The following is a 65,228-nucleotide window of genomic DNA, read 5'->3' on the forward strand; positions in this document are numbered from 1 at the left end:
ACTCAACTAACTCACCATCATCAGGATCATCTGGTTCAGGATCATCAGCAGCTTCATCAGCAGCTTCAGGTTCAGGATCATCAGGTTCAGGATCAGGACAAGGTTCAGGTTCAGGTTCATCAGGTTCAGGATCAGCAGCAGCATCAGCAGCCTCAAGTTCATCCGCAGCAGCAGCTTCAGACTCATCATCTGCACCATCATCAGATAATGGATCAGGATCATCATCAGCAGCTTCAAGTTCAGCAGCAGCAGCATCAGCAGCATCAGCTTCAGATTCATCATCAACCGGTAACTCTGGTAAGCCAGTAAACTCAACTAACTCACCATCATCAGGATCATCTGGTTCAGGATCATCAGCAGCTTCATCAGCAGCTTCAGGTTCAGGATCATCAGGTTCAGGATCAGGACAAGGTTCAGGTTCAGGTTCATCAGGTTCAGGATCAGCAGCAGCATCAGCAGCCTCAAGTTCATCCGCAGCAGCAGCTTCAGACTCATCATCTGCACCATCATCAGATAATGGATCAGGATCATCATCAGCAGCTTCAAGTTCAGCAGCAGCAGCATCAGCAGCATCAGCTTCAGATTCATCATCAACCGGTAACTCTGGTAAGCCAGTAAACTCAACTAACTCACCATCATCAGGATCATCTGGTTCAGGATCATCAGCAGCTTCATCAGCAGCTTCAGGTTCAGGATCATCAGGTTCAGGATCAGGACAAGGTTCAGGTTCAGGTTCATCAGGTTCAGGATCAGCAGCAGCATCAGCAGCCTCAAGTTCATCCGCAGCAGCAGCTTCAGACTCATCATCTGCACCATCATCAGATAATGGATCAGGATCATCATCAGCAGCTTCAAGTTCAGCAGCAGCAGCATCAGCAGCATCAGCTTCAGATTCATCATCAACCGGTAACTCTGGTAAGCCAGTAAACTCAACTAACTCACCATCATCAGGATCATCTGGTTCAGGATCATCAGCAGCTTCATCAGCAGCTTCAGGTTCAGGATCATCAGGTTCAGGATCAGGACAAGGTTCAGGTTCAGGTTCATCAGGTTCAGGATCAGCAGCAGCATCAGCAGCCTCAAGTTCATCCGCAGCAGCAGCTTCAGACTCATCATCTGCACCATCATCAGATAATGGATCAGGATCATCATCAGCAGCTTCAAGTTCAGCAGCAGCAGCATCAGCAGCATCAGCTTCAGATTCATCATCAACCGGTAACTCTGGTAAGCCAGTAAACTCAACTAACTCACCATCATCAGGATCATCTGGTTCAGGATCATCAGCAGCTTCATCAGCAGCTTCAGGTTCAGGATCATCAGGTTCAGGATCAGGACAAGGTTCAGGTTCAGGTTCATCAGGTTCAGGATCAGCAGCAGCATCAGCAGCCTCAAGTTCATCCGCAGCAGCAGCTTCAGACTCATCATCTGCACCATCATCAGATAATGGATCAGGATCATCATCAGCAGCTTCAAGTTCAGCAGCAGCAGCATCAGCAGCATCAGCTTCAGATTCATCATCAACCGGTAACTCTGGTAAGCCAGTAAACTCAACTAACTCACCATCATCAGGATCATCTGGTTCAGGATCATCAGCAGCTTCATCAGCAGCTTCAGGTTCAGGATCATCAGGTTCAGGATCAGGACAAGGTTCAGGTTCAGGTTCATCAGGTTCAGGATCAGCAGCAGCATCAGCAGCCTCAAGTTCATCCGCAGCAGCAGCTTCAGACTCATCATCTGCACCATCATCAGATAATGGATCAGGATCATCATCAGCAGCTTCAAGTTCAGCAGCAGCAGCATCAGCAGCATCAGCTTCAGATTCATCATCAACCGGTAACTCTGGTAAGCCAGTAAACTCAACTAACTCACCATCATCAGGATCATCTGGTTCAGGATCATCAGCAGCTTCATCAGCAGCTTCAGGTTCAGGATCATCAGGTTCAGGATCAGGACAAGGTTCAGGTTCAGGTTCATCAGGTTCAGGATCAGCAGCAGCATCAGCAGCCTCAAGTTCATCCGCAGCAGCAGCTTCAGACTCATCATCTGCACCATCATCAGATAATGGATCAGGATCATCATCAGCAGCTTCAAGTTCAGCAGCAGCAGCATCAGCAGCATCAGCTTCAGATTCATCATCAACCGGTAACTCTGGTAAGCCAGTAAACTCAACTAACTCACCATCATCAGGATCATCTGGTTCAGGATCATCAGCAGCTTCAGGTTCAGGTTCATCAGGTGCAGGATCAGCAGCAGCATCAGCAGCCTCAAGTTCATCCGCAGCAGCAGCTTCAGACTCATCATCTGCACCATCATCAGATAATGGATCAGGATCATCATCATCAGCTTCAAGTTCAGCAGCAGCAGCATCAGCAGCATCAGCTTCAGATTCATCATCAACCGGTAACTCTGGTAAGCCAGTAAACTCAACTAACTCACCATCATCAGGATCATCTGGTTCAGGATCATCAGCAGCTTCAGGTTCAGGATCATCAGGTTCAGGATCAGGACAAGGTTCAGGTTCAGGTTCATCAGGTTCAGGATCAGCAGCAGCATCAGCAGCCTCAAGTTCATCCGCAGCAGCAGCTTCAGACTCATCATCTGCACCATCGTATGTCAAGTATACGAATGAAGCAGGAAAAACTTGTGTTTGTTATTGATTTTCGTGAAATACGAAAAGCTCGCAATAAAATTTAACATATAAACAAATATGTGTCTTTTTTTCTTTGTTTTGTTTCCACTGTATCTAATCGGATTTTAGTTTAGCCCTGCCGTTTAGTTTATATTTATATGCATTATTTTCAGGATTGATAGTAATTTAGTTTCAAGCTAATAGCAAAATTAATTAAGAATATGTCTGAATATCTGCTTATACGCACATCAAACTATAGGTGTAACTATAAAGGTGAGCTTCGCATGTTGCTTTTGCGAAATGCATCGCAATAGTCTGCATCTAATAAGATGTAAGATCAGTTTGACTTTTGGTTAGAGATCGATATCTGTTGTTAAGCTTTGTGATAGTCATGTTTCTTTTATGGGTAGCTCTTTCTTTTGAGTAGTGCTTTCTGTTTTACTCAAATTAAGCCAAACTGACTAAAGCCCTTCGTTCCATGGGTTTGATTTCACGCAAATCTCAAAATATTTATACTTAGAGCTAGTTTTCGATGCAAGTGTTGCATTTGTAAATAAATATCTATTAATGAGAGTAATATGATTCTTACAGACCAGTTTCCAGAAATATTGATGAATACTATAGATTATACGTGCAAATATCTACACCAATTCCTCAGATATAATATTTCAATTGTGTTTAACACATCGAGACATCAGATTAGTTTGGTTACCTAAGAACATGACCCTAGCTTGATATCGAAGGTTTCTCCATCTTCTCTTATTTGCACTTTCTTTCTAACCTTTGTAACGGCACTGTCTATCATTTACATCGTAAATGATCAATTGAGACAAAATATGTACACTAAACTCTGTCTCCCAGATCACCAATAACTTGAAAATATTACTCGCAATAAATTAACTTTGCGTCGTGCAACGAGAAAGAGAGAGAGAGAGAGAGAGAGAAATTGCTATTCACCAAATGAAGGTAAAACTGTTTGAATAAAAGCACAATCAAAATCTCTTGTCACTGTAATGCACTTTGAACTAATATATTCAAAATATTCATTTGTTACATGGAATGAGGAGAAATAATAAACGAGGAAAAATTTTCAAAACTAATGTTTATAGTTCTTTTGTTTTAGCTCATGACTTTTCTTTATGTTCAGTACAGAACGTTATTTTATTGATCAGTTGCTTGAAGCAAAATGTTGAAAGTGCATGTAATAAAAGGTGAGCAATAAAACCAATGAATATAATAAAGAAGGCAAACAAAGTTTGAGTGTTTTCAATGCAAACCTATAAATTCATATTTACTTAAATCCATTAGAATTGACTTTAAGGAAAAGGAAAAGTTTAAAATGAATAATAAGAATAATAAGTAACAAAAAAAGTGGAAAAATTGAACAAGAAGAAGAGGAACGAAACTTTTTTTTGTTGAATATAATCTACAAATAGTAATGACTTCAATTTTTATCCAATTTTTGGGCTTTTCTCGTTAACTTATTTAGCTCTTTTGTTTGCATTCTCTGGCTTATTATTCGCATACTTGAATCATTTGATTCTTTTCCCACTTTTTTTCTTCTTCTTCCTCATTCTTCCTCCGCCAACTCCTTCCAAACACTGTGAAGAAAAATGAATTAGAAAGCAAATGAAGTCAAAGAAAAATGAATGAGATATGATGGGAAGGTAAGAAAATAGTTGCAAGCCAAATGTAATTCACCTTTTTTTCAGTTTCCACAATGAAATACATCTTTCCATTTCTTGATTCAACTACTTTTTGATTGTTAAACTTTTGAAGAAAATTTAAATGAACTTTTATTTTCTACCTCACCTTACCTGGCCAACTCAATAGGTTTGTGGCTCTCTTTGGACTAATAGTTTGATAATGATTTCTTTAACCATCAATGTTTAGACTCGGCATCAACAGGGTTGCGGGTAGCAGCAAGTATTTCAGAGAACATTGGAAACTCTTTTTTTTCTTATGGAATTTTCAATGGGTGCAACTGGAAAAGTATCATTTCATTCTTTCTGCTCATTATTATGTTAACAAATAGTCTTTTCATAATGATGATAATTGTGGTTTCCCTTTCATCTTGAATAAATTCAATTATTCAACTTTTCTCTTCTTTTCTTTAATCCTGTCTTTTCCATTCATTTTAATAGATTCACCTAAATTGATGTGCAAAAGAAAAGAAAATACAATTACAACTCAATGTTATCAACATTCAAGAGCTTGAAATTGAAGAATAAAATGACAAAAAAAATTCACAAACTTTTGTATTCATTGATGTTTGCTTTCATCAAAAGTTTAATTACATTTCAAATCATAATCAAAATGAAGAACAGCACAAATTGAAAGTCGACAAGAAATAATTTCTGAAACAGCCAGTGTTATCGAAAAGAAAATTTTCGTTTTCACCACAAAGTGAGGAACCAAAACTTGAAATTCAATTCAAATGGTCAAATTCAGCAACTTACAAAAAGAAGACGAGAAAATCAAAATTGAAGGATGAAGGACAATCGGCTTTTAACTTTACTTGAAATTTTAAAGTTAAAAATATTGAAAAATATAAAGATAAAAATGCAAGAAAAAATGTATTCCAAAGTATGAATGAAAAGTCCATGAATGTTGATAACGTCAAAATAATAGAGATGGATTGTCTTGAAGATCAAGTTAATCATTTGATAATCAAGTGTAAGCAAAGATGAGCTGGATAATCAGATGAAGAGAGAGAAAGGTTTGATAAAGTGAATAAAGAAACTGGGCGAAAATGTCAATGGAAATAAATCGAAACGGGAAGCATTTGAACATTTGAACAAAACGATTTATGATGTGACACACACTAGGCAATGATGAAACTAAAGGCCAGCCAAAAGCAGTAAAAATTGATGTGAGATGAAAACGATAAAAAAAGTCGACAAGAAAAGCAGTAAAACAAAAATGTGGAGTTAATTTCAATTGAAAACAATGAACTTTTTTTCATGGACAAGGAAAGAATAAAATATTCATCGTTTCCGTGGTGAAAACAAGGTTCACAGTGGGAAGGTAAAAGTGTATTAATAATGTTGTAAATGATGAAATATGAAAGAATAATTTTTCTTTATTTGCTTAACTCACACCTTTGTTTTGTGTGTTTATTGAAAGTTTTAAGGTGAAAAATAGATAAAAATGTTTACTTTTTTGTTCATTGTTGATCATTTTCTTTCCACTCTTTCCTTTACTTGCTATTCATTGAAGCATTGTTGCATGATATTGTTATTATAATATATCATGATAATGATGATAATAATAATCACTAGTTACTCAATTTAATTCTCATTTTTCTTGTTTAACACTAAATGAATACGAGTAAATAGAAGAGGGCAAAGAAATAAAAAAAGGTAAAACCAACGAAAAAACACGATATTAATAGTAATGATCATGAAGCAAGTTCAACTGAGCAACTAGTGTTTAGTTTTTTTCTGTTGATACTTGATCGAGTTTAAACAGTTTCTCGTTGAATTTTAATGAACATGCAAATTGAAAATGAAAATGTTGGAAAAATTTGAATGAACAAATGTTTACTATTCAAATTGAATTTGTGATTGCAAAACCTTTCATGGTTAGACAATGATTAAACGATCTTTTAATTGCAATCTTTAAAGTGTTCAGATTAAGTTCAATATTGAGTAAGCTTTGTTTGCTGGAAAAAATGGATTTTTCAATTTCTATTCAATCTTTTCATTCATTTGTGTGGCAACATTTCAAGATTGATATTATTCACTCCAAGCTGGGAGTGAAGTTGATTTTGGAGGAAAAGTTTTTTTCCTTGTTTCGCTATTTACTTTTCACGTTGATTGGTCAAAAGTTTAAAAATATTTAATGGCTTTTTTGCTGTTGCGATAATGATGGATGTATAAATTTTGTGGTTCCTAAAAGGGTATAATGAAAGTAAAAGGTTCAAGTTTAGACAAAAATGTACACAACATACAACCTTTTTTCCCTCTAATGGATCTTTAATTAAGAAATATTTCATCCTCATCATAATCATCATCAACTAACAACATTACCTTGTCTTTAAATCATGTCACCTAAATTTGTCCCTTCTTCTTCTTCCTTTCATTCCACCAATATGGTTTCATTGAGCTGATATAATAGTAAATATTGACCAGGAAAAGAGGTAAAGATGAGGAAGAAAAAAAATGACAACAAAATATTGTCTCTTCATCAATTTTATTGCAGGCAAAAGTTTATTTTCAATCTTAATCATCATCAGGATGTTTAATGAGTTGGAGGTTGCTTTTGCTATCATTTTTGAGTTAAAAGGCAAAAGATTCCCTTAAATTGATTGGAAAACATTTTTCACTCCAATATCCTGGGAGTTGCTAATCTCATCATAAACTTTGCTTGTTATTAAATAACGATAACAATTTGTGTTCATTACTCATTTACCTGATGGTATAAAGTTCAAATTGATTAGTCTGTTACTCGGGCTTGGAGGAAAGGAAGAAAAAAAGTGAAAAAGAAATTTTCTTTATTCTCAATAAATATGAGTTTAACTAATTTCTCAATGTATTTCAAGAATTTCATGAATTTCGAAACATTGAATTGTTTTGGTTATAAATCTGTTGAAACTGAAGCTCAACTTGGGCAAACTGTTGACTAAATAAATATCCATTGCAATGAGTTCCAGGTGAAGACAGTCTAATCGTAATAACAATATTCAATCTTTTTGGTTACATGTAATCAGACTAACTGAACAAGTAGAATCCTCATGAAACATAACAATAGTGTTGATTCAATTGGGAACAAGAAAAGGAAAACATTGCTTTCCTTTTTTGCTTTCCTTTTTTGCTTTTCTTGCCTTTCCTTTCATGCAACTTTTTCGCCATGAAATTCTCATTGATATGGATCATGAATTTTTGCCTCTCGACTGTTACCTGTTTACCAATTTTTTGTTTCCACTTTCCTTAAACATCTCTCTACTGACAACACTTTACACTTTTTTATTTTTTATATCTTTACCTTTGATTCCCTATCAAGAGTTTACTTTGAGTAAAGAAGACAATGTAACATGATTCAGTAGCAGAAATGGTTAAACCAACGGTTGAAACGCAGCGAAACTCAGACTATTAATGGAATTGAATTGTGAGTGTGTTTCAGAGATTATTAAGTATAAAATCAATTATTCGCTTCAACAACACTTATTGTTACCTGCGATCAAATTGTTTTCTCATTTATCGCACAAATTATTGTTATTGTTATTGTTTAGCCTCGTTTAGTTGTTAATTTGTTTCCTTGTGCCTATCAAATGATTCAAGATTATTCTCATGAGATTCATATTAAAAGTTGCAACAGAAATCAAACATGGACCCATTTATCAGTAGCGATGAAACTTTAATCATTCCATCAACCTTAATAACGATGCACTAGGCGCAGATTCCAAGCAATCTTATCGATTGAACATTGAAGATGATATCCGTCATTTCATCGGAAAAAGAGAGGTTCACTTCGTTATAACCCGATTCATTGTCTTACATTGTTAGATTTACTTAAGTTAAGCTATCAACAAAGCAACAAAATGCAAAAAAATTAGGGTCAGAGTGATTTTGATTTGTTTACATTTTACAAATGCGCTGAGTACTGCGATTAAGCATTTTGAAGTTTCAATTATTATTATTCAGCTTATGCAGATTGCACAACTATAAGTTCGAACGCTCAAAGTTATTCAAGGTCAATTCTGCATTTGACCTCTAATTGATATTGAAAGTCATTTTCAGAAACCGCAAAATTTTTCTGACCAGTCAATGTTAACATGTCCCTAACTCATACCATTGGAAAGATAAATAAATTTCTATAAATGCAATTGATTAACTGGATGATATGGAATCCCTCAGATCCTTTAGCCATAGTTATGAAAATGTGAATAACATTAACAGGTCAGAAAAATTTTGCGGTTTCTGAAAATGACTTTCAATATCAATTAGAGGTCAAATGCAGAATTGACCTTGAATAACCTTGCGCGTTCGAACTTATAGTTGTGCAACCTACATGAGCGGATGATTCAAGTATTCATTCAAATCTCAACAGTGCTTTCCACTTTTTGGGTTCATTTCTCCATTTCGCTGCAGTATTCCGATGAATTACATCTGTTACAATCCATGTTTCCTCATTTATGATGATTCCAATGGTGATGTTTTCACTAGTAATTCCTTGAACTCTATTTTCATTCCTGTGAGTTAAAGCTGTCCTTATATTTGTTCCAGTATGATTAGCGCTTTTGATATCTGTAGTATTTGTTGAAATCTATTTCGTTTTTTTAGCCTTTCATGTATATTATGTTTAGACTCATGAAATGTGAAAACTGTCATTCTTAGTTATGGTATTTTGCGGAAAGAAGTAGTTTTTTCCTCATTCTGGTATTTTTGGTGGAAGAATTTCTTTTTCTTTAAAAGTTTTTGCCCATCATTATTGAGCGATAAGTGATGTCTACAAAATCCATTTCGTTTTCAATTTCTCTTTTAAAAATATTGCAGTCTAGTGAGAAGGTTTCATGATTGCCTTTGCAGGTCGAACACTTTTTCGAATAAAAACAATTAATTTCTTTATTATGTACTCTGGAGCAATTCATGCAGCGTTTATCAACTCCGCATTATCCATGTTTTATTGATCCACATCTTCGACACTTTCTTATCTCAAAATGTTCACTCAGAGTGTAGCTCCTATTTTAATTCTTAGTTCATCTCGATGTTCTTCAATAATGAAATTCCTTATGTGTGGATCTACATCTAGAAGTATTATCACAAATTTCGTGTTGTTAATTGGATGTATTGAAAATATCGTGAATTTTTTTTGAAGCAGTCCATCCCATCGTTTCAATTTTATCAATAGCTCTGCAATTCCTTTTGAGAATTTAAACTGCCTGTACCTGTATTTTGCAGATTCCACCTCCAGATTTCCATTCTCTCTCAGGATCTCCATCTTTTTTTCTCCGTCGTTTTCCTTTTTCATTACTATGCAGATTTTGAAAAAAGTAGTGTAACCATGAGCTTTAAAAGATTGAAGAACCATCATTCCTAACACTCAAGGTCAATCAAAACCAATCAATTATTTGACCTCTAATCGACATTTGGAGGTCATTATTTGAGCAATAGAGGTTGGCAATAGATTCAGCGTAAAGTCATTTTTACCGAGATTAACGGACATTTTATGCTATGTGGCATGGTAGATTGACGATTCGGGAGACCTGAAAGCTAAATCCTGAGCTTTTTTATCCTTGACAGTCGTTTGTACAATTAACTTTGGAACCAGAGGTCAGAACTTCATGATATTCAACCAGTAACGCTTCTTAAGTCCAGCATCTCAAGGAATTTCAAGGTCATTCAATTATTCGACCTCTGCTTGAGCTTTTCATGTCGCAAAATTAAAAATGAATAATCATGCATGGCCAAATGCTTGTAAGCCCATATTTTCATTTGGACAATGTCGAAATTCTTCTGCTTACAGGCCTTTGAAAATTATTTTATGCTCTGTAAGTTTGCAAGGAAATCGAAACTCGCGTCATTTAGTCTTTTTCAAAGTTCATACTCACTTTTTCACTTCAAAATATGCAACTAAGCTCATTGAATCACTATGCCTGAAAATTTTCATTATGAAAGCCACTCATTAATGTCTAGAATTTCAGAGTCCTAAATTTGATTGTTTTGTCTACAAAATCTCGGCCATTTATTCGGAAAAGGGATTATATTTTTTGCATTAACATAAGGAATTATGTAAGAAATTGTCCTCGAATCAATTCGACAATTAGTGATTTATTTCAACATTTTGCTTAGAAGTTTACACATAAATGCATGGAAAAGAATGAACAGAAAGACAGCGGAACAAAAATTTCCAATTTATTGGCCGAATCTGATTGGAAACTTGTCATTTCAATCACAATTTTAAACTTCATCTTGTACATTGTGATTATCGTACATAAATTGGTCTGATAAATGGTTTCTCGATGTTGACTAGTTTCCGTTTCTTATAACAAAACATTGGACAAGAAAGATTTTCCTTGGTTCTTCTTGCCAGTCTTGATATTATTAGTTTTGTCGATGCCTTTTCATGTGGATAATTCAATGTCTTTCAACCATCTATTGGCTGTCATTTAGCCTGAGGAGATGAAGAGAAAGAGAGTGGGAAGGGAAAAGTTGATATTATTTGCGGTTATCTTTAAAGCTTTTATAAACTCGGTTACAACTTGCTACTGGTTAAACCCTTAAATTGCATAAATTGATAGCCAAGTTAAGTTGATAAATGTGTTGATATTTTTATGCTCAGCTAAACACACAAAAAGTGAACAAAATTTTTATAAACCCAAGTTGATATAAAAGTCAGGTAAACAGTTGTTGCGAGTAAAAAATGATATTAAACAAGTTGAACAAGAAAACCACGAAAAAAAGTAAAAAGAATGTTTGGATTAAAAGTTGTCACCATTTTGATAAACTCTTGATACCATTAAAGTTGCCTTCATTCAATTTTAAATCCCATCAAGATTATGTTGACAATATCAAGTTGAAATGCCATGAAATGATATAAACATTTGGATGACTTTGAATATTGAAATATATCCAAATGCTTTAATGGTTCAAATGCAATCCAACAAATGTAAATATTAGAAACGGAAATTATGCCAAATCTTATTAAATAGTGAAAATATTGACATTTCTCTTGATATAACATCGAATGATAATCTTTCAATTTTTCTACTTTTAATTAATTCTTACTTGGAAAAGCATCTTCAGATAATCACTTGAATTGATCATTTCCATTTCAGTGAATATACTTTGTTATCTAATTGAATATTTGAAAGCATGATTGAAACAAAAATGGAAACAAGTTTACAGAACTTTTTTTTCTTTCTTTCCTTAAACTAATGATTTTCTCATTTTAAAGTGGCCTTTTGAGACAAGAGCATTGTGCTGGTGAAGTTGACATGCAATGGCATCTCACAAAAGGTATCAACATTGGTTGTAATGAAGATGCAAGAAAATGCTCAAAGCTGTTTGGAAGAGAAAAAGATTTATTCATTTTTCCATGTTGAAGAGAAAAAAGTTTGAGAGCAAATATGAATGAAACTGAACCAATTGTAACTTTGATGAACATTGAAGATTGGACGAGTAATGATGAAGAAAATGAGTTTATAGAAATGAAAGTTTTCACTTAATGATAAACTTTCAAGTTGATAGCAATAATTTCATTGAATGGAGTGAACAAGAAATTTTGAATTAATCAAAAGTCGCATTGAATGGCTTTACTTTGATTTATGAGTTTAAAGTTGAGGAATGATTGTTGTTGAGCAAATTGCATTTGCATTAATATTTCAAGTTTGCGTGGGAATTCATTGTTCAACTTACCTGCAACTTGAATGACAATTATGTCAAAATGTTGCAATTAGTCACATGAGACAACTAATGGTTAATCTTTTTCCGATTGTTACACTTGGATTTGCGTTTGTCAAAAGTCGAAAGGGCAACTCTAGTCACAGCATTTTACGTTTAATGATCTGACAAAAAACTAGAGTTGACTGGCTGAATCCAACAGGCTGAAGAGGAAAAACATTCAGAGGTATTCGTGGATGTTTCAAGGGAACCTCACGATAATTCAATAAGTTTGCCTCGAGAAATGTTTGATATCACATGTAATGGAATGATAATGGAAGGTGAAATGGAAACCAATAAGGTAAAGAAAAGTGAAAATGGATAACAAAAGAGTCACCAATTATAAATCACATTAGTCGATCTTGTAATTTACTCTTATTCACTTTTAATATCATTATTATCATCGTTATCATGGCTATTAATATCAACATTTTGGAAGAAAAGGTTATCAACTATTCGGTTAATTTTCATGGGAACGTCGTTCGATGAAAAACTTGATTCTTTTGTCAGAAGTTCACTTCATTTCTTACCTTTTCTTGTAATACCTTCAACTGTCCAATCAAGTAAAAGAAGAGAAAAGGTAAAAACTGATAACGATTATGATGGAAATAATTTTAATCGAAATTCTCTAGAGAAATGAGGCAAAATTAGAGTTTCAGTTGTTCCATGAAATTAGGTTTTCTATCATCTATTTTGGCTCTACAAGAATGCTGGCACATGGAAAAGATATGAAACTTGGAGAATGATAATGATGATACAAAAAGGGAACAAAATTACCTTGAAATAAATAATAATAATAACATCAATAAAAGTTATTGGCCAAACAGCTTTCATGGTTAACTTTTACTTTTCATTCAATTTGCCAATGAAATGAACAATTGTTATCCATTCAAAAAGCCAATAATTGATATCAAAGTAATGATATTTTTGGGTGAAACTGAAAAAATATTCACTAATTTAATCACTTTTATTCATAGAAAATATCTCGAGATTTAACATCAACAGAAAACTCGCCGATTGCGACCAATTTCATGCTCCATAATTGAAGTGAATAAAGGATAAGAATTTCGGTCCATTACAGGTCACATTGACTCGATAATGACATTACTCTAAGAACTCAGAAAATGACTTTCCATGTGACTAGTTATTCATTTCTAGTTATCACAACATTCACTCCCTGTTATCCTTCCCTGTTGACCATTCCCTGTTATCTAATTTCATATCTGATTTGGTCTCTTGTTTTAAAATCAATTGGAAAGTATTGAATGGAAAAAAAAATTCTTTTCTTTTTCAGTTTTTTTTTGTTCTTTTTACTCGGATATTCCAAGGAATGGTCAGATGATTCATTGACATGTAAAAATGTCATTTTCTGGTTGAAATTTGGCTAGCTTTTTCGGGTTGAAATCCATAGCAATTTATTATTTTTCAACAGTTGAGAAAAAGAAGTGAAAATAATTTTGACTTTTCGTGTGAATTTACTTTAATGGAGAAAGCGGCCAATTCTTTGTTTTTTGGGTTAAATTTTATTCCTGCTGTTTTTGTTCCTCTGACTATCTACTTGACTGATCAATACCCATGTGTACCTTGAAATTTATTGTCAAGATAATTGAAAATCGGTCTTGAGGAAAATAACGAGAAGATGAACAAGTTGAACAGCAAAAAGTTGAGTTGAAAGTGATAAACACTTTTCCTTTTCTTCATCTTCTTCTCTTGTACTTTTTCTTACCTGTCGTTGATGCTGCTTTTCCACTTTGCTTGTGACATTCTCATTTTCATTTTTACATTCCATCATGGCACTTTTTGTTCACCTGAACATTTTGCTTCTATCCTTTGCTCTTGTTTTTCCCAATTTTCACTTTGCCCTGCAATCTGTTCAAATGGTTCAAGATATCCATCAAGTTGACTGTGATTTACACCTTGAGGCTGATTATTTGTACAAAAATCTTTTCTTCTTTTTTTCAAACTCTATTTCAAAGTCATTCCCTTAGCTAATACAATAGACTTACCTTGAAACTGTGAGCCTCAACTTTCCCTTCATGATAAAGTGAGGCCAACAAGAGAAAAATATTCAAAAAAATCGATAAAATTTTATTTTCAATTTGATTCATTCGTAAAGTGAACAAAAATGAACACAAAATTTCAACCCATCAACTTGTTCATTTTGTCAGATTCCCTGTCAGAGTTCACCTTTAGAGAAAATGATGAATTTTTTGGTGAATTTTGTGGTTAATTTCAATTGGTAATTTCAAGTCAAAGAAAATTGTAACTTCATTGAAGAACAATTTGAGCAGCAAAAACATTCAACAGTTCAATTCCAGAGAAGAGTTTTTGGTTAGAAAAAAAAGTTTAAAATCTGTTCATTTCAAATTGAGCGGAAAAAGATGATGAAAAAGTGGAGTTAAAAAATTATCCAAAATAATTGTTGTTGAGCTTTTTTGTTTTCTCATGTTTCAATGAGTTTCAATGGAATCCAATTGACTGAAAATGTCAATGATGACAAGATAACTGGTAAATGGCAAAGTATTAAGTTGTTGATTTGGACTGGAATAAGGTGAAGCAGAATGAGAAAAAATGGATTTCATGAGTTGACAGAAAATTGAGTTTCAAATGAAAACTCATCCACATGACTATTGTGTATTGAGTAGAGTTGTGCATGAGATTGCAAGTGAAGGAACGAAAAGCTAAGAGAATAAAATATTTTCTCCAAATAAAGTAAGGTGTAATATCATGATTGTTCCCCTGAGATGAAACAAAACTAACAATTTTCAACTCTTCTGGGAAGGTATAACAATAATGGTACAACGTGAATGCGTTAGTCGCTTCACTGAACATTTATACTGAAAATGGTTCACATTGAAGTGAGACTCAAGATGAAATAATCTTAGATAAACCTTGTTTCTGTAAACTGTTAACATTCATCTACACAGGGAATGATGACTGAACACAAATCATTGTTCATCAACCTTATCCTGGTTTAGTAGTTGATCAATATTCAAACTTTACGATTTTTTGTTTTTTTTAGTTTATTAAGTTAATCAGTTACAAAATGTTTCGTTTCGCTCATTTACTGATGAGCAATGTACAGTCTTTATTATACATTGAGAAGAAGGCGGGAAAATTATGTAAAATTATCAGCACGAGTGAAGCAGCATGCAGCCAGTAAGATGATAAAGATGAGTTCCAAAGAGATTTTCCGAAATTGGCTGAAATCGAAAAAAGGAAAAAAGTGATTTATTGAAACCATTGAGATTGATGGAGATTCAAAGGGGAAAGGTTTAAATAAAGATCTTTATCTTAACGCAATCCAAATGTTCACTCAACTTTGAACAAAACTAATGACTTTGATCTTTTCAATGAAATGAATAATTAACTTAATGTTTTGTTCATCAAATGCTGTTGAATTTTCTCATTTCCACAAATGAAGGGAAATATTTTTAGCTTTTATTTAAACGCTTTCATTTGATTTAACTTTTTATTGAATTAAAATGCTTTCTACTTACCACTTACTTTCATATACTTTTCCTTAATAACTGTTTGAAAAGTTCCTTCAACTGAAATTTCACATTTATAACGACCAGTTGAGTTTAAACTTACATTACTAAGCACAACAATTCCTTGGTTTGATTTATCTTTCTGCAAGAAAAACGATGAAATTAGTCGAGATTAGAAAAGTTTGATTGAAGGAAAAGTTGAAACTTGTTAAACTTTCCAACGCTAAACAGGCCATTATCGATGAAGGAAAAGAGCAAAAATGATGAAAAAGTGTTCAAATCTGTAACATGGAAAAGTGACAAAAAGAAAAAAATTTTCCAATTCCAATTTTCCATGAAAAGTTTATTCCATGAAAAGGTAAATTTGAATAATTTGTAGCCTTGTTTACTGGCAAAACAATGTTATACAAATTGAAAGTATTAATAGGGATAAAATGATGAAGATGGGAGATGAAAATACAAATGAATAGCGAAAGAATAGGAAAAAGGTTGAAATCTCGAGAGACTTTCAACTAATAGTGTTTAAAAGCTTCAAATTAAGGATACATTTTGGTACATTTTGTTACATGAAGAGAGTAAAAAAACAGGTAAATAGAAGAAAAAAATGTTGACTTGAAAAGTTTCACTTTTTTTCTATTCGCTTTTATTCCAAGTTTACCTTTTACCTCTCTTCGAGTGACTGTTTTACCTGCAAGTAAACACAATTGCTCATCAATAACAAGCTTTAAACTCTTTTTTTTCTCTTCGATTTTTTTGCACTTTACAATAATTGGTATTCCAGGGAATTTGCATGTTTCAAGATTATTCACATTATTTTTACTCTGAAAATTGATTAACGAATTGAATCTTGTTTAAATGGTTTCTACATTTGAAATTGTTCACTTTAATTGTCTTTTCTTTCAGCAACATTTCCAGATTAATTGATCATCAACAAGTGCTGTTAATCAGATTATCCAGAATTGAACTTTTCATCGCCTTTCAAGGTAATTAAAGTTGACTTTTAACTCTTCAAGAGAAGGCTCATTACAATGATTAATCTAGATTAAATGATTCATAGAAGTTAAAAGTTGAAACAAAAAGGTAAACAAAAGGTTGACATTAAATGAAAATAATTTAATTTTTGTCAACTTTTCGAAGCAACATTTGAAAATGTTGTCAGTCAAATGGCCAATTAACAGGTGAAATGAATGGTCAATTTGAATGGGGTCACTTTGCTATTCAAATGACATTCAATGTTGAATGAACATTCATTTATTCTCGCTGCTTCAGGCTTTTATATCTTTGAAACTCTTTTCATCTTTTACATCTTTCTTCATCTTCTTTTCCTTCTTGATTATCTTAAAAAAAAGGGAACCTCGGAATGACTTGAGTAAGTCCAGCTCAGGGAATCTGAAATAGATACAACTTAACCCTCCTTAGGGTCTCTCTATCAGAGTAAATCTCTTTAGATGCTTCTTCACAATAAATCACACCCTTGGATGTTGTTTGATATAACAAGTAAAGAAGAAGAAGCAAAAAGCTTTCGTATAATAATGGTAATAGTGATAATAATAATGATAAACAAAAAGAGGGTAAAGGGAAGAGAAAAAATTGAGCCCAAAAACAGATAGAGAGAGATGAAGATGATAGACTGAAGAGAAGGTATAAACAGAAAAAATAACAGTAAAGGAAGAGATAAGAATTTTGTCTCTAAATGATTAAGTTGTATTGAGCTTGTCTTGGATGCTAGATGATGGTTAACATTTTCATCTTGCTTCACTTGTCCAGTTTAATATCAACCTTTCCCTTCAAATCCTATGTTTTATAAGACACAAAATTCACACCACAGGAGATATTTGGTTTCCTCTTTGACTTAGTTTTATCATTTTGCTGTTTCTTCCTTCTTCTGTCAGCCACTTCAACTTGGTCAAGCTGCAATTGAATGGAAAATATGGGAAAAAGATAAACTTTTAAAAGTTCAATTGTTCATTTCCATTGTTGAGCTCATGTAAAAATGTAGCCAAAGAAAGTATTTAAACTAATATTCTACCAATATTATCATGGAAACCCATCAAAATTGCCAGATAATATTGAATAGAAAACGATATTTTTGGGTTTCTTTTCAAAAACGATGGCAATAATAATGCAAATCATTAGCTTGAACTGAAAGCAAAAATGGTTTACATTGGTTAAGGTAGTTTATCAAAATTCATTGTGCTTTTTGGTTCATCATGGAATATTATTTTCTGGTTAGATTGTTGAATCTCTAGTGATTTCATGTTTATCTGATTAGAAGATTCAATTATGTGAAATGATATCGAGCAAATCTTAATTGACAACAAAAATGAAAGTTGAAAAGACTAAACCTTTTAACTCGAAAGATAGTTTGACAAGTGTTTTAAAGGAAACCAAAACTCGGGATAAAAGCATTCTTTTATTTAAACGGCGAAATTTTCATTCAACTGAAGCTTAAAGTAATTGAACATAATCATTACAAGCTAACCTACGAGTTTACAGTAAACAAAGTTACTTTTTAATTACGATACTCAAGTGAATAAAAATTGTTCAAAAATTCAAAATCGAAATATTCTAATGGCACTTTAGATATTGAAGCTTTGTCCATGAAAAGGCTGATTATGTTGATAAAACTCAGAGAATGAAAAAGGATGAAAATGTTTGCTGTTGGACAATTAAACTGTTGCACTAAAAAGACAAAAGGAAAGAGCCAATGAAATGATAATTGTTGACCAAAACCGGATTCTGTTGATTGACAAAGGTTAAATTAACAATTTCCTTGAACACACAATCAGATGATTCTTTCCCTGTTCAATTGGTGGACAGAAAATAGGAAAAGGATACAAAACTTGATAAGAAGACAAGAACTTTTTTCTTCTCTACTTTTTTCCCCTGGTCAACTGAAAGCACATTTTGAATTATGCATAACAGCAACTCAAATGAAACAATTGATCACATTATGAACCTTAAAATAAAATAGCAACACAGGAAAGCATAATAATTATCATTGAGGTTAACCTGATAATGTTCATAATAATCATAAATTCCGCTTCAATTAATCAATGATCATCAATCAAATGGATCACCAGAAAAGATTAATTTCTGGGTTTGACCAAGAATCTGAATCAAATTTTAATCATAACATTTAACTCTAAAGCAATTTCACAGAATTTTGGAGAAGAAAAAAAAAGTTAAATTGTTGAACCAATTGAATGGTAATTCAAGTGAACAATAAAAAAAGTGAATTTCATTGGAAAAAAAAGTTTTCGACTTTTGCCTCAAATTGAAATGAATAAAATGATAATTAATAAAAATTTCAAATGGACGAGGCTCAAGATGGAAACTCATTAAATTAATTGATAATTATTGAACTGAAGATAACTTGACCAGGTTGGCTCGGATCATGAATTGTGTTATTTTATTGTGAATATTTTTATTACATATTAGTAAATGATGGTCAGCTTCCCAAGAGGACAACTTATCATTGGGCGATTCTAATAACTCTGCTTCTATCGACTATTGTTATCAGTATTATTACAATGGCTTTCCTCATCTCCCAGAGGTTCACCTTTTTTTCAGTTCATTTTCATTCTATTTATCATTTCAATGAATGGATCAACATTTTTCAGCCAATCGGTTGTTCATTTGTTAATTGTTGCCATAAAAATGCGAAAACTTCATTGAACCATTTAATGTTGAGAATGTAAAATTCAATTCATTTAATTGCCGAGTTAATCAATTTTAATGAAAAATTGGACACCATTAAGTAATTATTAAAGAGAAAACATTTTTTGAATAAATTTCCACTTTGCCTGATGTTCAAGATTATCTTTAAAATTTGAAAACTTATCAGATCAAACTGGGAATGAAAAGTTAATCAGATAAAATTGGGTGTTTCAAAGGTTATTATCGTTATTTGTTAATGGTTTTGATTTGGATAAATGGCATAAATCTAATTAAGAGGTGAAATAAAAAGGCAGGTTTTACTATCAAATGGACAGAGTTAATCATTCATCAATATGATTGTTTTAATAGTAATTGGATCAACTTATTCGATATTTTTCTTTGACTTTTTTTTCCTTTTCAAATGTGTTAATGTTGTCTCTTTTTTCTGGTTATTTTAATGATTAGTTGTGGCTTTGAATGGATATAAAAAAAGGTGAGAAAAGAGTGGGTTCATTGAAATAGAACCTGATGATTGGTAAAGCTAATTAGCTGAAAAACTTTTAATGTCTGTTATTATCATGTTATGGAAGGGAACTGATGAAGTTTTCATCCAATTCTTTCTTTTTTTACATGAACATTCCATTAATAACATTTGACTGGCGAGAAAATGATATCATTAGAATGGATAAAGACTGTAATGATGATGTTATAATAGTTGAGAGAAGACACTTTATGAATTCAAAATTCAACAGACTCAATATCAATTAGGTTCAAAATGTTGTATTTGGCAGTTTTGTGAGTTTCTGCAAAATTATTGTTTCATTAAATGTTTCAAGTTGATATTGAAAATGTCTAATGGCTTTGCAAGTTAAAAATGGTTGAAAATTTGAGGAAACCTAAAAATTGTTGGATTACTTTGTCTGGTTTAATGGCTGGTTTAGGTTAGACAGCAACAGTTTGTTAATGTTTCAGGATTGGAATGGGAATTGTGACAGTTTTGGACTGAAATTGGGTTCTATTGTTACTTACATTTACTTTTGTTCCGGTAACGTTAAATGTTTGTGTTTTTGCTTCTGATTTTGGTGCATAACGGTAAAACTCTCGACCATTGAAGTGCCATTTAAGTACATATAAAGAGTCCTTTTCTAAGTCATAGATACACTTCAATTCAACATCTGACCCACGAGTAGCTCGATCGGGAACAAATAGGTTAACAAGTTTAATACAAACTATCCCGTAATAATCACTTAACATGGGAACAATGATTAACAAACAGGCAAATGTGAGGAAACTAAATTTTTGCAGTGAATACATTGTTAGTGTCTTTTAATCTCTAATTGTTGGACCTTGGTTTTGATTGTAAAGATGATTTTGTACACAACTCTTTAACTAAAGTCAAGTTTTGAAAATTTTAATTGTCCAAGTTGTTCTATTGCTTAGTTGATGATGAGCTCGAGTTTGATGTTACTGTGAAATGGTTGGGAGAAAGGGTTTGATTAGAGGTTTAATTTGGGTGATTAGTGGTGTCGATGTTGGTTTTGTTTCAAACTTTTGCTGATTCGTCATTCGAATCAACTCAAAGTTTTACATTCAACTAAAATAGATTATCGTTTTCACTGTTATTTCCAATTCTCAGTGAGATTCTCACTGTTGAACATGCGATTCAAGTTTATTGAACAACATCACATTTCCAGAGTTAATCTGCCATCTATTGAGTGAGGAAACATTTAACACTTGTTATTGCTGTTGATTAAAATCTTTAATATTTTAATGATTGTCTGTGAAGGTAATTTATGGTTAATAATTGAAAATAGAAGTGAAAATAATTCACTGTTGGGTTGATTTGGAGATTAAATTGTTGCGAATGTTGATTCAACAATTTATTATCATTTGTTGCTATTGGCAACTTACTGGTTGTAATTGGGAGACGAACCCTGTTAAAGCCGCTTGTGGAGATTTGTATGATGACAACTCAGCAAATGAAAATCTCTATTTGAGAAAAAACTCGATTACAATTTTACTGGAGTTAATTTTGACTGTGTTTCTCATTGTGGTGTCTTAATTAGTCGTGTATATGGTTATTGGTCTTTAGTGTTTGTGTTTCTATGTGTTTATCGCTTCTGGTTTCCTTCTTTATTAGATTATAAGCTGTTTCTTTGAGCAATTATGGCAGCAAACGGGTTCCAAGAATTTATCGAGAGTGCTGAGGACGTTGATGGTGTTCGTTTTAATTGGAACCTTTGGCCTCAGTCAAAGGTTGAAGCAACCAAAATTGTTTTACCTTTAGGCTGTTTATTTACACCTTTGAAAGAATCGTCTACTCGACCAATACCTCCCATCACATATGAGCCTGTCCTTTGTACCCGGCAAAATTGTCGTGCCATTCTTAATCCACTTTGTCAAGTAGATAATCGAGCTCGAATATGGATCTGTGCTTTTTGTTTTAATCGGAATCCTTTTCCTGCTTCTTACAATAATATTCAAGACTTGACCCAGTTAGCTGAAACTATGTTTAGCACATTAGATTATACAATTACAAGAGCTCCTAGCGGAACTGGTCCCATATTTTTATTTGTTGTTGACACTTGCCTCGATGAAGAAGAGTTGACTTCACTCAAGTCCAGTATACAATCATCATTCGCTCTTTTACCTCAGAATGCTCTAGTTGGTTTGATTACATTTGGCCGTATAATTAGTCTCTGGGAGCTTAACTCATCCTGCGCTAAATCATTTGTTTTCCAAGGTGGAAAAGATTACACTGCTAAGCAAATTCAAGAGTGGCTCGGTATTTCAATTTCTAACCGAGCTGCACCCGCAGGACCAACTCCAGCTGGTGCTGCCGGTCATCATCCTCCTGGCCATCATGGACCTGGTTCTCATGCTGCTCTACCCAAAAATAATGCTACCAAATTTTTACAACCAATTTCTGAATGTGGAGCTGTACTGTCGGATATCCTGGATCAATTAAATAGAGATCCTTGGCCAACACCTCAGGGTAAAAGGTCTTTGAGAGCCACTGGAGCAGCTCTTTCTATTGCCACTAGCTTTTTGGAAGTAACATATCCAAACAGTGGTGCAAGAGTAATGCTTTTTATTGGAGGACCCTGCACAATTGGACCTGGTATGATAATTGATGACGATTTGAAGAATACTATTCGGTCTCATCACGACATTGAAAGTGACCGAGCTAAATTTATGAAAAAAGCTATCAAACATTACCAAGGATTGGCAGCTCGAAGTGCAAATAATGGACACACCATTGATATTTACGCTTGTGCATTGGATCAAACGGGACTTCATGAAATGAAACACTGCGCCAACATGACTGGAGGGCACATAATTATGGGCGATTCATTCGAGACAAGCTTGTTCAAAACTTCCTTCCAAAGAGTTTTCAATAAGGATAGTAACCAAAATTTAAAAATGGCCTTCAATGCAGTAGTCGAAGTTAAAACATCAAGGGAACTCAAAGTTTCAGGAGCCATAGGACCATGCATATCAAGTGGTATTCGAAATCAATATGTTAGTGATACCGAGATAGGTATTGGTGGAACTGCTCAATGGAAATTCTGCTCTCTTACACCAACTATGACAACAGCCTTTTATTTTGATATCGTTTCTCAAAATCAAGCCACAGCTGCCCAAACCTCACAAAGAGGTTACATTCAATTTATCACTCAATATCAAGGATCAGATGGATTCCAACATGTTCGTGTAACTACGGTTACACGTAATCTTAGCTCTACTGATTATGCCTTTGATCAAGAATCAGCTTGTGTTCTTTTAGCTCGTTTAGCATGTCACCGAGCTGAAGCTGAATCAAATGGTCCAGATGTGCTTCGCTGGTTGGATCGTAACTTGATTAGACTCTGCCAACGTTTCGGTGAATTTAGAAAAGATTCCCCAGATTCATTCCAACTTACACCCAACTTTAGTATGTTTCCGCAGTTTATGTTTCATCTTAGAAGATCCCAATTTATTCAAGTTTTCAATAATTCACCGGATGAAACTTCATTTTATCGACATGCTCTTCTTCTCGATGATTGTATTAATTCATTGATAATGATTCAACCAACCCTAGTTTCGTATTCTTTCTATGAACCTCCACACGCAGTTCTTTTGGATACGAGCTCTATTCAAGCCGATCGAATACTTTTGATGGACACTTTCTTCCATATAGTTATTTTCCATGGACAGTCGATTGCTGAATGGAGAAAAGCTGGTTATCAAGATCAAGAAGGTTACGAATCATTTAGAGTGCTATTGAGTGCACCAATTAATGATGCTAATGAGTTAATGTTAAATCGATTCCCAGTTCCCCGGTATATTGTTTGTGATCAAAATTCATCTCAAGCTCGTTTCCTCTTATCTAAAGTCAATCCGTCTCTAACCCATAATACAACCATTGGTTATTACGGCGATCAATCAGCAACAGCTCCAGTTTTAACAGATGATGTTTCTCTTCAAACTTTCATGGAACACTTGAAAAAATTGGCTGTAAGCTCCAGTGCAACATAATAATTAACTAATTTTCTAGGTCATTTTAGGTTATATTATCACAATCAATAAAGAAATACTAAAAGCATAAATGGTTATGAAGAGAAATTTAAATGAATGAAAAAGAAAAACTTAAACAATGTCCAAAAAGAATTGTTTTTAAAATTGATTTATCAATGAATAAGATATTAAAATATTAAGTTAACTTGGTTTAAACTTCAAGACTTATATAAAACGGAAAAAATATTATTAAATTGAATTTTTGCTCTCAATATTTAAAAGTCTTATTTCCATGTATTTCTTTGGTAAGGTGGCAATACGATCTAAATTTGGTAAAAAAAGATTAATTTGTTTACATGTTTGATATCTAATCCGGAGTAGAACTGAAACAATCTAATAACTGTTTTTGACTGAATATCACCTGATAATATTATCAAACAACTGACTCATTTACAATCAACTTATTTATCAGCCGATGTGTAAAAACCTTATTCATCTTTAACATTCACAGTTAGTGAAACATTATGATTAACAACCAATGTGAATGTACTCATGACAAGCAGATAGGAAATCGTCATGATTGAACCAAGACTGTGGAAACTCTTGTAATTTCAATTGTTTGATTAACCTTGAAAGGTAAACAAGTGTTTCAATGAATGAAAGAAATGTCGATTTCATGCTTCAACTCAATTAAACGGCTGACCTCAACCAGAAATGACCATCACAAAATGGTTTATTTGTTTACTAGAACCAATTAGTTGACCTTAAATGTAGTCAAAAACTGTCAAAACAGGTCACAGGTTTATCAGGTAAAGAGAAGGTTAATCCATCATGGTTCATGAAAGTTGGTCAATTGTTATTGTTATGCAAGTGGCTATCACTACGAGTGGAGAAATGGTCATTACAAACAGCTGATTATAAAGATGACGATACTTGCAATAAAGATGATAAACTGGGAAACTTGTCCGTAATGTCATGAGCAATGATATCCTTTAACAGTAAACCTGAACTAAATATATCTGAAAACCACAAATAAAATAAATTCATTTAAACATCATCAAATTATTTGAAATGAAAACAGAAAATGCAATTTCTATTTCTCACTCAAATTCAACTAGTGACACCTCAGCTGAGGCGGAGTCTTGAATCTCTCTTGGCAATGTGTTGCTGGGATAAACAAACTTATTCACTCTTTTTTCTCAATTGATAAGGTTACTTTTTTGTTGCTTTTTGATTGTTAGAGTCAATATTTTTTACCTGACTTTGTGTCTTCTGTTTACATTTAAACAACTTTAATTGGACCTCTTTACACTGGAAAATAAACATATTCTGACTTCATCTCATTGAAACTGGTGAAAGAGGGTTTTGTTATTTCATACATTCTACAGGTCAAAGTGTGGTTATTTATTCCACTTGGCACAGTGCAATACAAGTGTTATCCTCATCTTGTCTAGTCTTATTACCATGTTGATTATTTTTCATATGTCAAATTAATTTTATTTTTTCTCGATACATTAACCATCTTCAACTTGCATCAGCTTTTATTATTGTCTAAACCTTTCTTGCTCCTAACGAGCTGTTGATTGAGAGGATCTTAAACCATGGGTAATTTGCTGCGATTATTATCCAGAGACGAACCACCAAAGTACGATGTGTTTGTTGACTTTGAGAGTAAGTTTTTTCATCTATTCAATTATAATTAATTTTTTCCCTTGTAATTAAGTGATTTCTATGTTCCTTTCAGTGCACATTAGTGATTTGTGTTTCATGTTTACCCCGTCAATATCTAGTATACTGCCTTAAATAGTCAATGTTTTGAAAATATCCCATGTCGCTCCTTAAATTGTTATCGTTGCATAATAATTTCTGATCTTTCAGCTGATTTTAGTTTTCAACATGTATATTTGTCGAGCCATTGATATTAAATTTTACTCACAAGTACCTGAATATTGATACCCTAAAAAACAGTACTTTTCATGGATTTTGTATTCAACTTTTTTAACTTGTTTCATGATCAATATTCACCATTTTTTCTTCCTTTTTTTTATTTTTTATTCTCTTAATCATTCTCAGATGCTCAGCCGAGTGAATCGGAAAAGCAGCTCTTTCAAGAAGTTGAAATGGTTTTGATAAAAGCATCCGACTTACTTCATCAGCTGCAAACATATAAAGGAGCCGGTAACGAGATCAGAGAGGTAATGCCATTAATCCCAATCTAAAGCTCAAATGCCTTCACATCCATCAACCAGAACATGATCATCATCTTACTGTCATTAGCACATTGCATTTTACCTATATCTTGCTCTTCGCCCTCTCCTTCTCTCTTTCTCTTCCTCTCTCTCTCTCTCTCTATCTCTCGACTTATTTTATTTTTTTGAGCGCACAAACGGAGAACATGTCATTTCTTCATCCAATTTTGTCTTCCTATTTCCTTTAGTATGATCGACTGTTCACTTATCTTTAAAACATCATTTTATCATGATTACCATTTTTTATTCCTCTACTCATACTTTTTTTCTGTTCTTTTTTCAGGCAATTGCAAATCCACAAAACGAGGCTATACAAATGAAAGCTTGGCAGACTGTAACTCCTTTGGTTGATAAATTGAAGGATTTCTACTTGTTTTCAATCCGATTAGGTAATGAGTTCTCCTCAACTTATTATCCAGCCAAGTCTTTTTTTTGGTCAAATGGCCCATCCAGTTTAATGAGCATATTGTAATAAACGTTTTTTTCTGGAATAATTATTTTTATCCGATTGCCAAACATCTTAGAGGAAAAACTTTTTGCTCTCTCTACCAATTTATCGTTGATTGATTTAGTGGTTACTCAAGTTGAATTTTTTGCGTAAAATTATGTTTTTGATTGAATATTTTTACCTCTTCAACATCCGCTCTTACATCCACTTTTTGAGTTTCCGGGAAAACATTGTGCTTTCCGTCAAAATAACATGTCAATTCCTTTGAAAACTATTCGTTTTGCAGATATACTCATAATGTAATGACTAATTACTCTTTTTTTGTTTTTCCTTCCTTTTTTCTTGAATTCATCTAGAATCGATTATTCCCAAGCTTTTAAATGCGTTAACAAGTGGACCGATGACACCTCGTCATCACCTTGAAACTCAACAAGCTTTGGTCAAACAATTTGCCGAAATACTCGATTTTGTTTTAAAATTTGATGACATAAAGATGTCTAATCCATCAATTCAAAACGATTTTAGCTATTATCGTCGAACAACTTCTAGACTAAGCGTACCCATGGAATGTGCAATGGCCCCTGGCAGTCTTACTTATCGTCAATACAATCATGATTTGTCCAAAGAGTTGGCTAATCGAATGTCACTTTTCTATGCCCATGCAACTCCAATGTTGAAAGTCCTTTCCGATGTTACATCTAATTATGTTGTGGCTAATAAAAATGTTCCTATGGATAATACAACCGAAACCTTGAGTACCATGGCTAAAGTCTGTCAACGGATGGTTGAAAATCCGTAAGTCTAAACTATTTCACACAAATCATTCCAAATGAATTTATTTTATTTAATTTTAAATTGTTTTCTTTTTTTCAGGGAATTTTGCTCTCGTTTTCAGAGTGGAGACACAATATTGTTTGTTTTAAGGGTTATGGTTGGTGTTATAATACTCTATGATCATGTCCATCCATCTGGTGCCTTCTCTAAATCATCACATATTGACATTAAAGGATCAATCAAAGTACTTCGCGAACAACCTCCTAATATAGTAGAAGGCTTACTTAATGCTTTAAGGTGAACATAAATTTTGCAATTTCAAATTTCAAACACAAAAAACTCCTTTTAAATAATATCCATTTGTTAATCAAGTTTCATCTTGTTTTTTTCATCAGGTACACAACCAAACATCTCAATGACGAAAATACTCCTAAACAAATTAAAGCTTTATTGGTTTAATTCACTTTGCAATGCAAACGGAAAAGTATTCATTTCTATGTGAATATTTTCCTCCCTCCATTAAATCTGCTTCATCAACCATCCAGATAATTGTGCCAATCTCTCTTTCAAAGACAAAAAGAAAAAAAATTATATGATTTATAACATGTGTATAACAAACTCGCCGGGTTTTCTTTCTTTTAACACCATTTATTATTGATCAGTCAACGTTGTGATTGAAAACATTTCGAATACAACTTTAATGTCACATTATGAAAGTAAACCGCAATTAGTTTCCCTGATGAAAAATAAGTTAGCTATATACACATGTATTATATTTTATCCTGTTATTGATTTTGCAAAGTTTATCACCATTAATAAATTGGAAATAAAATTAAAAGGACGAAGTAAACTTGTGTATCTAGCCATTTAAAATTTCAAAAATATTCCTAGTAATAGATGTTATTTTTGCACATTTATGGATGAAAAGTGTCACTGAAAATTAGTTCTATAGCGGCTTGAACATCTCCATTTGTAGCATAAAGAGCTTGAAGACAAACATTTTCATCAGTTAACCCAATTTCTCTCATTTGAGCAATTTGTTGAGACATATCAGGGCGAGCTGGAGGAGCGATTGATTGACCAGAATTGTTGGTGACTGAAGGCGTGGAGGGAACTGAACTGTTTCCCTGTTGACTTGTAGATGGTTCAGTTAGTTGAAGAGCATGACGAAGCATTTCGAAAGCGATTCTAGTATTATTTTGTTGACGAATCCCTTGTTGTTGTTGCTGTTGTTGATGCTGTTGCTGTTCTTGTTGGTGTTGTTGCTGTAATTGTTGGAGTTGTTGAAGTTGTAATTGCTGAATTTGCTGTGGTGTGCGATTTTGAGGCAATGTGAGCGATGGTTGTTGTTGCTGAGATCGTTGAGCTTGGTTATGTGAGGCCATCAAAGTGTGTTGCATCAAATGAGCAAAAGCAGAGGCTGTTGTTGGTGACATAACATGTTGACCATTTGGTGGAGGTGCATCAACACCGCCACTCATTTCTTCATCGTCAGACAAATCGTCTAAAGAGTAGGGAACATTGGATGGTGATGAATCAACACTCATAGCTGAAGGTAAGTTACGACCAGCAGACATTGCGTTCTCTTCATGGAAGGCTGTAGCTAAGTGTGTCGCTGCTTCTAATATAGCTGGATGTTTTTCATACACTTTTTCAATACTATCCTTTTCCATCAGTATGTTTAATAGCTCATGATCATGTAGAGCAGCTACAATCAAAGAAAAGAAACAGGAAACATTTTAAAAACCCTTTTAAATTGGTAAGATAAGGCAAAATGCTTACCGATAGCGATAGGATCGTCTCTAAGACCTGGTGTACATTGGATGAGATTATTTCGAAAATCATTTTCATGAAGACGGGTTAGCATTCGAATAAAACTTGAATTACTAAGAGCAGTTTTTGAGGCGACGACCATATTGTGCATTTCTTTTTGATCAACTTTGGCTTTCTTCTCTCTACCAGGATTCTCATCAACCTTTTTATCAGCACTCCTTTCTTCAGCACTTTTTAAAAACAGATGAACAGTAGCATTGCTCTTAATGCCATAGTGACTTAATGGCTTTTCCTCTTTCAACTTTTTACCAAAACAAACTAACTGATAATCATCAATTAAGCCAGTCAAATTGAGTTTATCTTTAATAGTTGTCATCAGGTTACCAACAGTCAACATATTTGTGTCACTAACTTCATCTTGAAGATCCAACTTGATGATTTCATTTGAAGTCAAAGAAGCGATCTTAGAACACACATAAAGCGATAACATTGTGATTAATTTAAAACTAAGACACTGAAAACTTAACGATTAAATACTAGATTCCGAAAATTCAAACTCATAAACCATGGCAGTCACCAATGGTCACCAATGATTGGTGATATTTTTTAACAACAACAATATTTTAGAGACAAGCTCAGAACATCCTTTGAAAGCGCGCATCTTTTAAATTTCTGTCATGTAAATGTTGAACTACAGTTGAAGAAATGTAATTTAAATTATAATTTATTTAATTCTAACCTTTTTATTTATTGAAAAACATTAAATATTAGATTGATCAAATCAAAAATGAAAAACTGATCAATTTATTTCATTGATACCAAAAGTTTTGCTTTTCTCTTTGCTTTTCCTGGTTTGTCGATACCTTAAGAATATTTTATTATTATTTTTATGGAGATTTTATTATCAATAAGGAAATTCCAAGGTTCTTTCACAGAAATATAAGACTTTCTATAGTCGAATCAGAAAATTTTAACGAATGTTGTCAATAAAAGTTATTCAAAAAAGAATCGAGACAACTGGTTCTTATTATGTACATATTATCAACTTTGACAAGACGACTGAAGAATAAAAAGATGATTAAGGACGAAATAAATTTGAGTTGATTCAGTCATTTTCAATACGAAAGAAAAGGAATGAAGTAATTTATTTTATAATCAAATATAATCAATAGTTGTAAAGAGGGTTAAATGTAACCCAATGAGCTTTGACTCTGTTTTTAGCTGATGGATGAGTGGTGAACAGCGATTTGTAGGCTTCACTTGCAGTTTCATCTTTGGAAATCGAATAGTCTTCCTTTGCTTTTTCAGATAACATGGTTGATGATTTAGTTGTTTTAGAAGATTCTCCTTTAGACTTAATGCTTGTAGTTCCTGCTCCACTTGATTGTCCATTTGCAATTGATTTTTCCAACGAGAATTTTTTACAGTCATCTTCTTCAACAATTTTTCGTTTTTTACCTTTCTTTTCTGATTTCTCTTTTAAGCGTTTCTCTTCCATTTTAGCTCGAGCCAGTTTTACTTCCTCATCAGAGCCATTCAAAACTACGACATCGTCTTCGGAGAAAGGTTTTCCACATTTATGGCAGGTTTCTGATTTAACTTCCCTCATACCACGATCAGAAAGGACACATCCACATGTTTGAAGATAACAGAACTTGTATTTTCCATTCATCTCTAGACCAGTAACTGGACAAATATATCTTGAATCTGAAGAGTATAAGCCACCTTCAACAACTTTCTCTTCATATCCAGGTTTGTCGGTAAGAATGAGTTCTTTCACATCTTTGAGTCCACGAATGTGTTCAACGACTTTACTTTTAGTTTCTTTATCCAATAAATATTGAATTATAGCGTCTTTATTGTAAAGTCGGCCCAATGGACATGAAACAATTGGTTTACGTAACTGTTGACAACTGAGAGCACAATAATTCCACTTAGCTGCAGTGTCAGCCTGTTTGTCTTTTTCCTCAGGCTTTTGCTTCTTTTTTACAAGCTCATCTCTTTTTGGGATAGTTCCTCCGTCACACCCCATGGTTAAGAATTAATTTAGTTTCTCAGTCTGAGAAAACCTATTGAAATAAAGACAGAAAAAACAAAACAAACATTATTACCTAAAAATACAAAACAGTCACATGAAAGTGATATGAATACAGAGCAATATTAAACAGATTGATGCATCACAAAACAATTTAACGGTAAAATTATAACTTACCGGGCCAGTACGAATCGAAAGAAAATAAAATACGCAAATCGAGTCTTCAAACGCAGTTAAAATGCCAAACAATAACAACAAGATAATCCTAAAAACAAGAAAAAAGGAAAATAAAAAAGCAACAGCTGACTGTCTAGTAGAAGCAAGTGCCATCTACTGAGCTGTTTGCAAAGCTCAAGAAGTAAATGAGAAATGATTTGCAGTCAAATTACCGAAACCCAAACAAAATCAAACTATGATTTGAAGCTTTTATTAGCAAAAAAGGATTTAAATTCAATCATCTGAATAAACCAACTTTCAATTTTATATCCACATAAAATCGATTAAATAATAAGGAAATGCGAAAAGCTGTTCGATGTTTTAAATCGCTTGATAGTGTTGAAAATTGGCGCAAAAAATAATGTTGAAGATTTAATTTTTGAAAAATAAACTGCCATTTTAAATAACAAACCTTTTGAACATTTCAATCAACTTACAGCAGTCATTTTAATTTTAATTATGTTTTGTTAAACTGTTCTTAGTTTATTTATAAATGTGTACATAAATGCTTATCCTATTGAAATCGCAATTGTAAATCTAGTAAAGTTAAAAGTAACTAAAAACTAGAGAAGACGGATTTACATTTCCAATTTAACTTATATATAACATTGTGAGAGTTGCAACATTTAATTCCTTGACTCGAGGAACAACGACCTTTACAAATTTTTATCTCAATCTTTTTTGAACGTGAAAATGAGTTTGTTAAATGTTACTCTAGATTTGAATCAGTCTGCCTTCATCATCACCATAAACATCACCAACATCATCAGTATCATTATAATCTCGTTCTTCATCTTTTCTCTTTTTACTCGTGTGTTTTTTTTCATCATCATTTATCTTTCTTCTTCTTCACCATCTTCACCTTCATTGTGTACAGAAAGACAATATTTAAACACAAGTCCAATGGATTTTGTATCATTAAGAAGTGAAGGAGAAGAAAAATAAAAGAAGTAAAACCCATTCTCAAAATATATACTGACTAATTATCTGGCCCGTTAACAGGGTTACGTTGATTTGCTCTCGCTGAACATCAATCCTCATCTTCCTCATCCTCATCTCCTGTCAGTGTCTGTTCATTGTATCTTCATCTCAATTATTCTTATCACTTTCTTTCTTCTCCACCCTTACATTTAATCACCTTTTTGCATCTCATCATTTCGAGTCTAATTTCTCTTTTTCTTTTCCCTACTAGATTACAAGGAATAATTAAGACGAAATTTGGTGCATCATCTGAAAAGGACATTCAATAAAAGAAGGATCATCTTTGGAAAGAAGGAGAAGACGAAAAAGGCGAAAAAGAAAATCATTTTCATCTTAATTTCCCTGCCCTTTCCGTTTTTCCATCTTTCATCCTCGTCTTTTTTTCCCATAAAAAAGCAAACCTAATACATCTTGCTTCAGTTTTGTTGTACAAGCCTAGTCAATATAATCATCATTATCATCACCATCATAATCATCATCTTTCCTCATCATAATCATCAACTTCTCAACTTTTTGTCACAATTTCACTTGAAATTCCAGCTTAACTTTTCTCTCATTCAAAGCTTTATCCTTCATCATTATCATCTTCATGGTGAGTACATGTTAAAGGTAAATTAGGAGCTTTGCAGTTGAAGCCAAATGATGATATCAGTTGAAATGTCAACAGATAAAGACGACAAAAAAACGCAAACAAACCAACCTAAAAGTGTATTTTATAAGCAGCTTTTTACACCTTCAAAAAAAGACACAATTTTCATCATCGCCATCATCACCATCACCATCACCGTTACCATCATCATTATCATCATTACCAAACTCTTAGAGAAACCACATTATCATCCTTTCCACTTCTCAATCAGTTTTCAGTTGACAATCAGGAAACCTCCTTCATCTCCTCCCACTAATCATCGTCACAATCATTTTAATAATCATGATCATTACTGTTAATTTAGAGTAAATTGTTCCAAAACTGTAAACAGGGAAACTCATTAACCAACTTTATGAGCATTAAAACTCAGATCAAACCTCAAAACAAGTGAATTGTCATCCCTTCCAATTATAATCATGAACATTTTTCTCTCTAAACTTGAATTTATTTCAATGTTTAATCATTTACTTTTTTCCCATTTCAATTCAATCTGATTGTCACAATTATCGGGAAAAAAATGAATACAAAAAGGGACAAAACAAGAATCCGATTCTTGTATTAATATTTACAATTTGTTTTAGGCTTTTTTCTGAGTCTATTTGTTTGTTTCATTGTAACCTAATAATTGTCATTATTGTTGTCTCAATGTGATTGTCATGTTTATTGATTCAGTTACTGGTCTAATGAAATCAAATGTAATTGATAAAGATGATTGTAAACTTGTTTGTGTTTACAAAGGCAAAGATGATCATCAGTTGACCATTAGAAATTGATTCACTTTTACTGGACATGATATGGACAACACAAGATAAAAAAGCAAGTCTCAATAATTGTATTGTCATCTTTGGTGGACACTTTTTACTCTTCTAAGATAATCAGTTAATCATCATTTACTCTAATTTGATTTACGTAACTTTTTTTCACTTGTTTACCAGTTTACTCGATCAGTAGCTAACTTAATTTACTAATGATAATTGTATGGATTTTCAAAGCAATTTTCAATTAAAATGATCAAATAAAATCTACAAACATTTCCTAGTGTTAATCAGCACCAGAGTGTTTCAAATTAACTCAATTTGGCTCATTGTTGGGTGAAAAGAAGGAATTTGAGTTTACAATTAGTTAACAATTTTAGTTGACAAAAGTATTCCAATTTAGACGAGCAAGAGACATTGAATTGACAATTATAATGTAAGAAGGATTGATCCGAAAAAAGGATTGATGAAGACGTAGATGATTATGATGAGGGAAAGATGAAAACAAAGAGAATCTGTTATTAATAAGCAAATTAATTACAGGTTTGAAAATGTCAAGTAACAAGGAAAACCATGGATAAGCTCAATTGACAATAGTTTATCAAAAAAGACGAAGAGATGTCATTTGAAAAGTATTTTTTCTTCATCTTCTTGTTACAATGAGCATCTCACAAAAAAGAGCTTCATCCTTTTGACTTTCTTTATCCCTCTCTCTTTCAATACTTCATCTGCATTTGCATCTTCCTTTGGGTTAAGGGTAAACGATGGAGCAAAAAGCAAGAAGATAAAGCATAAAAAGGATCATCAGTTTATGACCTGGAAAAAGAGACGAAACAAGATGATGAGTGAAGATGATGTATAAAGAGATACCAATGAAAATAGTGGGTCCATCCCACCTAACTATCATAAGGATTCATAATATAGTTGTATTGATCCAAAAAGAGGTGAGGCTTTGAGCTTTTTATGGTTTAACCCTTAACAAGTGAAGATGTGTAAAGTGAAAGGAAGAAAAGCTTTTTTTCCCATTCATAATGCTAATAAAAGTACAGCAATCACATTGCACAAGCTCTTATCAAATGATGATTACCAACGATATTAACACTCCTCTTCCTCCTCCTTCTTCTTCTTCTTCTCTGTCTTCGTTTTCGTCTTCATCGTCATCGTCATCATCGTTTGCCTCCTCTCACAGAATAATCAGAATCTTGTTTAGAATCTTGTCTGTCTTTGTCTCGATGGTTCCAATCTTGTCCAGATTCTGAGAAAATTTAAAGATGAATCCATGTAAACATAACAAGACAACAGGCTTAAGATACATTTTACAAAAGCTAACCAAAATGGCAGGTTTTATTTCTCAACAGCTTCATCTTTAATTACTAGTTTTGTCAAAACCTGCCGGGCCAATTGATTTACAGCCATTACTTGGTTGGGCCGCTCACTGGTCATAAACTGAACCTCCATCTAGGTTTATGATCTTCATCCATGTTTGTTGAAAAATCGGTATCGATTGGTCAAAAAAACAACCGAATGGGTAACAAGTCTCCATTTACAAGCGGACTAGATTTTAACAGCTTAATTGGTCCAACTTCTGTCCCTGCTTTGAACGAAAATCAAAAGTCTCATTATACAGCCAATAAAAGCAACGCTGGACGATCAAATCTTAAGTTAAACACGCACTTACAAGTCTATTACAAATCTTGACCGAGTTATATTGGCTTCTTTTTTCAACCGATTTAACCAACCAGACGAACAAAATTAAAGAACAAAGAATACTTGATATTCACAAAATTAACACAAAATTAAGACAATCTAATAACCTAAAATAGTTACATAATGATTAACTAGATTAAATTTAATACAAAAAAAACATTACAATTTTTAATGAAAAAGAGGGAAAACATATGATCAGAGCTGGGAAAAAGAAAAGGGTTGTCCAATAGCAAGCAGAGCGGTTTATTTGAAAGAAATAAAAACATGACCTTAAATTATATTTCAGTCCAAGCAGCTTAATTGTTTCTCTTTAAATCATCTTACAGTCAAATCAACTGGTTTAATTGTGCATTAAGTCAACCTTCAATTGACAGACATGACATTGATCTTTGGCAAAAAGGCTTCCAAAAGGTGACCCAATGAAGGGAATGATTAAGGGAAGAAGTTCTAGAATTGAAAAGTGGCTTAAATAACAATTGATTGCTCTCGTCTAAATTAACCATTTTCAAGTCTCAAATTTCAACTGTAAACATCTTAAAGGTTTCCCGTTGATCAAGACTGTCAACTACAACAACAACTAAGACTGAAGACAATGTTAATCCTGATAAGAGTAGATCCAAATACACAAATGTAACAAAAAGCATTGACATGAAACAGTTTATCAATGAACTAACCACTAAATCCTCTTTTAATCATTAATCCCAATTACAAATGAACTTAAAAAGACCAAAAAAGAGACCCAAAATAGAGTTGCAAATTGAGTGGCAGCAAAAACTAATAGCAAGACAAGAAGAAGACAAGTTTTAATTAAGTGAATCACAATTACAGAGTTAAGAGGGAAACGTAAAAGTATGTTAATAATGATAATAAATATTGTTGATTATCTGTATGTTGATCATCTTGGAGACTTAATATTGACATTGGATAAAGTTGAGGTTAACCACAAAACAAAGATAAGCTTGTAATGGCTGGCAAGGCTGATGGCTTGACCATCATCAATTTGGCCAGTTAATAAGCTTTGCCTTCTTTTTTCACTGCCTTTAACTTCCTTCCTTTTCCCATTTCAACTCATCTTCATCTTTCTCTCTTTCATATCTTCATCCTTTCCTCATTGTTAACAAATTAATCCATCAATTGTCCACAGCAAAAGCAAGAATCCAAACCAATTGAATTGACCGTAAAAACACAATTTTGGGTGAATCAAGTTAATAATGAAATGAATCTTTTATTGCAAATCATTTTGTTCATATTTTTGTCCCAAATGATTGATAAACTCTGTCAAAGACTGACCAACATTTTCACATATTTTTCCGATTTCAACCTTTTCTCTTCACCACAATTAGTTAAGGTTAAAAGATGAATGCGTTTAACATCTGAAAACATCAACATTGTCCACTTGTTGGTCATTAATGTAGCAAAAGTGTTAACAAGTAAAGCTCATCATCTTTCGATTATCAACATTTTCATTTTTACTTCAACTTTTTCATTCTTTTCTTTCAACATTAATCTTCTTCTTTTTTTCCCTTAATTTGCAAATAAATATCATTAATCTAACTCTATCTTTCCATGTTACCAATAAAGTTGATTGTCGATTAAAAAACATCATTCACTTGATTCAATTTGAAGAGGTTACAAGTTGATTCTCAATCCAATGGAAAAGTTTCCATTTCTGAATTAACCTTCACTGACCTTTACAGTTGAAGAAGAAAAATGTTCAACAATTAACTCATTCAATACAAAGGTGTTAATCAGATTTTAACCAGAAATCATCTCTAAATAGCGCTTTATCACAACTCGATGAAAGTTGATTGAAAACGGTTAAAGCACCAAATCAAAGCTCAAACTTGAAGCAAAATCTCAAGTTAATCTTGAAACCATTTTTGTTGACCAAAGCAAAAACGCGATTCCGATAAGACTAACAACTTTCAATCCTAATTAGCTGATTACAATTAAATCAACTTTTCCATTTTTGCCTTTTTTTCTGTTCGGTCTTTTTAACTAAATTTTGAACATTTCAATTCTAAAGAAAAGCAAAATTGAAGACAAAACTCATCGATTATCTTTAATCGATTCAGATCTAAACTTTTCATCCTTTCTTCTTCTTCTCTCATCTTTCTCGTCATCTTTCCCTGCTATCTTCAATAACTTGTAATCATTTGTGTTGATGATTCCATGAGTTACCATGAAGAGTTTGGAGAAACTTTTCTTCATCTTTTTTTTCGCAAACTCAAGCAAAGTAGTAAAGGATATAAACCATTGGATGAGCAAGATTTAACACAAAATCAATTCAATTAAAGTCGAAGCTAAAGAAGCTAAGAAATGAGTTAGAATAATATTGATGAAGTTGAGGCTGAAAGTGATTAAAATGTTGTAACTAGAAAGTAGAACATGAAAATTTTCAGATTCAATCATGCAATTGATATTCAACTTTCATCGACTTCTTTTCTTGAAGCAAACCATTTTTAAAGGCAACATTTAATGTTATCACAGTTACATGTTAAGTCTGACGATAAGTTAAACATTGTATTGGCTAATGAATGGACGATCATAAAAGTTTCATTTTTAAATTCAATTTCAAGTTTAACTTTTAAATGACTCGAAACACATTAATTTTATTCTTGCTGATTTCCTTCTCATCCTCTTCACCTCTCTATCCAACCCTTTGATTCTCCAAAAGAGTAAATCTTTTTTCCCTCTTCTTCTTTCACTCATCTTCTTCATCCTTTTCTCCTCTTTTCCTTCTTTCCCAGTCTTCACTCATTCCATCATGATTAGGTTAGACTAACTAACTGAATTATTGGTGTAATCATATTTTTCTTGGTTAACTTACCTTTAGGGGCCAACATAGGATGAAGAACCCTAAAGATGGTTCCTGAGCATTTATCATGGCCTTTTTACCTCTTCCTTTATTCACCTCATTATAACTCTAATTTTATTAACATTATCTAACTGTGGTTAAATTCAACTAATAGAGGTAAACTTTCTTTATTTGTATCCCTTCATAATTAAATGTATCATCAACTCAAACAAAATTTCAATTTTTCTTTCAATATTGATGTCTAAAGATGTTGATTGGACCAGGTGAAGCATCTTTCAATATCTGATCGGTTTAAAGAGAAACTTGCTTTCATTGGGTAAAGTCATTGTTGGGACAAAGCTGTTGATAGCAAGTCAGGTCAAAGCTGGTTGACATTGAAGGCAAACTGAACTGTGCTTCTAGACATCATAAGTCAATATGGTTTAGTCAAAGTTAGTGTTTATTGGGTTGCAACAATGACCTTTATTGAACCGTTTTTTGAAGGTAACCATTATTTAAGCAAATGGTTAAATTGTATCAAAAGACAACGATAAGAGGATAAGGCCTGATAGAAAGAGTCAAAATGAAGGTTACAAAAAACCTAAATGGAAATAGGAAAAGCTATTGAAAGTAATGGAAAGTCGAGGCTTTTGAAAATTAAAAAAGTGTTAGAATCTAAAGTCTATATGTTTCGTCAACGAGCTTAAGTCTTGAGAAACATCTCCAAGTCATGAGATAAAACACTCGGGCTTCACCCTCGAGTTTATATCTCATAACTCGATGCAGTGACTATCACTTATTAATAGCAAAAAATGTTTATGTTTTATCAGTTTTTCATTTCTCAAAAAGTTTTGTCCTGATCTTGAAAGTTTTATTTATAAGAAAGCGCTGTTTTATCTTCTTCAAAAGGCATTTTCGACTCAACATTCAAGTGTTTTGCCTGTAATAGTTAAGACTAGTTTCATAATTATTGGTGCAATTTACAACAATTACTTTGAAGCACAGTGCCTACGTGATTGAGTTGACTCGATTTCGATTCTGATCCTAATAACAATTTTGTTTTCCTTTTTTCACTCTTGCTGTTAATTGTTCTAATCAACATCATCTCTTGTACGATAGATAAATGTGCAACAATCAACCAATCGGATCTAAAAAATAACAGTTCCAATAATCTAGTGGTTACCATGCACTGAGCTTTACTAATTTTAATTTTGCTTGACTTTGTTTTGCAAAATGAATTGTTTCAGAAATTTGATTCTTTTGTTTCAATTTTTTTCAAATTTGCAGCTTTTGCATTCATTTGTTCAACTTTAAAATTTAAAGATTCATAATATTCCAATGATAGAATATCGATATTCTCTTCCTCATGATAAGAATCTTGATCCTAAATGAAATTGACATGTTTAGTTGATCAAATGGTTTCATTTCCGTACATTTTGAAAAGTGACAAAAGGAAGAAAAAAAAGTGAACTCAAAAGTTTTAATGAAAGTTGAGTAAAAAAGTAGTCTGGAAGATGGCGAAATATGAAACTAAAGATGCGGATGATAAGGTTGAATGAGTGAAGATGACGTTGAGAGTTGAAGATAAGTGTTGATGATGTTTATGTTGGAGTGAAGACTACTTTTTGCATGATGACTTTCATCCTCATCTTTCCAACTTCTCTTCATTTGTTGTTTTTTAATCTTGTCTGACTTTAAATTTGGTTTTACTTTCAATGAAAGAAGAGCAAAAATTAAGCAAAATATAAAGTGAATAAAACCAACAGAAAGACGCAAAAAAAGATGAAAACAGGAGGAAGAAGAAGAAGATGAAGAAGATACAGAAAGTCAAAAAAAGGAAAACATAAAGTCTTAAGTCGAGGCCACTAATTGATAGATTAGTTTCATTTTGTTCCATCTTCGTCTTCAATAACCATTCAGATCACACACCTAACCACAGCCTGTGATCATGAAACCTCAATAAAGTTGGACACTTTCCAATGTCCATTGGTAAAGGTAACAAGAACAAGAAACTAATGTTAATAACTTTAATACTTGACAATTGTCATATCATGTTGAGAAGAAAAGTTATTGTTGATCAATTATTTTATCCCAAATGTCAAGTATAGCCATTTGATACACTTGATCCACCTCATCATCATGAAACCACCAAACAAGAAGAAAACGTTTTCACCAAATTTATTGTTCCCATTATTAACTGATTGTGATTAAAATTTCTCATCACACACAAACAGATATTGAGCCTTGAAGAGTGAAAAGTGTAACCCAACAAGCTGAACCTGTCTCCGTGACAATCTTGGTAACTAGTTGATGACAGGAACAAAACAAAAAGCTTACTTTCTCTCTTAGTCTCAACTTAATTTGAACAATTTATTTTGCCCTCTTCATCTTCATCTTTATTTTCACCTCATCTTTACCCTCATATACTAAGCCTCATCTCATTCCCTCTAAGTATCACTGGAACGAGTAAAAATATTGTTTCCCCGTTTAGCGTTCTCTCTCTCTTTCTTTCTCTTTCTCTCTTCTTTGGTACAATAATACCTTTTGTTGTTCATGTTACCGATAATCCGATAATCAATACAAGGGAATCATTTCAAAGTCAAGATAAAGCATCTTGTACTTTCACCATCATCATTATTATCAGCATCATTAACATCATAAAAAGTGATACTCATAATCATTCCATCTTAGTATTCAATGAATGACCAGTTCAGTATCATTACAATTCCCATTTGGATTCGTCGCTAATTTTAATTGATTAGTACAAAGAAAAACCTTTTTCTAGTTTTTCACTTTCATGCCTTTTGACCAGCGACTAAACAAGAGTAACCAGCATTTGGGTCATTTTTAACTAAATTTATCAAAGGATCCTTAACATGAGTAACAGCTGTTTTGGCTACTTATGCAAACTAAATATTAGTTTATTTAGTCATTTATCGAAATGCCGAAGTTCCCAAACCCAAAAATCGAAAGTTAAACCAACCCTTAAAATCGAAAAATTAGTACTCAAAGTAGTGTTTCTAGTTTATCAGGAGGAGGAGAATCGATCGATTCAACAGGAGAAATCGATCGAAATAAATGCCAAAAAATTTACTCATAAATATCATCGGACGAACGTCGTTGCCGAAATGCGAAGCGTTATCGTCAAAAGTCCCCAGAATTACTCAGAAAGAATATTGATTAAAACTTAAAAAATCCAAGTTCGACTCGCTTCATGGATGACAAAAAGTAATCAGTTGATCAAATAGACGATTCAAATTTCGACCTTTCTAGTTGATGAACATTTCGATTTTTGTTTAATCTTTTTTTGTAATGAAAATGGAAATAATTGAATCGAGCTCTGATCGGTTAATTTTTCCATTTATTATATAATATGATTATAATGAAATGAATATTCTTTTTTTGTGATTTTCTTCTTTTCAGGAGAAAATTGTCTTTCCATGTTTGCTTTCAAATGAATGGTTGAATATATGATTGAATGAAGGGAATGATGAAGATGAAGAATAATGAAGAAGAAAGTGTATCAAAAATGATGATAAATTCAGTCGATACATACATATGTAGTTATAGTAAAACTAACATGACAATAAAAGAGAATAAAAAGTAAAATGAAAATCGAAACTCAATCAACAAGCTTATCCTTCCTTCCCAAGCTCTTCAACTATTCACTTGACTGAATATATCTTCCGTTTCCTTCCTTATCTATCTTTTTCTTACTTCATCTTTTCTTCCCTTTTTTCATCCTTATCTTCATCCTCATCTTCATCATCTTCCTCTTTGTTTCCCTCATTTATTCATTTCCATCTTCCTCATCATCTTCTTCATCATAATCGTCATCTAATGTAATAGTAATATTATAGACGTTAGACTATCAATGAACAAATCCAAAGTAACATGATCAATAGATGCTGATCTCAGCTTAGTTTCAGTCTTCTCATTGAAGATGGAAACAAGATGAGTAAAGATAAAGCAAATATTACATTCAACATTTTATCGACAATTTTCATCTCCAAAAAGTGAGCGAAAATTTTAAATGTCAAATTGATCGTAAATTAATTTTGCCAAATGTTGGTGAATCGACATCGCTTTACAACGAACGTTGAATCGTCAACCTGGATAGAAAAGAATCAGGATAATTTCTAGGATTTAGTTTGGTCCAAGAAATATTCGACTTACCACTTATTCTTATTTTGATTCATTTTATTTCGAGTGACTTGAAAATTCTTATCAATGAACGTTCTAACGTTAGTTTCATGTTTTTCCATTTCAAGACTATTCATTTGATCGAGTTGAAGAATATTATAATGATGAAGACTCGAAGAAATGCGATTTTTCGACTTTTGAAATTCGAAGCAATCATAAAGAACAAGATTAAACCAGTCGATTTCAAAAGCGAAATGCGTAAATCTTATAGTTTAATGCTCGGTTCCTTTGTCTGACGTTAGTTATTGTGTCTAAAAAGTGTTAGATCGTAAATGTTCGCTATCCATTTTTATTGATGAAAAATTAGTTTCATCTCTTTAACTCATAATAGCACTTGAAGCGTAAGTTTTTAAACGAAAATCGAAGTTTTGTGCAAAACAGAAGATTTAGTTTCTCAAAATAAGCGTATTTTCTGATTGGCCTTCAAAGTAACAGAAGCAGAAGTTTGCTGAAAATTCTGGTTCCAGAATTGCACAAAAGGCGATTGAAGTTTGACCTCGAGTTCGAAAACTGTCGATCTAAGAATTTTTCAATTGCACAAATGGACTCAACTTTTATGTCTTTACAAATTCACAAAATTTCAGCTCTTGACTTGAAAGAAAATTTTTGTATTTCTTTTTTTCTTATTTTGATCGTCTTTTGTTTGATTCCAATGGATTCTACTTCTGACTTAAAGTCACTGCTTTTTATAGTGAAGTTCATTCTCGGCATTACCATTTACCAAGGTTAGCCGTAAATTTGTTACAAAAACTTTGAATTTCATTATTAGATGAAGAAACTAGAAAGGCATCAATATGTAAACGTAAACCTCAAAACCCATAATATTAATTATTATCCGATTCTGTTTAAACGTCAATCTCTTGTTATTTTTATTTCGCTCTTTGATTGATTGAATAGTCTAAATCATTGATACATGATTATAATTTCAGTTTCATGCCAATTCATTGATGAGTGGAAAAATGAACAAAATGAATGATAAAAAGCAAAACAAAACAAGACTGAAATAGTCAATTACAAATTGTACTTAAAACAATATCTTCAAAGATTGATTTAAAAAGAGCATCCGAATTGAATCGATTAAAATTTAACGACAGTATCATGAAAGTCCGAAAATCATTACATAAAAGTGATTCAAAATCAAAGCGAACTCTTGAAACGCAAGAAATTACAAGATTTGAATATTCCAATGTGAATGTTCAAAACTTTGTCAAACTTGTTCAGTTGAAGAACCTTTTTGTGGTCAATCCATGAAAAGGTGAAAAAGATTTCAATTGATCTTGTTTTACAAATTATTGGATTGTAAATTGATTCAGTTCGACTGATGATGAGTATTGGAAATTTATGCTCAATCACAGTTCTCATTGTGTGTTCAAACCACAGATTAGTGAGAGTAATTTACCCTGATTTGAGGTGAACAACAAAAGGTATACAAAGCAGAGTGAGTAAATGATTTGAGAATAGATGAAACAAGAAGAGAGAAAAAAGGTGAAACGAAATTGAAATCATTATTCACTTATTCATTGTTATATCGTTGATTAACTTGATTCATTTGGTGGTTGAATAAGTTATTAATAAACTGGTTACAAGCAACATCAAGTAAACCATTTGATTCAACCTTGTTTAACAATGTGTAACATCATCTTGATTAGTCTATCATTTGAAACAATTTTCATTACAAATTCAACGTTTCATGTTTTGTATCAAATATGAACTTTCAGGTTATCAAAAACAATGATCAGAAAGGAAAGACAGGAAAACAAATTTTCGAGTCTCTAAACTTTTCTAAAAAATAACTTGAAACGATTTTTCGGAAAAGCAAATGATTTCCGAGTCTTTTGCTTTTGACTGATGAGTTTTGAACAATCAAAGATTGAAGTGAAGCGAAAAAGTGACGAAAAAGAAGAGAACGAAATAGCGAATGTTTTCTGTCAATTCGATCTTTGCACAGTCTTGACATCAATCGAAGGTTAATCTTGGCTGTTCAACTAGACTCAACTTGTGAGGTTATTCAAGAGTCAGTCTTGAAGCATTCAAAGCTCAAAATGATTCTCGTTTTTGAGCAAATTTTTGGTTATTTTAAGCGGTCGACTTTTGTCTCTTACAACAACAAAATGGCATTTATGATGAGACTTTTTATGAACATTGACTTGTGCTGTTTGAGATGCTTAAAGTGATTTATTTCGCGAATGATGATTATGAGCTTAGGAATTAGGAAAATGAAACGAGCACATCAACAGTTTCATTGTAAGTAAAATGGCCGGGAAAAATTGACTCAAAATAATTTAAATTCTTGATGTAATATTGCATTTAATGTTCAACTTGCGAAAAAAACGTTTCTTTTTTTGTCTTCATCTCAATCTTTTAATTTCATTTCATTTTCATCTTTTCTCCTCTTCTCATCATCATGTAATAGTCTTGTCATTTGATTCAAATTGTGGCCTAAAGTGAACTTGATGATATCCTTAAGCAACTGCAATCTCAACCAAAAGACAAAAAGTTACCTTATTTTTTGTGTCAACCTTTTTCTCTCCTTTTCATCATCAGTTCGAGACAAGTCTGATTGAGTGAAATCCTTTTTACTGGAGCAATGAGACGCATAAAAATATTTGGATGGCAGACAAGCTTGTAAATCCTCTCGATTTCATGATTTACTGAACAACTTTCCTTCTTCTTCTGTAAATCACAATCCAAGTTAATCGTTGCTCCTCTAATTAGCATAATTATTGTCATTTCTTAAACTCTATCAATACAGACAACAACAGGAAACAAACAACAGCTTTTTACTCTTCGCCTTTTGGGTGCAATTCAGAAAAGAGTTCAATAATAACTTGTCACTTGGAAAGATCATCAATGGCTTATGCTCAGCAAACTAAACATAATTCATTTTATATTTTATTTTCAAGTGAAAAAATAAAAACTCATAAACCCATCAAAAAAGATTAATAATTAACTGATTGCTAACCTCAAATCTCGCGAGGTGTTTAGCCAATAAATAACATTAGTTAGCAAATTATACAAATGTTTGCAAGTAAAGTTAATGGAAACTCGAAAATTATTAAAGTAAATCCTTGACAAACTCGCTTTAATCAAACTTGTCTAAACATTATTTTTCAATATTTCATCGAAGTTATTATTAATTATTAAGACAACTTATTATATTTCCAAAGCCAATCCGATTCAATAAACATTTCAAAATCCAAGTTGGCTTCAAAAACATTCAAGTCGCTTTTATCAACCAACGAAAGTCAATCGGGCTATTTTGATTCAATTCAAATACAGTAAAGCTCATTTGTTTGAGACAGTGAAAGCGATTGAATGAGACTCTTGTTTGTTTAAAAATCATAAAACTCTTTGTTTACTGACAAAGAGTTTGTGAGAAAATTTTGAGACACTGAGAGCGAATTTAGAAGATTGAGCAAAGGAATGAGACAGTTGTTGTAAATCAAGATTCCGTTCTAAATTATTTAACTATTCACAAAGTTGACTGAGTTTTAGTCGAGGTTTTACCTTTACAATGAGCATCGATAATTAATTTTTCAACTTCAACATTGATTTTAAAGACAAAAGCTGGAAACATTAAATAAGATGAACTAAAATGACAAAAAACTAAAGTTGATCAGTAAACATCGCAAGACTTTGAAGAGACTTTTAGTTTCAAGTTTCCCTTTCTCGAGCCAACTCGACGATTAATGAACATCTTCAGGTTATTTTGCATGATTATTGCAACAACTCGATCTAATTGTACTTTCATTTCATTCTGCCAAAGCAGACCAAAGAAGTATTGCAAATGTCCAAAACTTTGCATAAAACTTTGAATCAGTCGCAATTCACTTTCACTCACCAAGATTCATCATTTCTTTAATATTTTAAACTAATTAGAATTGAAAATTGTAAAGTTTTCTCACCTTAATCAGGTCCAGGTCAATAAAACGAAGTAAAGCTAGGAAAGGAGGACTTTGAAGAGAAAGAAGAAGAAGAAGAAGAAGAAAGGAAGACGAAGATACTCTTCTTATAGGTTCAACAGTAACAATGAACAAGTTTCAATAGGCTTAAAGTTTATTCCTTTAAGTATATAATAATAATAAGATGAACGAAACTTGAGCCTATTTATGTTTACGTCAAGTTTTCCTTGTTAACTTGTTACGATTTCACCGTTTCTTTGTACCGTTATTTTGCGCTCAACTTTGATCTTTTGGTGCAACTTTCCGTTTCAATAAAATATCACTTTGAGTTTAACGTATTAACGCTGTTTTTTTATAATTATATTTTTGCTCATTTTTGGTTCATTTTTTTATCGTTTTTACAATTAAATTTACATTAATTTTTTAATAACAATTTTGTATTCGTTTTGTTATCGTTAAGATAGTTTCAAGGTGAATATAATCAAATGTTTGCCATTGCATTGGTGTGTTTCAGCCTGTGTTCAATTGCCAGTTAACGATTAACATGATGAACGTATAATGTTGAGATGAAGGAAAAGAAAAGAATCTTTTTTTGTTTAAATTTTCAATTTTTTCTCTCTTTTCTCTTCATCAATCGAATGTTTAACTTTGATAAAGTTTCATTGGAGATCAGTGAAGATCATGTGAATCTTGTGTTTGATGAAGGAAGTTTTTTGTCGGTGAATAGATGAAGTTCCCAGAAGAAGACGAAGAAGAAACAAAAACAAAATAAACAGTAGTAATAATAATTGTAATAACTTATTGAAATATTGAAAACAGAGAAGAAAAACAAAGAAAAAAATCTCGAGAAAAATTGAATTTCTTTTTTTTTGATTTTTGTTGCTTCAAGATTTGATGTTTAACGATCAATGTTACCTTCTGTTGGCCTAATAGGGTCGACCCAACTAGGACGAGACTAAAGGATGCACTTGGGAATGTAATATTCCGGTGAACTTGGATTACTGCTTGAACCAATTGAAGACATTGAATCACCTGGATGGTGTTGATGGTGACTGTGATGGGGATGATGATGATGATATTGTTGGTGTTGTTGGGGATGATGGTGTTGCTGTTGTTGCTGTTGGTGTTGGTGTTGGTGTTGATCTTGACTCGATTTTAGCTCTTGACTAGAAGCGTTGTACTTAATCTCTTGACTAGTTACATTGGTACCATTGGTGTTGCCGTTGGCATTGTTGTTGGTATTGTTTGTGTTGTTGTTGTTGGTTGTGTTGTTATTGCTGGGATTGTTGGTGTTGTTGGAAGATGAAAAGGAAAGGGTCGACGTTTGGCCAGTTGAACGGCACAAAAGGTGATATTGTTCTCTAAAATAGTCCCGTTCGTGGATCAATGAGGCCAGTTGACTTTTAATTTCCAATATTTCATGTCGATATCGAGCATTCTCTTGTTCGAAACGGCGATTTTGTACTTCCAAGTCTTGCTTATGGCGCAACCTTTTGGTTCGACAGTTTTGAGCATAACCTCGATTCTTGAGGGTCCGTCGTTTCTGTTTTAACCGTTGAATGTCTTCCCGTGAATATCCATGTAAACGCTTGTTCAACTCACGAACTGATAAACGAATCAGTTGATCATCATTCAAGTTCAACTCGGGTGAACCATCATTGGTTGACCCATTGGACATACCAGGGGACGGTCCAGGGTAAAGTGAGATGGCATGAGAATTGGGATTATGATGTACATTACGATCACTAGATGCATTGCCATTGGTGAGGCCGTGGTGAACGGAAGGTTGTGTGTAATGTCCGGATCCAGGAAGAGTGTTAAAGACACTGTTGGTCGATACAAAAGACGAATGATGGTTAGGATGATGGTGTGGGTGATGAGTGTGAATATGGTGAGGTGTTAGATGAGGGTGAGGGTGGTGATGATGGTGAGGGTGTTGAGGGTGGTTATTGCCGTTGGTATTGCTGTTGTTGGTTGGACTAGAGTTGTTGTTGTTGTTGTTGGTATTGTTGGGACTATTGTTGTTGGTGTTTGTGTTGTTGCTGTTGTTGTTGTTATTGGTGTTGTTGTTGAGATTATTGGCACTGAGGTTGATTACATGATGAGGATGAACTGGATGATGGAGTAAAGGTGGAGCTAGGGAAGGTTGTACTTGATGGTTAGCACCGTTGACTGGACCAGCACCACTGGCTAGTGTTGATCCTGAACCAAATTCCATTTGATGTTCAAACAAATCTGAAACGTAATCCTCAGATGACATTGCACCTTGATCTGAGTCCATGATTTGAGTTGACACGACAACTGTGCTAAATCAAGTTTGACTTGACTTATAACTGCTGTTGTCGCTGATGGTGATGACGATAAGAGGAGCAAATGATAAGAAGAAGATGAAGAGAAGAGATAATGAGAAAAGAACACACTAGAAACAGAATTTACAGAATCAAGTGTCTATAGGTTGAAACTTGAAATTCATTGCACAATTGGCGAACAGGGAAAAATAATATTTTCAGTTGAAAACGAAAAAGTTTTTCATTTATTTATTGCTATTATTTATTGAATGGCATTTGTGAGTTTTTTGTTTATTACCAAAGCTAAAGTTGGTCTGAACATGAAAAGGATAAAATAAGTTTAACTATGTAAAGGGAGAGTCGAAGGAGAGTGAGAGAGATGATGAAAGGAGGGAGTTGAGAGTAGGAGGAGGAGATAAGTGTGAGTGAAGATGGAAAGAGAAGATAAAAGACAGAGGAAGACAGAGGGATGAGAGAAAGAAAGAGAAGGGGCCAAATGGAAGAGTAAATGTTGAGGATAAGAAGAGGGAGGAAAAAGTGCGACAGGTGATTCGAAAGGAAATGTTCATAAGGGGAAAGAAAAGTTTTAATTGTTGATTTCAAGATAATCATGATCATCATGATCATCATGATGAGCAAAAAGCAAAAATTGGCAACTTGGATTTTTTTTCTTTCTCTCTTCTTCTGTCTATCATCGCCATTTGCATTCAGTTCAACTTCGTTATTTTTGGTGGATTCAAAGGATTTCATTTCGTTATTCATTTTGCCTCTCAAGTGCTTTCACTTATCAATTTGTTTCTGATAATCAGTTATGAATACTTTTAATTGTTGCAATGTGCGGTCAATCAGTTTCAGAACCTTGAATTTTTATCACAACTTTAGTCATGTTTGAGTCAATTTTGAAGAGCATTTGTTTACTTTGTTTCACTTGATCCTTATCATGATACTTGAATTGAAATTCAGTATCAAGTCTTCAAGCCGTTTCTTTCATGCAAGTTTCTTTGACTTTTTTGGACATTCAATTGAAATGAACATTGAATTTATCGAGGTTTTTTAAGAAAATCATTTTGGATGAAAAACTCTTTTTTCACTGAAATTATTTTCTCTCTCCCTGGAAAACTGTTGATTAATATGATTTAACCGATTCCTTTTTTCTACTTTCCTTTTCTGCTTCACTTTTTCGGGTTAAAATCTATTTTCCCTGTCAGGTCAATTCTCATGATTCATGATGATTCATGTTCTCATTTAAGTATTACACATATAAATCTTTGCATGTTTGCCATGTTGAATAGTTGAGGTTCAAAAAGGAAAAGTAAATTTTCAAGAAATATAAATGTTCAATTTTCTCGACTGTTTTTACCTTCTCTTTTTCAATATCATGAATGGGCTTGAAGAAAGAGAAGCAATTTGATTGCAACATTTTCATGATGATTAATGAATAATGATTTCATGCGATTTCTTACCTCGTTGTGGTGACAACAATTTTCAAATCAAATGTCATGAATCAAATGCAAAACCCAAAGTTGAAAAAATGCTTCAAATTGTTAATCAATTTCAATTGAATGTTGCTCAAGTTTTCAAACATCGATATCATGAGTCCACATTAGTTCATTAGCACAGATCAAGAACTTTGTCCAAGTCTGTTGACATGAAAATTTTTCGAATAAAACTTTTTCTTTTTTTTCGACAAACAGTTCTTATCAAATAATCTGCCATGAGTTGCATTTCAATCCAACATCTGAACAAAAGTCCATTAATATTTGTTAACAGTTTTAAATGGTTCATTATCAATGGGAAAAGCGGCGATGGCTGTTCGAAGAGAGGAAAAGGAGAAAAGGCAAAAATCCAGTTTTTCCATGTTCACTCACTTTCCATTGTATTACATATAATTTAAAGGTCACGTTATCATTTATCATACACAAGCCTTAAGGACAATTCAATGTTTTGTTGCACAAAAAAAGGTCGATGTTAAAGTTCGAGTTGAAGACTTGTTTTTTTGGCAATATTATTATTTGGCTTATGAAAGCCTTTATTGGCTTGTTATTGGGATCTCACGTTAACCTCAACTCAATTAACATTTATTATTATTTGAGTGAAGAACGAAAAAATCAAATTTCAATTTCATTCTTCAACATTTTTCAACTACAATTGATTCAAATTGGCACATTTATTCATCATTCAAAGTCCATTATCCTGTGACCTTTTCCATGTTGCGACAAATGATTGACTCTGGACATTGGTATAGGTTCAGTGTATTCCCATGTTGATCGGTTAATTTACTTGTTGGTGATGATGGGAATGATGATGAGGATGATAATAAGACAATATGATAATAGTTATGAAGATAATGGTTTAGGGAATAAAAGGATGCTTCATGAACCATTTAATGATACACTTTTTTTGACTCTTTTTATATGTTCAATGATCCTCAACAGGCAAAACTCATCAATCAATTGACATAAATCTTTTTCATGTTAACAATTTTTTTATGCTTCCATCATGCTTCTTGCTATTCATTTTCATCTTAATTCGCTTCCATGTTAATCATATTTATCAACAATTTAGATTCTCTCTCTTTTATACTTTCACTCTTTTTCCTCTCTTTTCATCATTTTTCATCTTCATCGTCTTGTATATTGTTCACTTGGAACTTGTTGGAACATCAATCAACACTGAGGCTCATAATTGACTTGTGATTAACTGCTGAGGTTGACACTAATTTTCAATGCTAAAAGGCGCTAATTATCATAACCAGTGGAAACAAAAGAGTGAGAAACAAATCTTTAGATGCAATAAATTATTCAATTACTTGTGCTCATTGAATGTTTATCAAGATCAATTCAACTTTAACCCCCAATTCAATTTATTAATGCCTTGTAAAGGTAATGAAACTTTGAAATGAACTTTGTATCATAAAATGTTTCATAGACCAAGGAAAAGACATCCAAGCCTAACCTAACCCAACCTAACCTAACTTAACCAACTCAATATCAATGCAAAGTAACTGATGACAAAATTTAAGCTCGGAATAAGCAAATTGGTCAAACTTCTAGTAAATCATTGAATGTCTCATCAGGACAATGCAAATTGCAAACAAAAAAAATTTATTTTGAGTCGAGAGTTGCAACTCTGTGGGTTTCTGTAGAACAGATCACTTCGATTTTCGATTAAACCTTGCGCTTCAAATAACCGTAAGAATTAGAGAGCCAAGACTCATTTTCATCGATAAAAATCTTCTCCCATAGTTGAACAAAAGGCGATCGAAGTTACAACTTTGAACTCGATTTTCTCAAAAACTTTTAACGGAAATTTTTTTTAACACTAATAGACTCTCAAAGTCTCAAATCTTAATTAGACAAGAAAAGCCTTCTGTAATTAATCTTTTGATCCAGCCTAACTTAACCAACTCGATATCAATACAATCACGTAGTAAAGCAAAATAACCCAATGACAGACCTTAAGCTTGAAATGAGCGAACCGACCAAATTTTGAATCAAAAGTTTAAATCTAATCTTTCTTCGACCAATTGGGAGTTAAACATTTTTTAAAACTTTATCAGTTCAACTTGAGAAGCAACTCTAGTCATTAACATGATCAGTTCAAGTCTTTGTCACAATTGTAAAGGGAAATGTTTTTTGAAACTTTGAGTAAACCTTTTAAACCTGAATTTGTACATTAACCTTTTACATTAATGACTGGCAAATGATGCTGTTAGATTGAAAGATTGGGATAAAAATATGTTCAAATATAATTTGGTTAAATAAATTAGAAAATGAATCTTTATTCCATCTTGGATTCTAAATTGTTGAAACATTCCATGAATTCTCAAAGCGATTTTAGTCTCATTGTTTCTCGCCATTTGTATCTTACAACTTACTCTTTTCTGTGTTTTTTTCCTCTCTTCACTGACTGAAAGATGAGAATGATGAGGATGAAGATGAAGGGTAAGATGGAGCAAGTAAAACATTTATTGTAACCACAAACAGCCATAAGTTTCTTTAATTAGAAACACAACCAAGACTATTAAGGTTTACCGTTGAACAATATAAATCTGAAGCCGAGAACTGGAAAAGAAGAAAAAATTGCAACAGAAAAATAATTTGTTCAGATGGAAACAAATGAACTGAATGTGAGATAATCAAGATTAAATGAACGCCTTGAGAGACTCAATGAACAGCAATAACCTTACAGTCAACCAAAGGCTCATGTTAATTTATTAATCAGTGATTATCGTTAAGAAAATTTTCTCAAATAAAATATTTCTCTTTCATTAGCATCATTAATGACGATCATTATCATTATCATTATTTAAGTTCATCTAAATTAATTGACTTTCCGTTTATTCTGTAGACTGAGTTCACAATGAACAGTGAACAAAATAATGAAAAAGTGTTTAATCAAGTTAATTATCCAATCATTGTTAACATTGTTAACACAAGATTCACTGTTAATTGACTCAACTAATTATCATTTTGCTCTTTAATTAACCTTTTCGTCTTTTTTTCAAAAATATTGTTTCGAGTTGCAATGAATTTTCAGATGAATCCATTTTACCATGCAATGCTTTTATCATCATCTTCTTCAGTTTACCATTTTTTACCATTTAATGCAAAAGAGGTTCAAGTGATTACTATTAATCTGATTGTAATCGATTTAAGAAAAATTATGATCCATCCAATTTAACATGAGCTTCATTTTCACTCATCATCATGATAACATCTTTTTTTGTTCACAGTAATATATGGCTGCTCTGGTTAGACGATTAAACTTCATCTTGTTCATCTTCTTGAAAGACGATAAAAACAGAGGATGATAATGATAATGAGGATAAGAAGAAGAAGAAGAAGAGGAAAAGAGGTAAAAATAAAGGTAACAAAGTGCTGACTCGGTGAATGAATATAACTCATATTTATCTTCTTTGTCTTCCTTCTGTCTTCATCTTCTCTCTGTGTGATCAAGTGAAACCTCATAATAGCCTGAGGTCAAAATGGTATTAAAAGTTGCTCTACTTGAGCATAAAAGCTTCTTTTACATTACAATAGATTCATCGGTTGATCATCATCCGTTCATCATCATCCCTCATCACACCAACCATCAACATCATCTTTTGTGGAAACCTTAATCATTTGTTAATACCAATTGTGAATCCACTTAACAGTTTATTAATATTATGAATCTCAATATCTTTCAATGAGCACAATTTCATTCTTGCATCGACTTTTTACTTCGATTTAAAACTTTTCCTTCTTCTCTTCAATTCTGTTGAATGTGGTTTTGCATTTCAATTTTGTTAAACTGTTTTCTGCAACAATTAATGTCTTTTTGATTAAAATAGTTGCAATTTGTTTCCCATGAAGAGAAGAACGAGAAAAAAAACTTTTCTATTTTCCATCCATTTACAAGTACATTCATCAATTGAAATGTTCATTTGGCTATCATTTGCACAGGAAAATGTTAATTACAATGAGAATGCAACTCAATTGGAACCAAATGTTTACATGCTAAACATCATGTAATGATTAATATTAAATTCATTCTGGACAAACAATCTTTATCTTTTGATTGATCATTTGAGAAGGCAAAGAGCGTTAATTGTTGTAAATGTTGAACAAGTTAATGATCAATTAACTGTCAACTTGAACAAGTGACTTTTACCCTGAAAATTTTATATCAAACGAAAAAGTTATTCAGTTATTAATAGAGTGATATAAAGCAGAGCAAAATTAACAGCATTTTTGATCAATTTGAATTGGTTAGCAACAATCCAAATCACAATTGAATCAATCATAATGAATGGATGATAAATTCACTTCAACACGAAATATAATCAAAAATCGCAAAGGAAACCTTTGCATTGAGTTGCACCATAAAGATAATGTGATGAAGCAAAGTGAAATGGTGAAACTAGGAAGTAAAAATAAGTGTATATCATTCAATAGATGAGTGAGTTTGTGATAGAGAGAGAGTGAGAGATAGAGAAAGGATGAGAATAGATGAAGACTTGTCCTTGAAAAAGGAATATGGGAGAATGAAGGAAGAAAATGATGAACAAGATGAACAAGGTGAAGAAAGAAGAAGGTGAAAACTTAAGTTATCAAGGTTAAGCCAATGAGATTTGTCATCTATTCTGTTCACCATTTGTAACCAGTTATAACTGTCAAATGACTGTAAACAAAGTTTCCATTTGTTTGCTGTATTTATGGATTCACCTTTAATCAGCATTTATTTTGCTTTTTTGTTCATTTTATTTCCTTGCCTGCACTTGCAACTTACAAGCCTATTAACCTGCTTTAGCTCAACCCAACAAGTGACCTTCACTGGGTTCAACTCAACATAAACAAACAGGTTCAAGTCACGATCAAAGTTGAAGTTAAAAGTTTTAATTAACATTGAGAATTGAAAGTTTTTTTGCTTTCACTTGACTCACTCTAAGTACACCAATCTCTTTGTTTTTTGTCACCCAATGCCTCAACCTTCAGGTCAACCTTTATCTTGATCACTATCGTATTGCTCGTCAATCGACCCAGGAAGAGATTGAAGATTTTCCTTTTTTTCTTCTTTTTCTTTTTCTCTTCTTGTTCATGATAATTTCAAGAGGATTCATAATCTTTTCCTAACCCTTTTTTTATTTTTTATTTTTACTTTTTTTCGTTCTTCTTCGTCTTCCTTTGTCTCTTTCTTTCTATCTTTTAATCTTCCTTGAAGTTGATCACAATCTTCTGGAAGACTCTTCTGGAAGATTTCAACTCTTTGGTTACAGTGAAGCAAAATAGGAAAAGAGGAATCACTTGATATAATCGAAGTGATTTTTGTCTTTTTTTTCTCTTCTTAGTTGATTCATTGTAAAAACGTTACTATTTACTGATCATAATTATATTTCATAATCACAATTAGATACAAAGTATTAAACTTTCAAGGGCTATTCAACGTTGAAACACAAAATCAAACTAGAGCAATCAACTTTCAAAGCAAATCAAATGCAACATTGCAAAGCAGTAAAAACAAAAGTCAAACCATGACCAAGATTTATGATTGGAAATTGAAAAAGAAGAAAAAATTGAATCGAAAAAAATCTTAAAATCTATCAATTTCAAGTACGAAGCAAGATGGTAATGAAGATGAATCAAGGAAGTAAAATGAAGCCAAGATAATGAATTGAATAACTGTTAATTAACTTCACATAAGTCATAATTCAAGGTTACATGAAAATGATTACAGTTTTATATTTGATTTCAAGTGTGAAAAAGTAAATTTAACGTTTTTCCATGAAGAAGAGAAGTTGAAAAATTCTGATGGACAGTTACCATTTCTGAATGAAATGAAATTAATTCAATCGAGTAAACACAAATGGCAACAATTTTCACGATTAAATGAAGCTTCAAAGTGTGAACAACAAAAGTTACAAAAAAAAAGTTGATCAACAGGAAGACGAGCAAAAAATAATCAAACCTTCAAATATGATTTTGTATCTACTTCAATCAAACTGTATCATCATTATCATCATGAGCATCATTATTTATTGAAAGTTTTTTTCTTCTTTTTCATTGTTTGTTGAAAAACTGAAAAAATATGATTTCAACTCAGGTCAAGTGGAAGTTGCCTTTTATTGATGAGAGGTGAAAGATGCAAGGTCAAGTGAAATGGTGAAAGAGGATAAATGATGGACAAGAAAATCCATCAACAACATATTTGTCCATAACATTCTTACCATTTAATAAACTGGTGAAGAAGAAGAAAAAAAATCAACTTTTCATCCATTTTTTTCCTCTCTTCATCTTTCTCCATCATCTTTCACTTTCTTTCCGCACATCATGATAAATCTCAATGTTTCTATTAACGTTGAAACCTTTGAGTTTTTACTTTCCTGTTGAGCGTTTTTTTGCTGACATTCAGTGTTCAATTTAGCTTTGGTCAATACTTGACCGTCTCAATGTTCCTGTTGTCTCTTGTCATCATTATATTGTTTATCTGATTAAGAGTGTCGCTTGAAATTGGTACAAATGAAATGTTGATAACAATGACAATCAGTGAGAAATGTTACAATGGATGAAATAACAGTAAATTGTCAAGAATCAACTTCCGTTTGTCATTGACAGTGTCGCTAAAACATTAATGAATATGATCAAGTTGTTAATAAATGTCCATTAAAAATATTGGTCAGTGATCTTTATAAGAGTCAAATCATTCAAATAGCCAGTGAGACTCACATTATGTTTTGTTTCATCAATTCATTGCAGATGAATAATTCAGTTGAACTGCTACAGCAAACTCGAATCTTTTGAAATACTTTTTAAAGACTTTTTTGGTTCATGTTGCTTACAAGTCGACCTTTCAGGTCAGAAAGTTTGAGTGTTTTAGCATCTTTCATTCAGCTGTGCATGGATTTGGAAAAGTCCATCTTTTTTCTTTGTGAGTTATCAACTTGTAACAAACATCAACTAGTCTAGAAAAGGTAAAAGTTCAAAAAATGACCTTTAAGTGTTAGTCAAAGGTGTAAGGGTGAACTTGAATATAATATCAAAAAAGTTCGAATGTAAAAAGAATTATAAAAACAAGAATATCTAGCATCGAACTCGATCATTTCTGATTCTTTTTAAAATCTGTTTAATCAGCGCGATGCTTAGAATCGAGCATTATGGTTAAGTGTCAATATTTTCATTCAAAAAGTTAAAGCATTGAACTTGCATTAGGATCAAATCAACTCAAATCATTGAGGAAATTTTTTACAGCATTTATTCAAATCTAATAAACCACATTCAATCACAAAAAAAGCAAAATAACCCGATGAACATTGAACATTGAGTCATTTCAATTGTCGATCCAGTCTGCTTGCTAGGTTTATCTAGATGAACCTAGTAATCAGCTCATGTTGAAATGAACTGATTACTGTCTAAGCAAATCCTTGTGATTAAACAAACATTTTCAAGATTCAACAATTTCTTGTCACAATAATAATGCAAAATAACCACATGACGCTACACTATCATGCATAGATTATATATTAAGGACACAATGGATTTCATGAGAATCACTAGATTTAATCCAATCCATGTAATAGTCGATTAAATTTGGCTATAAATAAAGTTTAACTTAAAACCAACCAATTACGATGAAATAAATCTGTACAAACTTGTAAATTAATTTTGGTCGATTATTAATAATTGAAGCTTTCATAGTTTAATAACAAGTCAATTGAGAAGGAACAGAAAACGAGTTTTCCAATTTTTTGGGCCAAAGTGGAAACTCATTGAAATGAAAAGAAAAATTGTTCCATCAAATGATATTGTTATCAAATTTTACCTTAAAGGCATTTTCAAAAGCTTTGTAAAGTCACTGAATATCCGATTCAACTTCCGAAGCTATTTACTCCTTCACCAACTTTTTTTACATTAAACAAAAAATAAATGCTCTAGTTGAATGACATAATATGTATAATAGGAAAAGCATTATCACAATGAAAAGGATGATAATGGGTATTTAAAAGACATCAATATAATAATACTTCATTTTACTCCTTCATTTTGGAGTAACATTATGCTAAACATGAACCTTTCCTCTTTACTGTTATCCTTTTCCATCAAAATCTTCCTCCTCTTTATCTCTTAACCTCATCCTCATCCTCTTTCGCTCTCCATTTTACTGTCTTTTTTCCTCTTCCATTGGCCACAAAAGAATCCCTAAAGACTAAAAAATGAGGAAAAAAACGGTTATCCGGAGACTTTTTTCCTCCCTTCGACTTTCTTGACTCATATTGATCCAGCCATTTCTGCTTCACTGTTGTTCAGTTTGAAACTGAATCAATCAGTAATCAAGAAATTTAATTTAATTGAGAAATTGTTTCTTTCTATTATTGATTAGTTTTTCCAAGTTTGATCAAGTTTGTTGCGAGTTTAATTTGCTTTTAAACATTGAGAACTCATTGATTTTGATAATCACAATTGAAGTTATTTGCAGTTGAAATTGATCCTCGGTTGAACAAGCTTGATTTGATGATGAAAATGTTGGATAATTACATCAATTGGATAAGTCATGGAGTTTTATTGAGCAAATTTGATTTCAAGTTAACTTTGTTAACAAGCAAAAGGGGAACAAAAGTCAACATATGAAAGGCAAAGATAATCAGCTAAACATGATGATCATGATGAACATTAAATTGAACAATTGGAAATCAAATTGAGATAAATAAGTATTAAGTCAATTAATGTACATTTCTGGTGCTTTTTTCCTCTTACAATGAAAAGTGAAATCAGTTGCACCATGAATTTATGTGAAACTTTTTTCGAATCAAATTAACTTTTCCAGTCTTTTTACTCGACTTTTCTCATTTTGACTTGGAAAGGTTATCGCAAGTTTTTTCATGTTTGAAAACGAATTGATTTTTGTTAATTTGAACAACTTTGTTCAACTTCACTTCGACACCAATTAAAAGCGAGTTCAAAGTTTAACCCCAATTAGTTTTGACAATGTTTTCTGTGTTGAAGCCAAATCAGTTGTTGAAAGTTTATCAACTCAAATTTATCAAGTTTACCTTTTACATGAGAGAGACAATGAGCAAACAGATTGACGATAAGTGAAGAGCTTCTAATCGAACTAGTTTTGTTTGATTTTCTTGATTAGCTAATTAAATAGAGACTTAATTCTGGTTCAATTGGATACTTGATTAAATAATCTGGTAATAATAATAATTTTAATCATGTTGCAAAATAAGAAAGGTTTAAGTTGCATCAAAAGTAATCATAACGAATGCGATCTTGATAAACTTTCAGATTAACTGACTCATTGCAACAGAAAGTTTCACGGTAAAACAACGTGTCCGATACTTTTGCGAATAACTTTTCAACAGAATATCCGATTTCCAAAATTTTTGTCTCAAGTCAGTAGTAGGGAAATGTGAGTTCTGGGACAACACAAGATCGGTGATCTCGGGGAAAAATTTACTAAACAAATAAGACAGGCAAATGAGACAAATAAAAAATGAAATTGAAAGTAAGCAAGGTACGAAGGAAAGGTTTTATAGAGACCTTGATGAGGCCAGAAATTTAATTTAACCTTATTCAGCTCTTTGTCTTTGTAAAATTAAGTTTGATGACAAATTCACTTGTTGGGTTATATAAAATGATGTAAAAATATAATGATGAAAATGGGAGCCGTTATGATTCCGATAACCTGCTTGTACACTTCCGAATCCATTCTGATTAATGAGGAACTAGTTCAGCCCTTTTATATATACTCAGTGATCGAAACATTCATTGTCCTTGAAATCGATGATCTGAAAGACGCAAGCTATCTTGCAAATTACGCTTGTCTCAGAAATCTCATTTGTCCCAGAACTCACATTTCCCATCTACTCAAGTCTCAATATTCCAATTCGCATTTCAGTTCTGTATCAATAAAAGACGATCTTAGAAAGTATCTTATGTTAACGCAAAGTTACGATTTCATTTTTTGTGAAAACTGCAATGAACTCTCAGAACAGAACAGAAGCAAAATTTTTGTTTACACTTCGAGTTTAAGCCAACACCTATTATGAGGGTAAACATTTCGACAGTCGATTTATTTCTTGAAAGTGAATTTAATTTAATTTTACAAAAAAAATGCTTTACGATTTTGTCTCCAACAAAAGTTGCAATATTAACCTTAAACCAACTGTTTTCAGTTTTCTTGTTTTATCTTGAATCGATTCATTTGCGATTGGTCAAAATTGATCAAATCGATTTATCAACTTGATCTGATCATATGTTAAACTTCATTAAAAAAGCAAGGCCGATGATGCGCATAGTTGTTAAACAATTACTGATTAACATTAACAAAATTGCCTGACAATTGAATCACGCAATTTCACCTTTCGTCAGTTTCCATGAAATCTATATCAAGTTTATTCGCATTTTTTTCATAGTTTTTTATTTCACGAACAATTTTTCTATAACTTAACATTTTACTTTCAGATTGTTGATTAACCATGAATTATGAATTGTAAACAAAGAAGAGGTTAAATTGTGTATTCACATTGTGCACAGTTTTTTTGATTGTAACATTTGAAACCATCAAATGTAAATAAACTTGATTATTGGTCAATCAAAGAAGAAAAATGTTCCTCTTTGGTTCAACTTTAAAGCAAATTTTACTTCATTCTTTTCTCTATTCAGAATTGATTCACTTGTTCAGGGAATGCTTTGTACCACAGCAAATAAAAGAGACAATTTTTACATTTCTTTTTCTCTCTCTCACACAATATTGTTACCATTCATGGTGATAAACTTTTTCATGGTAAAATGATTCTAATATGAAAAGTAAATGTTGAAAGCAAACACAAAAAACATATTCATATTTCAATAGCAATAATGATATTCAGAGAAAAGAGGAAAAAAATGAAAATGAAAATGAACATTGATGATGCTCAATTAGATTGGAAAAAAAGATTTATTCTGATTAACCTGATTAAACGAAAGAAAAGCAAATAAAAAGTTGCCATGTCTAATCAATTAACACTTGAAAAAGAAAAAAAAAGTTCGAAAAATTGAATTGCGATGTTTCGAAGGAATCAAATGTGAAAATGTTTCAATTGAATAATCATCAGATTCGGAATGGACATGAGTTATCACTCGGCAAAGAAAAGCGAAGTTTCTTAAGCTGATAAATGATGGTAAAAGGTTCATTTCAATCTGAGTTTATCATCAATATCAACATGATAGTTTCCTCCTCATTTTCCTGCTCCTTAAAACTTCTTGTTTACACAATTTAAACTTCTTTTTTTTCGAACTTTTTTCACTTCTTTTTTTCTTTCCGTTTTTTTTCTCTCTACTTTAAATTACTAATGATGATGATCAGGATGAGGAAGCTGGTGATACCTTGGAGTGAACCATGTCTTTTGTTTTCTTTTTTTTTTGAAATTTTTCCTTTTCTTTTCTTCTTTAGTTTAATATTTGGATGATCGAGATGAAGATAAGTAAGATTACGTGTTTTTGTTGCTCGAGAAACTTCCGTTTTCTTTGTGCATTTAACTTTGCCCTTTCAATAGTTACCTAGATTAGTTGACAGTTATTTTTGTCCATCATTTCAGGTGATTTCAAGTTGATGCAAAAGAAGGCAACATTCGTTTGTTTCACAGTTGCTTGAATTGTTAATGAATGCATTGTTATGCTTCACTTGAATTCAAATTGTTGAACAGAAGAGAGGCAAAAGAAAGTAAAGTAACATTTTAAATGTTGTATTGCTTTTGCTTTCGCTCAGCCCAAAAAGTATAAGGAAGAAGCAAAAATGTGTAACTTGAAAGTCTTGTTCAATCGAGACTCGGTTGGAGTCAACCTTTGCCTCTATGCACTTGCATTCATTGCTATACAAAAACAACTATGAAAATCTGTTTTTCCTTCAGCAACATTCGTCTTAATTGGACAAAATTTTCGAATCTTTATTAGAATCAAATCTACTTTAAACACGATTTTCTTCTGAAGATAGGCTTACCTGACTATTGATATCAGAACTTGGTTTAGTATTCAAATGGAAATGACACGGAAACCTCACATTTTGATCTTTCCCTACACCTTTAAACATTACTTTCCATGGATAATTTTCAGAGCAATGATCAAGTTCGCTCTTGAGAGTAAACGCCAAAAGAGTTTAATTGCATTCCATATTTCTTTCAATAATAGCAGATAATTTAGTTTCAATTTGTTTAGTCTCTTGAATCGACAACTGCAATGAATTGTAAACACTGGATGGAATGTTCAAAGAAAAACTTCCGATTTTGAAGCAAATATTTTGTATATATTAAAGCCGAAAAATCTAATGAGTTGATTAATTAACGGAAAGTTCAAAGAACAAGAAATTTACTCAGAATTTCGAGACTTCTGAAAGCTCTCTTTAAATGTTCAAATTGTTGGAAAGATTGTTCTTTATGAATGTGTTGAAACCTGTTGTTAATCTTCGAGAAATGAATTTTTCGCAGATGAAAGCAATTGTAAATCAACTGTAAATTAAGCCGAAGAGGCAGGACTCTTGATCTATCGATCTAGATTTGTCGCTCTAATCTAGACCAATCAGCGATACTTTCCTCAACTAAATTATCAATAACTGGAAAAATAATTTGCTATCAATATTTAGCATTCTTCATTTAATAATAGAAATTGAAATTATAATACAATTAATACATTGTATAACTTTAGCTCAACTCAATGAACCATTTTATAATCAATTGAAACATTGCATCTGATGATGAATTAAATTTACCCTTTCATACCTTAACCTTGATATTTTAATGAATAACATTTGAAAAAGTGAAAAACAAAAGAAAAAAAAAGTTTCCCTGTTTCACCATTCAATGATACCTTTACCTTTTCTCTGTTCATTTTCATCCCTTATTACCTGTTAACAAATTAATTCAATGTTATAAAAAAAACTGACGATCAATGAGATGAAAAGTAATGAAATTAATTCTTAACACAATCTAGTGACATATACGGTTGATTAGAGGAACCATTATACGGTCTAATTAAGCTTTGTCATGAAGTTGTGATTCCTGACTTACATCATGACTTGACTCCGTCTCTCACCATTATTTAATCAACAATAATTATCATTATTAAAATATTCTTGTTTGGCCGCCTTTTCGACAAATATTAATATTCCACTTTTTTTCATTCATTTCCAGAGTATTCAGTTTCCACTCTCCTTCCACCATGACTTTCAATGTTGGTGATGATTATGATGATAATCTGGCATCAGGCTTACTCATCATTTTCAAGGTTATTATTCAATCTGAATCATTTATTCAGTAATTTTTTTTCTCTTCTTTCCCTTCTAAAGTCAATCGCTTTTCATTATTCATTTTCATTTAATTTCTTTACCTTTCATAACAAAGCTTGTCAGGTAACTTTGACTATAATTATTTTTGTCCCATTTACCAAGTGGTTTCGGTAATGACTTTTGGTGAACAGGTTTTTCGCAAAAATCATGATTAACTATTATTAGATTTGAGGAAAGCAATTTGTAACAATTGTTTGCCTTTGTTTTTTGAACACAACTTTTGATTGACAAGCAAAGTGCTTATAAAAGAAGGAAAAGAAGGGCGAAAATAGTTTTGTTGTTGGCTGCATTGAGGTGTGAAACTTTACCGTGAAAATGAATTAATTAGAGAAAACAAATTATTCCAAATTCATTGGAATTAACGAACTAAGCCTTATGCTTGGATTATGATGCATTTTATTTACTTTACTTTTCCATGAGCAATTCAAGTCATGTCATGTTCAAGTCGAAGTAAACGTTTTAAGATTAAACTTGCGGTAAAGTTTATTTTACTTTTCAAGAGCCAAAGAAAAGTGAAAACTCAAGAGACTTTTCAACTTTCGATACTTTGATACATTTGGACATTTGTTTTACAACGAAACAACAAATGAACGTGTGCCTTTAGTTTGTGTTGAACAGCATGATAGACAAATGCAATTGACAAGATTGTTTTTGCATCTAGTGTGACCTTTTCATCGCACCCATCTAACCTTTACTGACAACTCTTGTGTTGTCTTTTGTTTAAAGTAAAACATGTCAAACAAGAAAATGTAGGATAAAGAAAAGAGAAAGAGAAAGGACGAAATGAAGAAGGCGAAATGAGTGAATAATGTTGGCAAAAGTTGAAAGAGGAATCGAGGAGAAGATGAAGATGGCGAAGGAGGATGAAAAAGTAACAAGGCCACCAAGTAAGAACAAGCAATGGAGTATCAATTTTACTCTTCTTTCTCTCTCCTTCTTCTCACCAATCAAACTTTCAAACATTTAAACATGTTCAATGAGCATAAAGTTACTGGCGATGAAACTGACAATCAAAAAAAGTAAACGAATAAAAGGAATGCGAAAAAATGAATTTCACTTCGATTTCCTGTTTGGAGGAAAAACATTTTACTGTAAAAGGTACGGTTCAACATGCAAACTTGATGGGCAAAGGTTGCACCTCCAAGTGACAAGTCAACACCTTGACTGGGCTCAGTCACTCGACTTGATTTGAACCAATTTTGTTGCTATTTTTGGTAAAGTATTTTGTGAAATTATTTTGTACAATTTTATCAATCTTTTTTTTGCTCGATTCTCATTTTACTTTTTATTCAATAATGGTGAAGTTTTTTTTCCATTTCATGTTTTGTATGTATTTTTGAGCCCCTCTTGAGGTTAAATGTTTGGATGGGGATAATGGAGGTTGTGGTGTTGATGGTAATCAATGGATATCGATAAATCAAGTCACGAAAAATAGTAATTTAAGATGAAACAAAACAGGGAGAGGAAGAAAAAGTAGATGAAGATGAAAATGATATCAGGAAAAGATTCACATTTATTCTTAAATTGAAGATGACATCTAATCTGCATTATTCAATTTGATTTTCAGTTTTGTCTGTGTGCTGTTTGATCACACAATACTCATCAATTTGATAGCATTTGCTAGTTTCTCAATTGATATCAACAAAAAAAAGATCGTGATCAAGCAAATGACCAAGCACCTTCATCATTGTCCAAGCTTGAGAGTAAAGTCAAAGAAGGGAAACAAAATCATTGATGTTGTTGCACTGATGAATGATGGTAATGGTTAAGGTGAAGAGGGATGAAAATAGCGATTTGAAAAGTACAACAGCAACAGTCTGTTGACCACAACATTTGCGACATTTGTCAATGTTGAGACATCATTTTAATCATTTTATTATAACAAAAAGGTAAACTTTGTTTTAAAATTTGAAAAATTGAAAAAATGGAGAAGCAAAAAGTTTAAAATTTTATCGAAAAAAGCAATTGTTTCAAAGTCTTTTTTCACCA

At 32.5% G+C, this 65,228-nt stretch overlaps 6 protein-coding genes and 1 long non-coding RNA gene across 8 annotated transcripts; 3 read left to right on the plus strand and 4 right to left on the minus strand.

Moving 5' to 3' along the window:
* Window positions 1-14,079: 14,079 nt before the first annotated feature.
* On the minus strand, window positions 14,080-20,787 carry LOC107368100 (uncharacterized). 2 transcript variants are annotated; one of them, XM_015935881.3, is made up of 3 exons: window positions 20,193-20,787; window positions 15,513-15,645; window positions 14,080-15,215 (listed from the first exon to the last, which is right to left on the minus strand). In XM_015935881.3, the coding sequence occupies exons 1-3, from the start codon at window positions 20,475-20,477 to the stop codon at window positions 15,073-15,075; spliced, it is 561 nt and encodes a 186-aa protein (XP_015791367.1). In that variant the 5' UTR covers window positions 20,478-20,787; the 3' UTR covers window positions 14,080-15,072. The 2 variants fall into 2 exon arrangements, with proteins under 2 accessions (XP_015791367.1, XP_015791368.1); XM_015935882.3 differs by having other exon boundaries at window positions 15,018-15,215; window positions 15,520-15,645; window positions 20,193-20,749.
* Window positions 20,788-21,151: 364 nt separating this feature from the next.
* On the plus strand, window positions 21,152-23,932 carry Sec23 (transport protein Sec23). Its single transcript, XM_015935878.2, has one exon. The coding sequence runs from the start codon at window positions 21,330-21,332 to the stop codon at window positions 23,679-23,681; it is 2,352 nt and encodes a 783-aa protein (XP_015791364.1). The 5' UTR covers window positions 21,152-21,329; the 3' UTR covers window positions 23,682-23,932.
* A 922-nt stretch (window positions 23,933-24,854) lies between these two features.
* On the plus strand, window positions 24,855-27,981 carry LOC107368099 (CYFIP-related Rac1 interactor B). The gene is made up of 6 exons (XM_015935880.3): window positions 24,855-25,331; window positions 25,734-25,855; window positions 26,193-26,298; window positions 26,714-27,152; window positions 27,231-27,428; window positions 27,527-27,981. The coding sequence occupies exons 1-6, from the start codon at window positions 25,262-25,264 to the stop codon at window positions 27,588-27,590; spliced, it is 999 nt and encodes a 332-aa protein (XP_015791366.1). The 5' UTR covers window positions 24,855-25,261; the 3' UTR covers window positions 27,591-27,981.
* On the minus strand, window positions 27,806-29,490 carry LOC107368098 (ubiquitin-like protein 7). Its single transcript, XM_015935879.3, has 2 exons — window positions 28,914-29,490; window positions 27,806-28,839 (listed from the first exon to the last, which is right to left on the minus strand). The coding sequence occupies exons 1-2, from the start codon at window positions 29,392-29,394 to the stop codon at window positions 28,046-28,048; spliced, it is 1,275 nt and encodes a 424-aa protein (XP_015791365.1). The 5' UTR covers window positions 29,395-29,490; the 3' UTR covers window positions 27,806-28,045.
* Window positions 29,491-30,016: 526 nt separating this feature from the next.
* LOC107368169 (replication termination factor 2) lies at window positions 30,017-31,232 on the minus strand. Its single transcript, XM_015935954.3, has 2 exons — window positions 31,117-31,232; window positions 30,017-30,973 (listed from the first exon to the last, which is right to left on the minus strand). Exon 2 carries the CDS (start codon window positions 30,934-30,936, stop codon window positions 30,070-30,072), a length of 867 nt encoding a protein of 288 aa, XP_015791440.2. The 5' UTR covers window positions 30,937-30,973; window positions 31,117-31,232; the 3' UTR covers window positions 30,017-30,069.
* Window positions 31,233-31,554: 322 nt separating this feature from the next.
* On the plus strand, window positions 31,555-33,169 carry LOC112539505 (uncharacterized). The gene is made up of 2 exons (XR_016198894.1): window positions 31,555-31,966; window positions 32,348-33,169. It is a non-coding gene; the product is annotated as an uncharacterized LOC112539505 (long non-coding RNA).
* A 13,309-nt stretch (window positions 33,170-46,478) lies between these two features.
* On the minus strand, window positions 46,479-48,761 carry LOC107368162 (uncharacterized). The gene has a single exon (XM_015935948.3). It carries the CDS (start codon window positions 48,428-48,430, stop codon window positions 47,105-47,107), a length of 1,326 nt encoding a protein of 441 aa, XP_015791434.2. The 5' UTR covers window positions 48,431-48,761; the 3' UTR covers window positions 46,479-47,104.
* Window positions 48,762-65,228: the final 16,467 nt, after the last annotated feature.

Source organism: Tetranychus urticae, chromosome 2 (assembly GCF_039701765.1).
Source record: "Tetranychus urticae isolate SD_2017Ah chromosome 2, NJAU_TeUrti_SD_1.0, whole genome shotgun sequence".
NCBI lineage: Eukaryota > Metazoa > Arthropoda > Arachnida > Trombidiformes > Tetranychidae > Tetranychus > Tetranychus urticae.

Coding starts and splice junctions, on each gene's coding strand:
- LOC107368100 (XM_015935881.3), bottom strand. CDS start 20,477: ATGTATTCACTGCAAAAATTTAGTTTCCTCACATTTGCCTGTTTGTTA. Junction 15,646..20,192: donor TTACCGGAACAAAAGTAAAT/GTAAGTAACAAT, acceptor TTTTTCTTGCAG/AAAGATAAATCAAACCAAGG. Junction 15,216..15,512: donor AAAGTATATGAAAGTAAGTG/GTAAGTAGAAAG, acceptor TTTCGATTTCAG/CCAATTTCGGAAAATCTCTT.
- Sec23 (XM_015935878.2), top strand. CDS start 21,330: ATGGCAGCAAACGGGTTCCAAGAATTTATCGAGAGTGCTGAGGACGTT.
- LOC107368099 (XM_015935880.3), top strand. CDS start 25,262: ATGGGTAATTTGCTGCGATTATTATCCAGAGACGAACCACCAAAGTAC. Junction 27,153..27,230: donor CAACGGATGGTTGAAAATCC/GTAAGTCTAAAC, acceptor TCTTTTTTTCAG/GGAATTTTGCTCTCGTTTTC. Junction 27,429..27,526: donor GGCTTACTTAATGCTTTAAG/GTGAACATAAAT, acceptor TTTTTTCATCAG/GTACACAACCAAACATCTCA.
- LOC107368098 (XM_015935879.3), bottom strand. CDS start 29,394: ATGTTATCGCTTTATGTGTGTTCTAAGATCGCTTCTTTGACTTCAAAT. Junction 28,840..28,913: donor AGACGATCCTATCGCTATCG/GTAAGCATTTTG, acceptor CTTTGATTGTAG/CTGCTCTACATGATCATGAG.
- LOC107368169 (XM_015935954.3), bottom strand. CDS start 30,936: ATGGGGTGTGACGGAGGAACTATCCCAAAAAGAGATGAGCTTGTAAAA.
- LOC107368162 (XM_015935948.3), bottom strand. CDS start 48,430: ATGGACTCAGATCAAGGTGCAATGTCATCTGAGGATTACGTTTCAGAT.